Genomic DNA, 72,089 nt, shown 5'->3' on the forward strand with positions numbered 1-72,089 from the left:
CCTCGCTGCGACCTTGCAATCTTAATGCCGGTCGCAGCGCCGCGAAGTAGCATCGGGGGAGGTCGTTCAATTCCCTGGTCACCGGAAACCGTGAAAGTTTATCCCTATAAGGGTTTCTCGGATTAAAACTGGTCGGCCAGGTGACTTCCCCTCGGAGCTCTATGGGGGGGGGAAATGCGTGTGGGTGTGTTCATGTGAGGTGAGGTGAGGGGGACGCGGGGTTGGCTCCGTCGCTTGGTGGTGGCGAGGTCGTAGCTAGGCCGCCTGCTGAACGGCTTCGTGGCGGCGGCATCACAATACCACTGGGGGTCAGTATACCACCGGGGTCAGCGTACCACCGGGGCTCAGCCCCTCACCTCGTCTCATCACCGCCAACGAAGGAGCATCTCCCATCACCCGGTATGGTGATGTTCGCGGAGTAGCGACGTGCATTGACAAGCTGAGGTCTGCACCACCGAAGAAGAATCGCTACACCGAGCCGCCAAGGTGCAAGTGAAATTGACGGAGATTCCAGTTATCATTCTCGAGCCAACGAAGACATCCAACGTCCACCCAGCAACGAACGAGTGCATCGTTCATCGCCAAAGCGACAACCAGCAAGCAACCTGGAGAAAGGGCGGAAATCGCCAAGCGTCGACCAGCGGAGAAAGCCTGATCGAACGGCCGTGAGGAAGAGGAGAGCGCCAGCGCATTCGCCGTGTGTTTAATACACACACACAGATCGACCAGCACCAACGAGAACCGACTCGTCATCCAGCAGTGGAGAGAGAGAGCATCAGAGCCTGCCGAACGAGCCGCCGTGCCGTCAGGGCTACAGAGAAAGAACGAGCCGCCGCGCCGTCAGAGCTACAGAGAACGAGCCACCGCGCCGTCAGAGCTACAGAGAACGAGCACCGCCGACGCCGCTCATCTCCCAGCGGAGAAAGTCGCGGCTGCAACCCCGCAAGGGCGAGAGGGACATTCTCCGAGTCGTTCGTATCACCTCTCTCACTCACAAACCCAAGGAAGCACATACACACACACACATCTACATTCCCCGGGGCATGTAAGAATTTATCCAAGAGACAATCCATCTCTCTCACAATGGCACCGACCCTAGACAATCATTAGAAGACTAATTATAAAGTTTGAACACCAGCTGGCCGTGAGGAATCGTGGCCCATCGTGTGATTAAGAGTCCGTCGGTTGTAGGAGTGTGAGGTTTATTTTTCTTGCCTTTTCATTTTCGTTTTCTCTTATCGCATAAGCGACCAATATGTAATAACAGCCATAGAGGGTTCACGTGGGGATTGGCTTGCCGGTCCTGCTTGTAGCCAATAAGGGTTGAGATAGGGACCATGGCCCAGGCGTGATCACGGCATGTCATCAGGAGTGATTGGCCTAGCCATTCGGGGCCCCAGCTAATGGGGAGCCGGATGAGGGGCGTGGTCCCGGGATTGACAGGGAACCATCGAGAATGGTCGAAGCTCTCCATGAACGATTGGCTGGGGGGACCACGTGACGAAGGGATTAAGAGAGAGTGAGAGAGAATGATCGAGAGCAGACTGGAAACTGACAAGAGCAGGGTCACGCGCGGACGGGGGCTCTGGGTGCCACGTGCGCGGTGGGGACTTAGTGCGAAGTCTGTCCTCTCTCCGTTGTCTGCCAGCAACGGAGAGTGAGTGAGTAAAGTGTATTGTGGAGTGGAAATAAAAAGGACTGATTCCGAAGCCGTCTCAAGAAGGATTATTACACTGGTGTCAGAAGTAATTCTGCGACTGTTTGGACGATCGTCAAGATGTCTAAGCACCCCAGAAAAAAGAACCTGCCCGTGCCTCTATCGGAGGAAGAGGTCGAGACGGATGAAGATGAGCTGTTGGGAGCTACAGCCCTTGTGCCGCCTGCTGATGACACTCGCCTCGACGCCTCTCAGCGTCGACCGGGGGAGGATGCGACCACCGCAGGACCAAGAGACGAATGGCGGCTGATGGCGGAGCAGATTGAGTCGTTGCGCGCCATTCTGCTAAGCCTGGTGACCGCGGTGGCGTCCTCACCAGCCGTGGGTCGCCAGATCGCCGATCAGCTGGACGCCGTGGGAAGGGGTCCTGCTATGGAATCGGGACCCGCCATTGCTCCTGCCACGCGGGAGGACGCCGTCGTCTTGGGTGGAGCGGCTGCGCCGGAGTCGTCGACCGCCATTTTGGGCGCGCCTACCACCACGCGGCCGCCGGACGCCATTTTGCCTGCACCGAGTGGAGAGCGGGAACGGCAGTCGGAGACGCCTGCGGCACGCGCCTGCCACCGCGGACATCGCCTTCCACAAATAAAATAATTTATCGCCGGGGGCGATTGGAGTGCTTTTACGTGGCGCTTCGAGTCAGCTTTTAGATCTGTGAACTGGACGGAGGAAGAAGCGCTGGGAGCGCTACCTACGCTGCTCGATGATGTGTCTCTGGGAGTCTTCCGCTCCATCCCGGCGTCCAAGAAGAAGACACTGCGGGATGCGTTCACAGAGATGGCGGAATTTTATGACCTGCCGACATCGGCCACCAGAAAATTTATGTCGCGTCGCCGAGCACCGGAGGAATCGCCGTTGGCCTATCGGGGGGCGTTGATGGCGATGGCCATGGCCGCCTACCCCGACGCAACGACCGAGCATTTGGATCCGCTCATCCTTTCCCGCATGCTGGAGTTGTCTCAGGAGCTCAACATCTCTCTACCAGTGTGCGGCCACGAACCGCTTTCATCGCGGTGGGTGGCGCGCTGCCTGGACGCTAAGTTTAATATCAAGTGTTGGGACCAGATGGCGGCATGGACGGGGAAACCCGAGATCGACGGGCCGCCTCTGGGGTGGTCTCCGCGACGGGTTGTCCACTGCTCCGACGACTCGGGCGACGACGACATGCTGGCTGCTGCTGTCCCGCATAGGATTCCGGGACGGCGGCTGCGCGACCAGCGGGGCGACTACACGGGCCGGCCGCGTGCGAGGGCCGGGTCGTCCGACCACCGGCCGACGTCGGCCGCGTGTTTCAAGTGCGGCAGACGGGGCCACTTCGCCCGTGACTGCCGCTGCCGACCTCTGCTGTCGCCTCTTCCGCCAAGGGGACCTCCATCTCCTCTACCTGCTGCGGAGCTGCAACAACCTCGGGCGAGTCGGCACAAATCGGACACCCAGCAGGTCGTGTCACATCACTCATCCACTCGCACTCATTCTTACACTCCTAGGGATAATTTTACTTCTCCTGCTCCATTGACACGCTCTGCTACATAGTGGAAGAAATTGGCTCGCAGGATTGTGGCTGCGGCGTCGGGCTCGTCGACGGTACGAGGTACCATCGACGGTGTTGACGTCCGTATCTTGGTGGACACTGGCGCATCGGCTACCATCATTTCTGATGTTATTTTTCATTTGTTGTCCATTCCTGCGTCGCGGATACGCAAGGTTAATGATGCGTGTGTTGCCGCCAATGGGGGGAGCATGGGTATCTGCGGACAAGTGGATGTGAGCATCGCTATCGGAAATATTACCGCCGCAGGACCTGTGTTAATTTCTCGCTCGCTAGCTGTTCCATGCTTGTTGGGTACGGATTTCCTGCGCCGGATGCCGCTGAGAATACGGGTCGACCAGGACTGTTTGGAAATGCCGGGGTTCGTAGGATGGCGTTCCTGCCTTCCCTGCTGGCCAATGCGCCTACAGGTAACGCAGTTACTGCTGTCGTTGCAGCTACGGTGGAGGTTCCATCGGGAGCGCAAATGCTTATCCCGCTGCGTTACCGAAAACCACTTCAAATGGGAAGGGATGCGAAGGGCGTGCTATTATCCCCATCGAATTCGGTATCGAAATCTTTTTCTTTGGCGGCGGCACAAACGATCGTGCGCCCAGGTCAGGCACCTTTCATACAGGTCTTGAATGGGGGACCTGACCACGTTGTTGTTCCGGAGGGATCGGTGCTGGCTCACGCCACTACCGATTTCGCCTCTTGTGACAAACCGCCGCGCGCTCGGATGCCCGCGGATGGGCCTCCGCATGATCGTTCACAAGAACGCTGGATCGCAGATTTATGCGGAGAGAATTCTTCCTTGTCAAATGAACATAGGAACGCCTTGCGTTCGCTATTGCTGCGGTACGCTGATGTTTTCAGCAGAAATGATTTGGACCTCGGCCGCACGTCGCTTTTGTCGCACCATATTGAAACCGGTGCAGCGCCTCCCGTCTGTATGCACCCTCACCGCATGAGCCCGGCGGAAAGGGAACACGTGCGTGGGGCAGTAGATGAATTGCTGGCGGCGGATATTATTTCGCCGTCCAACAGCCCTTGGGGCACGCCCGTCGTTCTGGTTAAGAAGAAAGATGGTGGTACGAGGTTTTGCGTTGATTTCCGCCGGTTGAACAAAATTTCGGTAGCGGACACGTACCTCTTACCGAGGATGGATGACTCATTGGATGCTTTATCGGGTGCTAAATTCTTTTCCACCCTTGACCTGTCCTCGGGCTTCTGGCAGCTTCCCCTCGATGACGAGTCAAAAGCCAAAACGGCATTCCGCACGCCGCAAGGTCTCTTTGAATTTAATCGGTTGCCGATGGGCCTGAACGCGGCTCCGGCCACGTTTCAGCGGCTCATGGAATTGGTGTTGGCGGGACTGCAGTGGGAAACGTGCCTCATATATCTAGACGATATAATTGTCTTTAGCCGCACGTTCGAGGAACATCTCCAACGCCTTGAGACAGTTTTTCAAAGAATGCGTGCGGCTGACCTTAAGTTTAAACCGAGGAAATGCCACCTTCTGCAACACTCCGTCCGTTACCTGGGTCATATTGTCAGTTCGGACGGTGTATCCACTGACCCTTTGAAAACGAAGTGTGTACGTGAGTGGCCCACACCCACCTCGGTGGGTGATGTTCGGCGGTTTATTGGATTCGCTTCCTATTATCGCCGCTTTGTTAAGAACTTTGCGACGTTGGCAAAACCATTACATGTTCTAACTGGCAAAAATCAAAGGTTTAAATGGGGTGCGGAGGAAGAAAGTTCCTTTATGGCACTTCGGGACCACCTCGCCACGGCGAGGTGGTTCAGCCGTTCATCCTTGATACGGATGCTAGTGATATCGGCATTGGGGCCGTTTTGTCGCAACGCAAGGACGGGGTTGAGAGGGTGGTGGCGTACGGCAGCAGGGTTCTATCCCCTGCGGAAACGCGATATTGCGTGACAAGGCGGGAACTTTTGGCAATTGTCCATTTTGTTCAATTGTACCGGCCGTACCTGTATGGACGGAAATTCCTGGTCCGCACTGATCATGCGGCTTTGCAATATTCCCTCAAATTGGATCAGCCATCAGGCCAATTGGCCCAGTGGTTGGAATCGTTACAGGAATTTTCCTTCGATATAACATACCGAAAGGGGGCCCGTCACGCGAACGCTGACGCGCTCTCAAGGCTGCCGCCCGTTCCTCCGTGCACTTGCCTGATGGGCACGCACCGCTGCGCGGCACCGTCCACGTTGCCCTGCCCGGTTATGGGGGCGATAGCGAATGAGGACGACGCAGGGGCGAAAGCGAAGGAGGAGGAGCAGCAGGTGTCGGTGGACACCGATGATACCTTACGGCTGCCGCACGCGGTCTGGTTGCGCGAGCAGGAGGCCGATGCCTCGCTGTCTCCGCTACGTAAATTGGTTGGGAAACAGAAATCGCAATTGGCGGGCTGGAAGTGGCAGATGTTCCGGGGTAAGTCGGGATTGTTAATGTGTACCGACGGGTTGTCTGACCGACCACGCTTGGTAGTGCCTACTTCGCTTCGCTACGACCTGCTCCGTGCTCTGCACGCTGATAAGTTGATGCACCTCGGCGTCCAAAAGACTGTGGCCGCGATGCAAAAGGATTTTTTCTGGGCCGGTATGACGGCAGACATCAATGATTTTGTCCGCTCGTGCCATGATTGTGCGAAGAGGAAGCCGCCTCGGAACCACTATGTACCACCGTTGCGTTCCATTGAAGTGTCCCGTATCAACGAATTAGTGGCTCTCGACATTCTGGGGCCATTTCCCCCGTCGGCTAGGGGCAATAAATACCTTCTGGTCGGGGTGGAATAATTTTCTCGATGGCCGATGGCCTGGCCTCTGCCCGACCAAACGGCAGCGTCCATTACCGACGCTTTCTTGAATGGGTATGTCATGGACAAGGGGGCACCTGAGAGGCTGCTCACAGATCAAGGGCGGAATTTCTCCTCTAAATTGCTTAGGGAAGTTTGTGACGCGCTAGGTACAAAGAAAGTTCGCACCTCCCCATACCATCCACAAACAGATGGTATGGTGGAACGATTCAACCGTACCCTTTCGGCTATGCTTTGTCACACGGTCAGTGACAAGCAAACCCATTGGGACCTGCACATACCAGGCGTCTTAGCGGCATACCGCATGGTTCCGCACACGTCCACGGGATACTCACCATTTTTTTTGATGTATGGCCGAGAAAATGTTCCACCCATCGATGTGCAACTGGGGACGCCGAGTAAACAACCGTCCCGCTCCCTGCCTGACCACGTGCGTGACTCGCTTGAATGAGTAACGGAGGCGCGAGAGGCTGCCCAGTGTGCGACGGCCCGTGCTCAGGCAAGGATCGAACGGTATGCGCGTCGATCGCATACTCGCATGCCTTGGTCAGTGGGAGACCTGGCGTGGCTCCACTGCCCCCAGGTACCGGCGGGCACATCCCCTAAACTGCACAGGCCGTGGCGGGGGCCTGTGACGCTGGTAGATGTTCGGAACTCGCAAAGTATCCGCGTTCAATACGGGAAACGTCGGTGGTATGTTCATTCCTCGCGACTTAAACCCTATGTTGACGCGCGTGTCGGTCCTTCATCCCCACTAGCTGACCTGCCGGGTTCTGCCGGGCCGACTACGCCGCTTGACACGCCCGTTGATCCCAAGGGGGACTGTGTTGTGCCTCCTGCAGATGAACAGGTTCTGAGGGCTGAGGAAGCCCCCGCTGCCCCCCCTCCAACGGGGCCCGCCCTGGACGTGACCAAGCACCAACAACCTACTTCTTCTTCGAGCCTGCCACCTCCTGTCCATCCGGAAGCAAAGCGACCTTGCGCTGGGAGCGGAGAGGGTCCCGCGTCGCGTACGCGGTCGAAATCTCTTCCGTTTCGTTAACGTTTGATCGTTCGCTGATTTCCCTGTCGTTACTGCACTGCAGGGGCGCCCTAATGTACGTCGTGATTTTTTTTTATTATGGGTGACTGTTTTAAATGTTGTTAGGCGCGGGAACGCCGGTTCACCCTCGAATTGTTAAACGCACCTTGGTGCCCTAATAAGATGTTGCGGAATTGGTTCTTCACCCTTTTCCCAGCCGAGACGGCTAAATTTTTTCACCGGGGGGGGGGGGGGTGATGTAATAACAGCCATAGAGGGTTCACGTGGGGATTGGCTTGCCGGTCTTGCTTGTAGCCAATAAGTGTTGAGATAGGGACCATGGCCCAGGCGTGATCACGGCATGTCATCAGGAGTGATTGGCCTAGCCATTCGGGGCCCCAGCTAATGGGGAGCCGGATGAGGGGCGTGGTCCCGGGATTGACAGGGAACCATCGAGAATGGTCGAAGCTGTCCATGAACGATTGGCTGGGGAGACCACGTGACGAAGGGATTAAGAGAGAGTGAGAGAGAACGATCGAGAGTAGACTGGAAACTGACAAGAGCAGGGTCACGCACGGACGGGGGCTCTGGGTGCCACGTGCGCGGTGGGGACTTAGTGCGAAGTCTGTCCTCTCTCCATTGTCTGCCAGCAACGGAGAGTGAGTGAGTAAAGTGTATTGTGGAGTGGAAATAAAAAGGACTGATTCCGAAGCCGTCTCAAGAAGGATTATTACAAATAGATTCGTCGGTGCAAACTAAAACTCTTGAAATCCTCATTACGAATCGACACGTTTACAGAGAGAGAATATCGTGTCAAACCTGTTTCTTTGTCAGAGTCTCTCCTAAGAATTAATTAAAGCAGAGCCAGAATACGCTCTCCCACAAACACCCGCCCTCACCCACCATTGTCTCAAACATTTCGTTAACAAATATAATCTTGCCGACGAATCGATTGATGTATGCTTCGCCTTCGGGGTACAATAAGTGCTTTTATTGCCCGTCATATGAATATCGTTGCATGCTTGTTTTAAAACTCTGCCTGTCGCCGAATGCACTCGGTACACGGTGGAAATAATGAGAATATCGTGCCAAAGTGAAACAACGCAAGCCTTGATGGTTAAGAGTATTGCTCACCGAGAGAAGTCTCCCCAATGGTACCGTCGATAATTCCGAACACGAGAGTCGCATCTTAGAGTGTCATATGTTTGTTTAGAATTAAAATTGTTTAACACAGAAGTATTTCGAGTGTTCTTTCCAAGTCCATGCAAAACTGTCTTATTCATAAGAACTGTAACCTGCGTTGAGATATGAATTTGGAGACCTAACATAACATAAACACACTAAGATAATCAATAAATGTTAATCAAAGATAATCGTTTTATCCTGATTGATACAACTCTGGATAGCGAAGCTAAGCCTTATTATCATAACTGCACACATTCACGTAATTGCAAGCATCCGCATAAATTACTATGATTATCTCCGTGATTATCATAATTTATGCAATTTACGATTTTTTTTTATTTCATTAATTTTTATTATTTTTATCAAAATTTCATAATCCGACATATACAACATTCCTCAGCCAGGGCATTGGAAATGGGTCGCGGATGGGTATTCCAGCAATGACCCAAAACACACAGCCAAGGCAACAAAGGAGTGGCTCAAGAAGAAGCACATTAAGGTCCTGGAGTGGCTTAGCCAGTCTCCAGACCTTAATCCCATAGAAAATGTGTGGAGGGAGCTGAAGGTTCGAGTTGCCAAACGTCAGCCTCAAAACCTTAATCTGCAAAGAGGAGTGGGACAAAATCCCACCTGAGATGTGTGCAAACCTGGTGGCCAACTACAAGAAACGTCTGACCTCTGTGATTGCCAACAAGGGTTTTGCCACCAAGTACTAAGTCATGTTTTGCAGAGGGGTCAAATACTTATTTCCCTCATTAAAATGCAAATCAATTTATAACATTTTTGACATGCGTTTTACTGGATTTTTTTGTTGTTATTCTGTCTCTAATTGTTCAAATAAACCTATCATTAAAATTATAGACTCATCATTTCTTTGTAAGTGGGAAAACGTACAAATTCAGCAGGGGATCAAATACTTTTTTCCCTCACTGTATTTGTTGTGTGGTAAGGACGCTGAAGCCAGTAGTGTAGGGGCTGACGCCAACTCCTTATTTCAGGGCTTGCGCTGAACTCGGGGGAAGGGGTTAACACAGAGTTATTAACTAATCTCCCCAGGGGAAGGGTACTGGGAGTTCCCTACACCCGACCAGGCTATCAGGCTCTTCCCACAGCACTGACCGAGGGTTCAGCCAAATCGGCCAGCCGGGTAAAGCAGCCCTTTAGCCTGACTCTCAACCCTCTATCCCGGAGCCCCCTACTCCTCTAACACTCACTCCTCTGGCTCACGGCGAAGACCCCGTCTACGTCACGGGTCTCCCCTCAAATACCCCGGGGGGCATGACGTCACTTTTCCTTGACGGCATTCCCCCTGAAGTGAGTGTGACCTGACGTCAGCACTCCACTCCTCAACATCACCCCCCCCCCCCCGTAAAAAAAAACTAAGCCGACCCGGCTGCAACCACCCCGCGAGCGGCCCTGATGATGACCGACGCTCGTGACCCCAGAACGCGAACTCCGACCAGCTCCTAGAAGAACCAAACATTAGGGCAAGCTGGTGCAACACAAGGCGGGGCGTAGCCGCCACCCGGCACGGCGAGTGGCGACGAGCAGGATGACCGAGGACGGTTCTGCTATCCGTCAGCATATGCGACTGCCCCGCGAGCGCGTGCCCGCCGCTGGGCCGTCCCCGCGCTCGGCATCAGCCCATGGAGGTGGCGGGCCAGATGGTCCGTGGCCAGGGCAAGGCGCCGTAGGTGATTCCTTCGGCGGCGGCGCAACAGGCGCCTCCAACGGCGGCCCACCGCTCTCTGCGGCGTCCATCCCTGTAACCGGCGGTGGGTCTGACGATGGCGGCATCAACGGCGGTACCTCTGGGGGCATACAGGAGGGCAAGGTAACGGTGACATCCCCCCGACCCCCAGGACCCGGCCCATCGGACGCGTCCACCGCCAGCCGTCCCAGAATTAGGGATGAATCAAGGAAGGCGGGCGGAACAACCCGCTTGAGCCGCGATGGGTGCACGGTCCAGTGGCGCCGGCCCAACCGGATCCGGACACACTGAGGCCGGCGGACACCAACCACCTCAACGGGGCCCTACCACGGACGATGTAATTTAGGGGAGGTGCCCACTGGCACCTGAGGACAGTGCAGACACGCTAACTGCCCCTCCTCCCATGACCGACCCCTCGCCTTATTTTTAGGCAAGCGCTCCGCGGCCGCCTGTCGGCTGGCTGAGTTCTCCAAGGCCGCCTGACGTGCTTCGTACAGGCGATCAAGCGCAACCTTCATCGGAAGGGGAATGGAGGAACCCCTCTTGCCTGCACTGGGGTCCAGTTGGACCAGCACCGGGGGCTCGGGTTCTCTCCCATACATAAGGTAAAAGGGAGAGAACCCAGTCGAGGCATGTGGGGCCATTCTGTATGCGGCCAGTACCCCTGGGATGAACAGGTCCCAGTCCGATTGGGATGTGCTCACGTGATGGCACAACATAGACGCGAGCGTGCAGTTCAAACATTCTACCATCCCGTCGGACTGGGGATGGTGAAGAAAAATTCCGCCCTTGATCAGTTAAGAGTCGTTCTGGTGCCCCCTTATCGAGAACATACCCTTGTACAAATGCCTCCGTGATGGGCGAGGCCGATTGGTCCACCAGGGGCCACGCCATGGGCCAACGTGTGAGGTATTCCATCCCCACCAAGAGGTATTTGTGTCCCCGTTGGGATGCTGGGAAGGGCCCTAAGATATCGAGCGCCACAAGCTCATTTACACGAGAAACCCAGGTGAACTGCAGCGGGGCCCGATCCTGACCAACTGGGGCCTTCCTCCGCGCACAGTCATGGCATGGCAACCCTTAAAAATGAGCACCACATCATCCTCCATGCCAGGCCAATAGTAGTCCCGCTTAAGGGTCAACAGGGTATGGCCCGGGTCAACTTACCTCGCAAGCCAATGGGCACCACCACACAATACCGTTCCAACTTAGCATCTCAACGCATGAGGAGGCCGTCATGGATGACGATCTCCGGGGCAGCCGACGGAGCCGAGCTCCGGGCCTTAGTCCCAACACGGCGTCGCAGCCTCAGCAGAGAGGATTCCTCCATCTGCATCTGGGACCATACCTCCCGGGGGAGCCCCAGGCCAAAATCCACAGGCAATGCCACGCCTGGCACGGGCGCCGCTTCGGCCGATGCGACCAACTGGACCGCGGTATCCGCTGGGGCCTTACAGCGGTTGGAACCCAGGGTGCAGGCGCACTCGCCCTCCGAGGGCCGCCTGGAAAGGCCATCCGCATTCCCATGCAGAGTCCCCTTCCTATGGATGACATCGAAGGGGTACTCCTGGAGCACCTCGAGCCAGCGGGACAGCTGACCCGAGGGCTGGTCAATTCGGAGGGAATATTACAGGGCTGCATGGTCGGTCCGGACGGTAAACCGGCGACCATACAGATATGGCCTGTATAATTGTATGAAGAAAACAATGGCCAGCAGCTCTCTCCTGGTCACACAGTACCGCTGCTCAGTGGGGGACAAAACGCAGCTACCATAGGCCACCACCCGTTCCACCCCGTCGACAACCTGAGCCAGGACAGCCCCGATGCCCGTGTCGCTGGCGTCGGTGTCGAGGAGGAATGGCCGGGAGAAATTCGGGTACCCCAGAGGCGGCGTGTCCGCCAAGGCCCTACGAAGCGCCGCAAAAACGGCCTCCTCCTCTTTCTCCCAGCGAAATGTCTGTCCTTTGGCAGAGAGTGTGTGCAGTGGCTTCGCAATGGTCGCAAAATTCCGGACAAACCGGCGATAGTACGATGCGAAGCCCACAAAGCTACGCACCTCAGCAACAGATGTAGGAGTCGGCCACGTCCGGACACAAGCAGTCTATTCCGGATCCGTGGCCACACCTGACGCACTCACAATGTGGCTCAAATACTTCACCGATGGTGACAGCAGATGGCATTTCTGGGGTTTGAATTTCAAGCCCGTGGCGCGCACTTTGGCGAACACTGCCCCCAACCACTGCAAGTGTTCGTCAAACGTACGACCAAACACGATCACGTCGTCCAAGTAAATTAAGCAAGACTCCCACTGCAGCCTTGCCAGGACCAATTCCATGAGGCACTGAAAGGTGGCCGGGGACCGAATGAAGACCCATAGGAAGCCGATTGAATTGAAACAGCCCCTGGGGTGTGCGGAACGCGGTCTTGGGTTTGGAGGCCTCAGCCAGTGGCAACTGCCAGAAGCCCGAAAGCAAATCGAGGGTCAAAAAGAACCGCGCACCCGAGAGGGAGTCGAGGGAAACGTCTATGCGAGGCAAAGGGTATGCATTGGTCACCGAAACCTTGTTTAACCTACGGAAGTCAACACAGAATCGGAGACTCCCGTCCTGTTTCTTGGCTAGCACGATGGGGGCTCCCCAGGGGCTAGTGGAAGGGGAGATAATGTCCGCCGCCAACATGTCATCAACTGCGGAGCGGACATGATCTTTTTCCGCTGGGCTAAAGCGGTGTGAATTCAGCCGAATAGGGGCGGAGTCGCCCTTGTCAATATGGTGTTCAAGATGAGTGGTACGTCCCAAATCGAATTTACCCTGGCTGAACACATCAGCGAACCTGACGATGAGGTCATGGAGCCGCTGGCGCTCCTTGGAGGACAACGAGGTGTTTTCGGTGCACAACGCATCAATCTACGATGCGTTGGCCCTCCCCGCGGGCAGCACATCCGCTACCACCCCTCCTGGCGGCCTCCGGACATCGGGAGGAGGGCCTAGGGTGGCATGAGCCAACACCGCACCAACAGGGACAGCGATCGGCATGGGCCCAGAATTAAGGACCTGCAAAAAAAGATCTTGGCCCGCCGCCACTGCAGTGAAAGCACCCACCAGCCTGTCGAACCTTGAAAAATAATTGGAGGGAGACAGGAGGATGCCTGTCTCCGGGGACTCCAACATCAGCAGGCCATGCAGCCTCAGGGGAAGTAGGATCTGTGACCCGGGTGGGACCGTCAAGGATTTTGTGGTTAGCGCGCAAACACTAGCAGCCAAGGGAGCCAGCACAGAGGGGGACTACAGGAAATGCACTCGGTTCCCTGACGGAATTTCAATGCACCCCTGGTCGACCTGGATCCGAACGGGCATTCTGGCCAAAAAATCCGTGCCCAATAGACATGGCACCGCCAAAGCCTTGGAGACCAACACGGGTCCCCGCAACGCGATCTCCCCGATCGCCACAGATGCAATAACATGGCCCAAAATACCCAGGCTGCTCCCGTTTGCAGCCACGCACGTCCCCCGAACCGGCCGCAACGGCCCCACACTGCGCGGCAGCGATCAAAAAGCTGCCTCGGACACCATGGTGGCGGACGCCCCCGTATCCACCAGGATCCGTACCTCGACCCCCTGCACGCGCCCCAGCACGGCCGAGGACCCGGCAGCAGTAGCCACCACACGATGCGCGAGGGCCCGCCACTGGCGAGTCCGTCTGGGCCAGCCAGTCGTCGACCGCACTCCCACGGCCCCCGAGTCGGACCTCCCAGAGATGGGCCCGTGAAGATGGACCCTAACCCCGTGAGATGCCTGAGGCGACTTGCCTGGTGCCCGGGAGGTCCTGCCTCTGGAGGGACGTCTGCAGGAGGAGAGGCCTTGGTGTAGGCCCCGGGGGCGTTGTTGCACCCCCTCTCGAAGTGGCCCAGCTGGCCACAACAGAAGCAAGTGACCCGCCCCCGGACTTGCAAACGGGAAGGAGCCGCACGCCCTGCCCCTGTCCGGCGAGCAGATCCACCGACCCCGCGGCGATCGTAGGTTGCTGTTGCCGCGAGAGCCTCTTCCTCCCGGCCCGCCACCACATCCGCCGGTGCCGGAGCACCCGCGCACACGCCGCCATCGCCGGAGGGCGCCGCAGCGCCAGTTGAGTTTGAATGTTCTGGGCGACGGCCAACTCCCCCGCGAGATCCAGCAGCCTGTCCAATGCCAGGGAGTCCATCGCGGCCCCCTCCACGTCGGGGTATGCGGCCCGAGCCAGCACAAGGAGGGAGCAGCGAAAAGCGAGAGGCGACTATCCTTCCTCACGCCGGCACGCAGTAAACTTGAGTCGCGCCGCAGATGGTGGCTCATAGACCTCAGCCATCTGATCAAAGGTGGCCTGCAGCGCTGGTGGAATGCCCAAGAAGGTCTGCAAGGCCCTAGCATCCAAGCATGTGGGCAGCGCTGGTAGGGCCTCCTCCTCTGGCCAGCGACTGGTAGGCCACCAGGAAGCGGGCCTGGAAGTCCGCCCAGTCCCCACCCTTAGCCACAAACGGCGCGACAGGGGGCAGCCTGTAGCGGCGGTTGCCGACGTCAACGCGGCCGCAGCCCCCGCTCCCGAACGTGGAGCCCCGGCGGCCCCGGCAGGCAGCGGCAGCGCCACCCCCCAATCAGCGTCGGCGGCCACAGCCGCCTCCACCGCCCTGGCCCGCGGCGAGCCCGCCGCGACATTCGCGGCGACGTATGGAGCGCCGGCGCTCATGGGCGCCACCATGACAGGCATCATGGTGGCGACTTGCGGCGTCGCATAAACCATGGCGCCCGACTTCGGCGACGCATGAAAAATGGCGCCCGCTGGCGGCGTCGCGGAAAAAATGGCGCCCGCCGGCGGCGTCGCAGAAAAAATGGCGGCGCCCTGCTCCGGCGCAGCCAGTGTGAAAGTGGCAGGAGCCTGAGTTTTGGCGGGAAGCGCGACGTCGGCCAAATCATGATGATCGCGCGTCCCCCCACCCGCGATGTGTGTGCGTGCTCCCACCTCCGCCAGCGTGACGGTGAGCTGAGCCACCGACCCCTGGAGCAGCTCCAACTGGGCTGCCATGACGTGCCAGACATCAGCTGGCTGCGCCGTGGCTCCCCCAGTCGCCGCCTCCTCCGGCCCCAACCGGGACACCTCTCCGGGGCGCGTCTCTGGGGCCCCGAACTCCGGGGTCTCCGCCAAGCCAGCCGCAGCTTCGTCCTCCTCCACCGGAGGTACGTCAGGCATGGTCTTCCGTTTCGCGCCTGATTTTGACATTTCTGCGTGTACGGAAGCCACATCTAACACCAGTTGTGTGGTAAGAAGGACGCTGAAGCCAGTCGTGTAGGGGCCGACGCCAACTCTTTATTTAAGGGCTTGCGCCTAACTCAGGGGAAGGGGTTAACACAGAGTTATTAACTAAACTCCCCAGGGGAAGGGTACTGGGAGTTCCCTACACCCTACCAGGCTATCAGGCTCTTCCCACAGCACTGACCGAGGGTTCAGCCAACTCGGCCAGCCGGGTAAAGCAGCCCTTTAGCCTGGCTCTCAACCATCTATCCCGAAGCCCCCTACTCCCCTAACACTCACTCCTCTGGCTCATGGCGAAGACCCCGTCTACGTCACAGGTCTCCCCTCATATACCCCGGGGGGCATGACATCACTTTTCCTTGACGGCATTCCCCCCGAGGCGAGTGTGATCTGACGTCAGCACTCCACTCCTCAACATCGGTAAGAAAGGGGGGAGGGGCAAGGGGGGAAGAGAGAGAGAGGGGGGTGTGGGGTAGGGGGAGGGGGGCGCTGCGTGAGTGCTCGGGGGAGAGAGGACGTGAGGCCGGGAGGGGGAGTGGGTGGGGCTGGGGATGCAGGGGGAAATTAACTCAGAAGAATAGGCGAGTACCCGGCAGATATTATGGAAACTATGGGCAGTGCTAAGGCGATCCGGAATGTTAAGGCTATGACCAGTATTGAGTCTATAGGATGCGTCCTCGTTGTCATGGCAACGCGAGTCCCCAGGTGGGAAACGATTTTGGTCGGCGTTGGTATCAACTCGATTCCGCAGTGTTGCGGTAGCCTGCCAACCGATTCGTGTAATAACGATTTGATTCCTGAATTTATTATATTTTTGGCGTTGTAATGCATGGAGAATCGATATCGGGTTTGGGTGTCTTTTTTAATCAGGAGTCGACAATATAACAATAACCACAACTACAGCATGGACGTGCGGTCAGGGGAGGCAGAGCCTCACCTGTCATACTCCAATGAAAATAGCTGGTACGAAAAGTAAAAAATAAAGAATAAAATACTAATTAAGATTTTTTCCACTGATATGTGTTATAAATGTCATTTCTGTACGATTCCAATCATTTTTATAGTCAAAATCGCCAAAGACGAGTGGTGAGGCAGGGACGAGCTCAGCCTCCCCTCTGATTGCGCAACCCTTCAGTAACTGGATGGAGCGTGGGCAATAAGCGCGTACCTGTTACTATCTCAGTATGCCACCAATGTAATGTTTGTAGACCCCTTCATTTCATGGCTCCCCTTCCATACTCCAGGTAACTTATTCCACGTATGTGTATAAAGATATTTAGGCTCGCTGGTCTCGTCATGAAACTGCAATGAAAAAGCACCAGGGGAGGCAGCTATCATATCTGCCTCACTGAGGGGGACGTGTCTAACACGCCCCCCTCAGTGAAGACACGCCCCCTCAGTGAGGCCACGCCCCCCTCAGTGTGTGACTCTGGCTAGGCCTCGGCAAGGTAAGGTAATTTACCCTTTTTACCGGGTAAAAGGGTAAAGGTAAAGTGTAAAGGTGTCGACATGCCAAGGGGTAAGGTAAAGGGTAGGGTAAAGGTAGCTCAGAAGAATTACCCGGTAGGGTAAAGGTAGCGTGAAGTATTACCCGGTAAATACGGTGCCTTGTTTAACGCTAAAAGCTCTGTGACGTATTCCGTGGCCTCCATTTAATAAGTAATATAAAAAATAAACTTTAAAAAAAACACGCTTTTATTAAATGTACTCGTAATGGCAGAACTCCACGACTCCAGGAAGTGGCCCCGAAGCTTGCCATAACGTAAGGGACCGTGGTGATTTACAGCCAACGTCAGTTAACCATGGACAATTAGACCCAAGCCGAAACATAACATAAAAAAATGAATGTTAAGAAATATATATTTGTTTAATGATAGAATATAGTATTGTCATCAGTATGATATAAGTATAGCACATTAGGAAGTGGGTAAAAATTGAGTTGCAAGATTTGAGGATACGACAACAGACAGTGAGTTAATAGAAAGCGTGTAAAATTGGAATCATAGAGAATATTCTATATTAATGTAATAAAGGACTCGATCCTGGGTCTGTCTCCGTTGTCCTTTATTCGGGTTCTTACACTTTTCCCACACGGCCCTCGCTCAGAGCTCTCCCCTTGGCATCTCCATAGCTGCCCTCGCTCCCGTAGCCTCCACACCTCTGCAGCTCCGCTGCAGACTCCTGTACAGTCCTCCGGCTGCACTCACTGCAGCTCCACCGCTGCCCTCACTGCAGCTCCACCGCTGCCCGTCGTTCCTCCGTGCTTGGTCACCGCTGGCTGACGGTGCCAAGTCTTACCGTGTGTGGCGATCTCGCCACTCCCCAACCTCAGCCCTGCGTGGCCTCTGTGGCGATCTCGCCACTCTCAAACCTCTGCCCTGCGTGGCCTCTGTGGCGATCTCGCCACTCTCTGTCTCTATCCCCAACTCTCTCTTCCACCCCGCTGGCTGGCGCCGTCATTAGCCCCTCAGCCACCAGGCTGAGGCACGGCGACCACCCAACGTGTTCTCCACTCTTCACTCCCCCGAATGACCCAGATGTCTTCCTGTCTCCCCGCTATACCATCTCCCCCCACGTGACCCTGACTCCTCCCTCTCGGATCGTCACATCCGGCCCGCCCATTTACGCCCGCATTACACCACCCTCCCCCGTAGAGAAAATTCCAGCCGTCCTCGGCTGAAACAGAACAAAATAATGCGGGCGAAGGCATCACAAACAGGAGTCCCCCAGACACAACGGAGATTATAACAACAACACAAGTAACGAAAGGGGAGGGATCAGGAACCGGAACAGAACAACAAGAATAATAATAGCACAAAGCACAACAACGGCAACCGACATGCAAGAATGGCACACGCGCACAACCTAGAAATGTGGTGTCTTAGAGCGTGTCCATGTTGTTGTCCCATCCGCTCGGCTCAAGTCCAACATCAAAGAGCAAGTGGTAGAGCAGAATGACGAACGGGCGCTCAATTGCTCCTTTAAGTCCTCATCCAGTTAGCAGACCAGGTAACATCCAGTGTGGCAGGCGCCGAAGATCTGTGACGAGAAGGAGAATCGAATCCCCTGAGGCACAGCACAACAACGCACATCCGCATGTCGTACACGACAGCCACCCGGCCCCAGGGTAGTGGAGATGATGTAATTCCGGCCCGTTTAAGAAAACCCCAATAATTACCCAAAATAAACGCGATGGATGCCCCAGTATTTACATTTTAACAACAATATTATTTACACGTGACAACAACAACAACACATTTTTTTTCCTGCTCTTGCCCACCAGCAGTCCTCCCTTGAGGACCAGCACAGACATCTCACGTACACAGCATGTACCCACGGTCACTCTCAACAAAACCCCCAGTCGCACACCCTCGCGTGGAGAGAGCCACGCTCCCCAGCGGTAACGTTTAACTCGCCCTAACCCTCACCGTGGTCGTCAAACCACAGCAACATCCACTGATCATACTCTCGGCTAGTGCAATTTCGGGGATGAGCAGCACTCGGCCATGCTCCTCCCTTACTATCCCATCAGCGATGGACACACACCAGCCTCTTATAGTCTGCCGCTTTATAGCCAAGGGAAGATCAATCCCTCGGCAACGCCAGACACCAACGACCCCCCCCACGGGGTAATGTTCTCTTATAGAGACAATAACGCCCTAACCCAAATCCCGTGAGCCCCCGGCACACCAGGTTCAGTCTGCCACCGCACAACTGAACCATGACTCCCCGAGCCATATGAGCACACGGCCCATTAGTTTGAGACATACCACGGAGGTTTCGCCTCCGGGCTGTCAGGTCAGCCATCAGCCATAGGCCGACGTGACCACCACTCGTGCATCACCCAATCAACAATGGCAGGCATAACAGATGGAATATTTGCCCCACCGAGGTTTTTCCCTGCGCGCTCAAAATGGCGGCCCCCTTCGCCAAGCGCGTTCTCGCAATATCTCGCGCGCACTCAAAATGGCGGCCACTTGCGCAAAGCGCATCGTCGCCATACCCCGCGTGCGCGCAAAATGGCGGCCCAACGTGCGAACACGTGGCCAGTTTTCCCCGTGCGTGCACCCCAGCTTCCCTTTGCTGGGGGTCACAAGATGCATCCCCCGTCACGTTGTAAAACCCCACCAATGATAGACGCACAGCCCCAGCTTGCTGCGCACAGCAGTCATTTCAGGGAAATTTTAACCAATATTTTACCAAAACACATTGGTTACACACACCAACTCGCAAAGCAACCCCTGGCTGCATGCAATCAACCGAATGAGCGACGCCACTTGGCGCCAATTTACGGCCCTATCACCATTAACATCTGAGCCACCCACAACGGCGTCATCGCGCACCCTCATCGCGCGCTCTCTCTCTCAAAAAGCGCAATTACCTATAATATACACGCAATCTCGTGTGCATAACCACCCATACAACCAAATTTTTGGGTCCCCCTCGAATTTGTTACCACTTTCCAACAGGTACGCACAATTAATAACACTCCCAAACGCAATAGTCAACCAATGCATTGCACCCCGTAACCGTACAGAACGGTGTAAACAGCACATGCAGTCAGCATATCGCGATCACACGCGTACATTTAAGCACAATAGCAAGCAGATCTGCAGGCAACCAACACACCATTAATCCAGTCGTAACATTGCAGCAACAACACAAATATTCTCTCTCTTGCAACAACCACATCGCACATAGCACCTCGCAGCACAATACAACAAAAAAAAAATATTTTTCAATTAAGCCCATCGCACACGGTAACCCACGAGATGGTACAGCGCAGGATACCCGACGCTCCCGAGTTAATAATTAACTTCGCCATCAAGATAACAACTCCACACCGCAGCGCACACACACAATTTGACACTCAGCAAGCACAGCAGACTCTCCGTCCATCCTCAACACACACACACTCACAGCCTGAACCGCGCTCCGCACACTCGAGACATGAGAAAAATCGCCCCCCGGCCCTCGAAAGATGGGTGAGGTGTGTGTTAAGGCCGGGTGCGTATCGTTACGACTCGCCCGGGGCTGCAGCAAGCAGAGGACAGCAGGGTGGTAACTTGAGACGCCTCGCAGAACTCGAACGATGACTTGACTGCTCCGTTGTCTCGCTCCCGAGCCAGGACGGGAGAGCTCCCGCCCCAGCAGCTGCAGCGTCGTCGTCCTCTCCTCGCAGCTCCTCCTCGCAAAACAGCAGCTCACAGCAGGCTGCTCTCCCCGCGGCACCACCAGATGGCAGCGCAAGGCTGCCTCTCCGCCGCGATGTTGAAGATGGCGGCGTCTCCCCGCCGCGGTGAAGACAAGATGGCGGCTTCCCGCCGTTTCTCCCCTGCCACGCCCAAGATGGCGTCTTCGTGCCGCGTGGCAGATGGCGCTGGCAGCGCAGGCAAGGCGTCGGCCTGCAGACCACCATCGGCTCCCCCCAACGCCGTCCTCAGCGTGGTGAGCTCACACAGTTGCGCCAGCACGATTTTCAAGGTCTCCAGCTGCGCCGCCATCTGTCTCCGTCGTAAGTCGGATGATGTAGCAGATGATGGCGCAGGAATATTCTTTCTTCTGAGCTGTCTTGACATGCCGTTTCACTTCTGACACCAGTGTAATAAAGGACTCGATCCTGGGTCTGTCTCCGTTGTCCTTTATTCGGGTTCTTACACTTTTCCCACACGGCCCTCGTTCAGAGCTCTCCCCTTGGCAGCTCCATAGCTGCCCTCGCTCCCGTAGCCTCCACACCTCTGCAGCTCCGCTGCAGACTCCTGTACAGTCCTCCGGCTGCACTCACTGCAGCTCCACCGCTGCCCTCACTGCAGCTCCACCGCTGCCCGTCGTTCCTCCGTGCTTGGTCACCGCTGGCCGACGGTGCCAAGTCTTACCGTGTGTGGCGATCTCGCCACTCCCCAACCTCAGCCCTGCGTGGCCTCTGTGGCGATCTCGCCACTCTCCAACCTCTGCCCTGCGTGGCCTCTGTGGCGATCTCGCCACTCTTTGTCTCTATCCCCAACTCTCTCTTCCACCCCGCTGGCTGGCGCCGTCATGAGCCCCTCAGCCACCAGGCTGAGGCACGGCGACCACCCAACGTGTTCTCCACTCTTCACTCCCCCGACTGACCCAGATGTCTTCCTGTCTTCCCGCTATACCATCTCCCCCCACGTGACCCTGACTCCTCCCTCTCGGATCGTCACATCCGGCCCGCCCATTTACGCCCGCATTACATTAATAAAGCACTCTACCTAGTATTTACCGTTATAAACCTTGTTGATGTGTAGTCCCCTAGTAATTACGCTGTAATCGGGTAATTTGTATGGGGTAAGGGTAAAAGGTAGGCTTGTTGCTTTTCACCTTTTACCTTACCTACTGAAGGGTAAAAGGTAAGGGTAGTGATTGTATTGTGGTAAGGTAAAAGGTAGGGTAAAGGTAGGCTCGTTGTTTTTACCTTTTAACTTTTACCTTACCTTGCCGAGGCCTAACTCTGGCTCTGACACTAGCCAATGCCTCCCCAGCCATTGACCTCACTGCACGTCACTGAACCACAGTATAATCATAACTTCCACATTACATCCATAACCATCACATTATAGCCACAACACTCGCCATTCGCCACCTCCAACTGCCCAGTAGCGTCCTTCACGAGCCTCTTCCATAGAGGCCGATCTTGACACCGCTGGTACCAGTCTTTGACAAACACACTAGGCTCCACATCCTCCTGTACCACCGCATCAGTACATCTCTTTTCCAGCCCTTGTCCACGCCCGTTTAGACCCCTATAACCGGCTAAACCAGGGGTCTGCAACCTTTAAGACATAAAGAGCCACTTGGACCCGTTTCCGAAGGAAAAAATAAACTGGGAGCCGCAAAACCATTGCAACATTTAAAACAAATATAACACTGCATATATTGTTTCTTACCTTATTGCTATATACAGGATCGTGCAGTCAGCTGTCAATCTGAATAAAAAAAGGACTTTTTCACTTAACAATGTAAAATATATTTTTTGCAAATTAATAGCTAAATTACCTGGTTAATGGGATTTTTGCTCCTGAACCTCAGTGCACAGTGTCTGCACATCAGGGCTGTAAGACGTCACCTTCATTTTCACACAGGCTTGCAAGCTGTCATCTGTGAGGCGTGATCGATGTTTGTTTTTAATATAGTTCATGTTGGAGAAGACCTGCTCACATACATATGTGGAGCCGAAGATCGACAGGACTCCAAATGCATACTTTTTCATGTTTATATAAGTGTTGGGGATGGCATTCCATGTTTCGAATACAAGTTTGTCCTGTTTGGGAAGGTTTTCAATATCACTCCATTTATGATTCTGAGCCAGAATGGCCTTCTGACGGGCAACATCCTCAAGAGTAGCGGTCAAGCATTTGAACTTGGACACCCATATATCTTTGTCGGCTATATCGGCCAGTTCCATCTCAAGATCAGGTTGACTTACACCTGCAAATGCAGTCATATTCAATAGGGATGGATCGATCGCCAGGGGAGTGACAGGGAAGGATAATGTCGTTTTTTCCTCTCTGAACTCACAGAATCGTTTCCCAAACGAACTTTGCATTGTGGTGATTGCAGACTTGAAATATTCCAAATTTATCGTATCATGACTTTGTTTGAACTCTCTCAAAGAGGGAAAGTGAGACAGTGTACCTCTCTGTAAATCTTTGACAAACACTGTCAACTTGCGCTCGAATGCCAAAACCTCCTCCAGCATGTGCAGGGCTGTGCCTCCTTTCCCCTGAAGGGTTGTATTTAGCGTGTTTAGATGTGCTGTCATGTCTACCATAAAATGTAATTTTTCCAGCCACTCTGGCTGTTCCAGCTCAGCAAAGGTGAGCTCTTTGCTGCCCAGGAAGGTTTTTACTTCTTCCAAACATGTGACAAAGCAACGGCAACGTTATTGCCTGTCACCGGGCGGGCAGTGTGGAGCGGAGCGGCGACCTGTCAGCAGCGGCAACGCCAGAGCAGGTGTCACAGTGCGCCTCCTCCCCTCGCTAGCATCCGCCCCGGAGCCGCGGTCAAGGTTCAAAAGAGCCGCATGCGGCTCCGGAGCCGCAGGTTGCCGACCCCTGGGCTAAACAGATTCTGCTTGGTGGCTGAGCATGCGGGTTACATTACCCAGCCAACGCAGCCTTGCCCGCCGAAGGAGCTCACTGATGGAAATACGTTCAGATCTGGACTCACACATACACACACATTGACACACCCAACACATGGCCCGTCTCTATGGAAACCAAAACACGCCGCGCGGGCCGGGCGCGGGAAGCCGCGCGCGAGACCGCTGCCGCGTCACCTGACCGGCTGAGCCCTCCCCGTGCGAGTATAAAGTGAGAAGTGTGGAGTGTGTGCTGTGCGGGTACGTGGAAGAGTGAAGCTCACCGTGTGCGTATGTATAGTGTGTGTGTACACATGGGACAGTGAAGCTCACAGTGTACGTATGTATAGTGTGTGTACATGGGAAAGTAGAGCTCAGTGTACTATGTATAGTGTGTGTACATGGGACAGTTGAGCTGTGTACGTACGCGTAGTGTGTGTGTACATGGGAGAGTAGAACTCACAGCATACGTGTGTGTGTATATATACAGTAGTGTATCTGTGTACACCAGCATGGTGCTGGTCACCTACCCCCTCGTGTGCCGTTCAGGCCTTCATAGGTGCTCGCTCAAAGCACTTGCTCCTATACTCGTTGGTTCTATCGGTAAAGTCACGTAGGTATAAAATCAATCACGACGTTTCGGGCGCAACACAAGCGTCCGTCTGTGAAAACTATAGGGGCGACCTTTGTCTTTGTTTATGTGGGGGTGGGGGGTGTAGCGGTTAGCACGCTGCGCAACGAACCCGGTGACCCGAGTTCGATTCCCGTTCACAGCCAATACCAGTGGCGATTATCTGAACCGGTCCTGGGTCTCCTCAGCCTCAGATGAGTACCTGGTGCTGGCCACCCACCTCCTCGTCTCGGCCTTCATAGGTGCTCGCTAACAGCAGCCGTTAAGCGCACTGCGCTACAAACCAACACCAGTGTTTATTGATATCGGAACCGGTCTCAGTCCTCCCCTACGCTAACGTATACATACATTAGGAACTGATGTGGTGTGTAAACATCAGCATTGGGGGAGACAAAGGCGGCCGGGCATGGTTCTGGCCACACCACCTCTTCTTCATAAGTGCACAGTGCTGGCCTTCATAGGTGCTCGCAAATAGCACTTGCCCCAATATTCCGCGGAAGCTACATGGTGGATCTTTGGCTTTCTGTGAGATTTAGGGTTCCAGAAAAGCGTGTGTGAATGTATGACTGTCGTGTTTCTGTCCCTTGTCTCTGTACGTCTCTGTCTCCCTGTCCCCTGGTGATTGTAATCCAGAAGGTCCAGAATTCAGCTCGACTTTCAACAATTAATCTTATACAATTCAATGTATATAGTGGCTGAAACAACGCGTGTCAATATTGTACTAACCAACTGGTGTATCAATGTTGTGTAATAATAATCTCTAATTTATGTTGAACTTATGTTGCAATGTAGCCAACCGTGCTAATTGGAGTTGCAGGGAATGACAACTAAACACAAAAAGCAGTTTTAAAGAAATTGGTTTCCAAAGAGTATGGATTCCTGCAGTCACGAAAGCTTCAAATCAAGATTCTATGCACTCTAGATTGTAAACGAATTTCTTATTATTGTTTCTATCTCCGTGACTTTACCGAAAGAACCAGAGAGTATAGAGTGCATACCTCCAGTGGCTTCCTCATATCAGAAGGAAGCGCGTTCAGATGGCCACGATGCGATAGCCGTCTTTGTTCGATGGCGAGTCAAACGCTGCTGCGATTATCGGAGTTCGCGTGATGGTTTATGCTCCCTGACGATATCAGCAATGTATCGTCTGTGTAACATTACGTGTCGATTTCGTGTTATCGCAAATACCGATATTGATTGACTCCTACTTATCGCTCTACTTTGTCGACTTTAAGTAATGTTTTTGTATGCGATGCGTTCTCTTGTATTGTTTGTGCTGGTTGAATGGCCCTTGCCATTCTGACATTGGTTGTGTAAAAAGTTTTTGGAATATTTTCACGTTTTTTTTGCTATAGTAGCCAGGTCCCCATCGAAAATTAGCATTCATTGCCCAATAGATTTGACCTGTGCCAACAATAAAAACTGAAATAACCTTAAAATACTGCAGTATCTACCTAGCTCACACTCTGTATGCTTATGGTTAACGCTGGCGTCCACTATCTCCCTTGCTGGTCCCTAGCTAAGTGATTCCCGTTTCTGTGCTCACTTACTCTCAACTTTTTCCAATCTCTCTTTCTGCACTAGCTTGCATGCTTCCTGTGTCTGCTAGATCGTGTTCGCTCCCAGATTTGCTACAATCTTCAGTCGAATAGTGTACGCACTCCGTTAACACATAATATATCACCGATCGCCAAAAAATTCCAAAGTCTGATAATTAATTCACTGTGTAACAAAAACATTTTTTTTGTTCCTGGGTAGCGTAATTTTCCAATTGCTTATGCCTCAAAAGTACAGAAAATGGCTATTATTCCCCACAAACTTTGCTTTTGTGACCAGGACAGTGATATTTTTACATTTACCTATGTTCAATGAGAAAACGTGTGCATGTGTCATTCCTTCACATAAAGTCCTGGTCACAAAAGAAAAGTTTGTGGGGAATAATAGCCATTTTACTATACTTTTGAGGCATAATCAATTAGAAAATAACACTACCCAGGAACAAAAATCGTGTTCCATAGTGTAATTAGCATTTGCAAGTGTGTGACGCTTCCCAGGTCCTGCTATTCGCTGACTCTCTAACCATTGGTTCCCTCGGATCCCACTCTCTGCCCATTTGATGTCATTTCTATCCGAGGTGGTTAACAAAACTGGTACCTCTCGTGGGCCACGCATCCCGACCCTGACGCCTGTATACTTTGAGGTCGCATGATATCTCCCCATGATGGTCGCGTGGATCTTTTCTCCAGGTCCTCCAGTTTTGCCTGCCATATTTAGAATCAACATGTGTTTAGATTATTTGGATGCTCCTATAAATTCCCACATATGATATAAACTGCGATGAACTGTTGTGTGGCCAGGTAGCCTGTGAAAAAGGGCCAGTAGCTCAGTGGGCTTTACTTTGTAAGTACAAAATTCTAGTTGAACACACTGGACATCAACCCGTTAAACAGTGTCATCTCTCATGTCCATATGCCCATTATTAAATCATCAACATAATCACCATAACATTTCTACCTGATAATTCCATCACTGGTTCTGTCTATTTGCCTCTGCATCCATACACAATAGATTACACTGGTCAACACACTTTTTCTGGCATAAGGTATTCCAACGGTTTCAATGTAATTTTGGGGTGCTGATTCCAAATCTGGCATCAGTTTTTGTCTATCACATCAGGTTTTTGAGATATCAAGTATTGCATTTTCAATAAAAACTGCAGAAGAAAAATATTAAATAAATGTGGATATCTACATAAAATGATATTATAAACACACTATCCTAAAAATACAGCACCATATTTTAACACTAAAGCAGTCACTGACTCGCAACAACTTGCAATCATAAGTGACAAGTTAATTTCGGGTAAAATCAATGAAAATGGGGTATGCCGATAGCATAAAAATGAGATGTGATAGAGCAAATCTGAGATCAGATTTGGAATCAGCACCCTGAAATTAGACTAAACCAGCTGCAAAATACCAGGCCAGAAAAAAAACGTTTTTTTTGTTGACCAGTGTTATTTATTATATCCGGTGGCTTAGGGGAAGATAGGGGCGCCGTTTTTTTTAAATTCCAGATAATCACATTATTTAAAAGCTTATTTTGCACATTGTTGAGTAACATGTTTTTTGTTGGTATGTTTTTGTTCTTTCAATGTTTACTGTATAAAATTGGCAAAAAAACCATACAAATAGACAAAAATGCTGTAAAAGGTCTTTCTTTGCTGTACCGTACTTACCACTCCAATCTCTAAGATTCTGCATGTGGTGATGTACGTAGTACAACGCTCTTGTTTCAATGACCCTGTGTTTGACGATCGCCGGACTGATGCAGCCTTTAAACCGGTGCTTCGGTGAATGCCGTATTACACGCAGTTTTCTTCTTCGAATTGTACTGTATATTGTTTTTAGAAGTTATTAGTCATGAAACATGTATATACAGTATGTGCATTATGCTCATTGTTTAAGTTGTATGTAGTGTATGTACTGTATATGTTTGACACTAAAATCAAACATAGCTATTCATTTTTGTCACACACATGGTGCCGATCGCCGGAATGGCACATGCTCCTTTGGAGTGGTTTCCGGTGATCGCCGGATTGCATGCTGGTTTTGCCGGACTGGCCTGGGACCACCAGATAATGTTGGAAGCTGGATAATCGATCTACTGTATCTCTGTCTCACTGTCTTCATGTCGGTCCGTCACAAACTGTCTCTCTGTCTTCATAGTGGCCATGTTAATCCATTGTCCACGTGAAGATTTGGGTCCTCAAGCCAAACGAGTGCGGACACAAGAAGATGTGGAAACACAGAGACACGAAGACACCGGGACACGGAGACACATGAACACAGTGACACAGAAGCACAGATATACAGAGACACACGGAACATATGTGGAGACATGGACAAGAGACACGGGGATGCGGAGAAATGAAGACACAGAGATAAAGAGCAGAGACTCTACTACTGCTACTGATGCTGCTGTAGATGATGATGTCAATGATGATGAGTATGCTATAGAGTGGTTTGAGAGCCAGCGTGAAGTGGAGCGAGAATTCCACCCCACGAGATGTCTGGAGAGGCAAATACAGGTAAGGATTTGATAGTAATGTTGGTCGTGTAGGTAATGGTGATGATGGTATTGGTGGTAGTGGTGGTGATAGAATTGATGATAGCAGTGAGATAGCCCAGATACCAAGATTGAACACGGTATGAGTGGGGGTAACCCTGTGAGGGCTGTACAATCTCAAATTTTTGAGGAAGTAGGCACTCCCTGTGTCTGATGTGCCATCTGCTAAAGCAGTGCGAAAAGCAATCTAGAGTCTGAGACCAGGTAAAGCGCCGGTCAGAGATGTAACTATGCGACATCATTACAACTGCCTGGACCACAGCACAAGTTCCCCAGGATTAGGATGATGCCCTCGTGGGGGACCCATCTTTAAAAACTGGGACCGCACTATTTGTAACACCTACTGGGGCATAATTTTGCCTCTAATCTTTATAATTAATCATTATATATGCAATAGGTTATATATCTGGCAACCCTTCTTCATAGCACATAATTCATTACAAAATAATTTTGGCGGATGATTCAAGGATTTGTATGTACAGCGCGCTCATTAAAATGCTTCAACATCTCAAAGCATTTTACATATTTCGTCTCAACCATTTTGTTTCCATGCTGCAGTCTAACATAGGGGACAGCCAGTGGCAGCCGTCCCTCCGTGGTGTATGCAGCACCGGCCTGCAAGTGGGAATTAGTCTGCCAGTCGGGACGTGGATGCGTTTTATTTTTCCCCAAGTTGATTAATTCTCAAGCAACATGCCCCCCCCACCCTATCTAGATGCTGCCCTCATCTCGTGACTCACCCCTCCCCCCTTGCCCCCATGTAGGTGCTTCCTTCGTCTCGCTGCGTGCTCGTGTCGTGGCTGATTCCCGTTCGGCGCCACCTGTCTCTGTCGCTGCACTCCCTGTCGCTCGCGCTGTCCCTGCTCGACCGCTTCCTGGCTCGCGTGCCGCTCGCCTCCGACTGCCTCCAGCTGCTGGGCGTCGCGTGCCTGCACATTGCCGCCAAGCAGGTACGTCCCAATGTCATCGATGTTCCCCATCATTCCTCATCGTCACCAGGCTTAGCGACATTGATCTGCCCCATTCAATTCAACCGTTAGATCCCCTGAATGAATTTTCACATACACACATACATTGCACTTTAGCATTCAACCGACCGTCAGACTTAGACCCCCTGAATGGATGTTCACACACATACATCAATGCAATTCAACATTAAGCCGACTGTTAGACTGTTACCCTAAATAAATTTTCACTCACATATGCACATTATTGCACTTTAATGTTACGCCAACTGTGAGAACGTTAGACTCCTTGAATGGATATTTTTCACACAAAACTCCACTATTTCACAGGTGGAGGTGACGGCCCCCCGCGCCTCTCAGCTTCTGGATCTGTGCGGCAGAGCTTTCACCACCCAGCAGCTCAAAAACCTGGAGCGTCTCGTTCTCCTCCGTCTCAAATTCCGGCTCCTGGCTCCCACGGCTGCCGACTTCCTCTCCTTCTACTTGAGCAGGGAGCGCGGGGAAGCGGCACGGGGAAGAGCGCTGGGGGAAGCAGAAATGGAAGCATCATTATCCCCACCACCATCACCGCTTCCACTAGCATCGTCATCAGTGGCAGCATCTTCAATATCAAAACTTCCACCATCAACAGCAGCACCAACAACGCTATCTCCACCACCATCACCACAACTACTGCCACAAACACCATCAACAGAAAGAGGATGCACACTATCTCCGCCAACATCACAACAACCACCACCACTCCCACCACATCCATCGTCAGCAACAACGAAGGGATCAGTTGTACGCTGTTTTCTTGCATACAACTACGACAGCAACCCTAACCGCTACCCATATCCCAATCACACAACGCCCACTAACCACAACTCCACAACCACCTCCACTACCACAGAGAAGTCCTCTCTCTCCCCCGTTTGTTCCTTCTCGGCACTCAGCTGCCTTTCAGAGCAGATCCTGGAGCTGAGTTTTGCAGACTACGCCTTCAACTCATTTCCAGCTTCCACGCTGGCGCTGGCCGCGCTCGAGGTGGCATCGCGTCTCCTGGGGTGGTCTGGGACCAACGATGGAGACACCAGAAGGAAGAAGCTCCCGCTGAAATTAAGCAGGGCTTTGTGGCTGGACTGTGTGGGGAGGCTGTGTCTCCTCGTGTCCCTCAACCAAAATATTTTACCCACGCCACACGAGCTGGGCCTGGCAGGGACGAGCAGGTTCTACGACCTCGATATGTAGACGGTAGAGGAGGGGGTCTTGAGATTTAGGGAGACCGGGTTTCGGGGTAATGAGTCTCAGGGAGACAGAGTCAGGGTCTTGAGACTCAGGGAAATGGGGTCTCGTTTTCTTGAGACTCGGGGAGACCGGACCTCAGGGCCTTGAGACTCAAGACCGGATTTCAGGGTCTTGAGACTCGGGAAGACCGGATCTCAAGGTCTTGTGATTTGGGGAGACTGCGTCTCAAGGTCTTGAGATTCAAAGAGACTGGATCTCAGGGTCTTGAGACTCAAAGAGACTGGGACTCAGGTGAGGGTGATCACTTGTCGCTATCTTTCCAAATTCCTAATAGATATAAATGTACTGAAATGAGATAGTGTATAAAGGAGACCGAGATGCACCTAGACGAATAGACAGGTATTGTTCATTGCAACTTAGATTATCCTAGCTGCATTGAACGTTGTACTGCATTGTTTAATGATCTTGTATTACCTTTTATACCGTGCACTCTGTTTATTCTCTATAGGTTAATATAGCAACCCAAGAGCGATTGAGTTTTTGATGTAAAGTATGAGAGTTAGAGATTCAAATCTGCATGTGGCTAAAAAACCTGATTTCAACAGACAACTTAGTGCGGGCGGAAAAAAAAATGTCGGCATACATATGAAAGGATTCAGCTCATATCGTGTTCAACAGAGGTCTCTTTATTAGATGACCCACAGATGTCCCCAGTTACAACTCCTTCCTCTTTTGCTCTGCTTTTTTATCCCCTGGTCCACATTCCTTGCCACTCATTGCCCAAGGCTTTTTTCCGCAGAAGATTACTTGGTGAACAAGCATCTCCGAGTTCCATAAGTAATCGCTGCCCCAGGATATAATGAACTGGCCAGGTGCGGAGTCTCCAACACATACCTAACAGCCGCCATTTGCCACTAAGTGACGGTGACGTCACCACGGTGCCAAAATTATCTCCGGTCATCCTCAGTGTTTTTTAGCTAGCCATCATACCGGAATGCTCTTCCTTCCGATATTTGGAAGCCACTGGAGCTACGCACTTTCAAATCTAGATTCAAAACTAATTTCTTGAGAACTGCTTTGTGTTTAGTTTGTTGTCCTTCCCCACACCGATGATTATCACGGTTGGCTATGTACGGTGCGAAATAAGATCAACATACATACAGGCTATGTGCACTTTGAGGCTATGTGCACTGAGGCCACGTGTAGTGTCAAAGGTTTTCTGCTGCTGGCAGTGATAGGACAGACAGGTGCCATGGGTTGACTGAGATGACTGGCAGAGATGACATCGTATGTACCGAAGCCCTCAGCCATGCAAGTCAAGCTAAAACTACCAGTTCGGCCGTCCACATACTCACTTTATCGATGGTGGGCCAAGACAATATGACCACATGGCAGTTCTTCTCAACTAGTGGTTTCACGTGCATAAGCGCAAGGCTAAGAGCTTCTATGTAACGGGTGAGAGTTGAGTGTGACCGATGTTAATTTCCAATGCTATTCCTTTTGCAAACTTCATTTTATAACGCCGGAAATTACAAAAAAATAAATGCACAATGAAAACGTCACCGAGTTCCAAGTCGATATTCTGCGAGGGGGGGGGGGGTGCTGGGGGAATTACATTTCGGTGGTAGCTCGACTGCACATGGCCTGTAACGCAGCACCGTGGAGGCAGCAGCGAGGGTTGGTGGATCACCGCCACAAATGACGAAACGTTGCTGAAGGTGGCACACGCCTGTAATCCAGCAGTGTGGAGGAGAGGGTTGGTGGATCACACAAATGTTGCAAAACGCCCTTCCCGTGGGCATCGAGGTGCAAAGTGTGAACTGATATCTGTCCCTTCTGTATGGGATAGAATGTTGTCACCCGCTCGAAGGCGTGGGGTTTCTCCACGCACTCCACTTTCCTGCTACATGTACAATGAACACTCATCACTAATTGGCTGAACACATCTTAATATACAGGGAACAAAGCCTTCCAGCTTGGCCTGCAGTTCCTCTGCAACGATTGTGAGACATGCAATTTCCATGCACGAAGAAAACACAGAGAAATAAAACGAATCATTAGATTTTCATTTATATTTTCAAAGGAGAGGGGGGAAGGGGAACCTGGGGGTAGTAGGGGAGGGGGATAACTGAAGAACCAGTGCAATTCAACCCAACCACCCCACCACATCTACTGATGTTTAATAATAAATACATACTATGATTGTTTGAGAAGAACCGCCTTCCTTTACACTAGGGTGCTTCAGAGAAGCTTCACACGCAACAAGCAGCTTATATCTCGCATCTCATTATCTCAACACATTTGGAAGGGGTGACCAAGTGCCAGCTGTCCCTGTGAGGCACAAGGTGACTCCGCAACAGACCTGCAAACAGGCATAACTATGCTAGTAGGGGGAGATGATTGCTGTTGTGGTCTCGCTGAGGGGTACCCTCAGTGGCAGCTGTCCCTGTGCATTAGTATGCTGTCCGTAGGGGGTGATCATTGCTACTCTAGATATAATCCGAATTGAGTAATTTGCGGTGGCATTTTTCAAATTTGTACAAAAATTTGGACTGTGGCACCAGTTCAAAATGGCAAACTGCTCTTGCAACTGACGTCACGGAGTCTTTAACGTCCATTGTGAGTGAAGAAGATGGTTCAAAGTATTAGTATTTCGCGGTTAATATGCACATCCACAGTATTAACCAGGGTGGCCTGCTGGATTCGAACTGTGAACCTCTGCAACAAGTGGCGAATGCTGGGCCACATCACAGTGTTGTTCTCTTGCGTGTCTCAAAAGCATCTGGGTATATCGAGGTATATGTGGCTATCCCTGGAAATTTGGATTGGCAACAGATGATCTGAAACTTTCCCACACTTCAGCCCCTCGTAAAAAAAACCCTCCCAATTTGATCCCGATCGATCTCTCGGCGTCACGAGACGAAGAATCCATTCGTAAATCTCGCAAAGCAGTGCAGCCAGTGCAGCCGAGAGTGATGCTTATCATGTGACAGTCAAACCAATATTATAATTCTCACAATTGTAATTTTGCCAAGTTACGCAAAATACTTAATGTGGTCAGGATGTTTTGTGCACTCATTGGTAACTCAGCTGAGACCATCAACTCTGTCTGAGTCTGTATGTCTCTGTCAGAGTGTGCAAGTATGTGGGTCTCTGTGTGAGTCTGTGGGTCTCTATGTGAATCACTGGTGCCCACAGAGACCACCAACTCACTAGACTTGAAAACCCAGTTTAATCGCAGGCAGCAGAACCCAGAGCCGAGGTGAGAGCCATCTCAATAGGGGCTCGCAAACGAGGCTTGCTATGACGTCATCCCTCCTCTTCAAAGATCCGCGTGACATCTGCAAAGACCTGATCACACAGAGAGAAAACACCCTTTGCTTAACCATGCTAGGTTTTTATGAGCAATATTAAGATCCATGATTGGTTTCTTTTCGACCAGATAGTGTTTCTGCATTGACTTTTCAAGCCATGCTGGCCCACGATTGGGAGAGGACACAGCTCCACCACTTTTCACCCATGCACTAACATTGCCCATAGACTAACATTGTACCACAGACCAGAGGTCAGCAATAAAAATAACAAGCGAGATTTTTAGAATTCGGTCCAAAAAAAAATCTATATTTCATGTGAATACGAGACAGTGGCCCTTAAATAATGTCACGGAGTCCATGAAGAGCCGCATGTGGCTCCAAAGCCGAAGTTTGCCGACCCCTGCCACAGACTGTCATTGTCCCACAAATTAGCATTTCCCATAGAATAACATTGCTAATCGGCTTACATTGCCCAGAGACTTATATTGCCCATATATATACATTGCCCCCAGACATATATTGCCCATAGATTAACACTGCCCATAGACTAACATTGTCCATAGACTAACATTTCCCATAGCCAGGCTGGGCCAGGAATGGGCAAGGCCATAACAACCCCCACCTTTCACTCCTGCAACTGAAGAGCATAGAATAACAAACAATTACACATGGGTATCATGTCAATTGGGTTCCAAAAGTCCATCCCCTCATCCACATCGTGGACCTGGGCAATGGGTATCCGTGTAGGAGTCAGCCTAACAGGGTAAAGTAAGGCATATTAAGAACCCTGATAATACCTAACTGACAGGGATATGGCACAAGTCCGGCAACTGCAGAACAGACAGAAGTGGATACCTGTATCTTAATGGATATGAACATCGGGCAGCAGCAGTATCTCTAACTTCTTAGGCAGAAGAACCTTCTCTCTGGGTCAACGGCAAACATGCTCTCTTTCACTACATTCTACGCCTCCCCTATCCAATGGGGGCAGAGTGTTCTGGGTAACCCAAACGTGTAATATGAATATACAACTTTACAGCACCCGGGTTTCAGCACTCATTCCGTTTGGTGGTCTGTATTCTGATTTACCAGGTGAGTTGATACTCGATGCCAAAAACTCGATGCATTTAAAAATGGACATAAGACTAAATGGGAGGAGAGATCGTTGAAAACGTAAGCTGCAACTCCACACCTAGTTTTCGGTCGATCCATTTCAATTAAACCTGTGGCTGCATCTATGAAACTTGAGCGAGGCTACTGCTATTGCCTGCTGAACGTATTTGATCTCGTGCTTTTGTTACCTTCAATCAACAGCGAACAGCAGTGCACCCGTCACCACCCAACGACACAGCCAAACAAATGAAGCTGTCACGTCGTGGGAAAATGTGCCCCAACTTATTTGGTTTCTTGACGAAGCCTGGTTGCAATGAAGAGTAAGCAAAACATTTTTTGGACAATGCCATGTGAGCGACATTGCGCTGGAGATTACACGCAGCATAATCATCAGGCCTTACTACATTCGCCCATGGCGCGACAGGTGTTATTTGTCTGTCCACACCATCAGTAGGGTGGTGGAGGGTTCTCAGCTGTAATTGACATTATACCACCCGAACGAGGATCTGGCCCCTCCAAAAGGAAACCAATTACGAGCCCTGTCTCTCTCTTTCGTACGGCAGAAGGTAAAAGCTAGTATTGAAACGAGTTATTACAGGCAAACCTCGCTTAGCGCTCAAGATGCATTCCTGGAAAAGTGAATGGCATTATTTCTCACATATTAGCATTATATGAGGGCTTCATTGGGGTATAGGTAATAGCGTTAATAATAGAAAGTCAACATAAATCATGAGTAAAAAGTATTAATTATAACATCAGTAAGTATTATGTCCAGTACTAACAAGCGCATTCTACTGTATTCCTGCAAGGCTGCAGTGGGGGAGCTGCTTTACTCCAAATCCAGGTCATTCTCAAAGAGCTCCAGGACCTCTGTGATCCTAAGATCATTAAGATAATTAATAATTAGAGATGTGAGTCAAAATTTTTGTGGTGAGGTTTATTTTATGTAGAGCCTGAGACTCTATCCTTGTCTCGTGTGTTCTCACCTGGCTAAACAAATATATTTATAAAAATGTAATCATGACTATAAATCGTGATAATCGAATCATGGGGGGTGGGGTCTCGTCAGCTCAAAGCATAAGTCACTCTCAATGGGCGGATATGTTTCCTTGACCAGCGCTGCTGTGTTATAATGAATCAGCATTCTATGGGGTCACACTAAGCAAAGTATAGTTGAATTCGAAGTTTTTAAAACCAATCCAAGGAGGCAGCAGTAGGTGCTGTGAGGGTCACAGCAACAGTCAGAATGTTGCATGGATGGAGTGTTCATGGTGACGCATTTAATGGTTTGGACTTCACCAAACTCGCAGTTCGGCAATTGTCTGATCTTCGTCCATTTGTGGAAGGTGAACGCGCACCTCAAATGTTGTGTTCGAACGAGGTCCGTAGTGGTCGTGGGAGAGAGGAGCCCAGTGTTTCAACAGTAGGGTCCTCAATGAGGTGTTTGTTTATTGCCACGTCCATAGTTGCCCACGATCCCTTCCCAGTGAGGGCCGATGTCGATCTTTTGGGCTGCTAGAGCAGAGGCGGGTGTCCAAAAAGGTTTTCTGTATTTCAGCCAATGGCGTGTAATGTGAGAATCACCAACACGAGAGGCAGGAAGGTGGGAGAGGTATTGGGGAAAGGGAGCGAAGCCTCACCTCAACAGTGGGTTGGGACGAGTCGACCCTCTTCAACAACCCCCTCTCATGGAACGTGTCCAGCACGGGCCGTGACTCCCTTTCAAATAGAGCCAACCTAGGGGGCAAGGTCCCATTTACAACACACTAATTAACTTGCTCATTAATACAATGTCAGAGCTCAGCTATTATTCTCCTCGCACCTGATTAGTGGTGATCACGTGGCCCAGTGGTATTGTGTTGGTGGTCTAGAAAGGCTGAGAGGTACCTTACACATGCACAATGGGGGTGGTGTTGTGACCTAGTGGTAGTGCTTCAGTGGTAGCGGTGTTCGCTGCTCATTGTGGAGGATTCGCAGTTCAAATCCGGCAGGCCGCGCCAGTTAACACCGCAGTATGGGTAGTATTAGAAATTTAAAATACTACAACTCCACGCCATATGCATCAATCACAGTGGACATTCCAGATAAGTTGGGTAAATGAGTGGGTGGGTGAGTGAGCGATGATGGTGTTCCTGATGATACTCATGATAATGTTGCTGATGGTGGTAATGATGCCGATGTTGATGATACTGATTATGATGTTGCTGATGGTGATGATGGTAATGTTACTGCTGCTACCTCTTCGTGATGATGTCGACTTCATCGTCTGAGCGAGCAGAAGAGCCCAGAGATCGACTCAAACATCGACTGAGGCTCTCCTGCGACACCATCATCATAATCATTAACAGCAGCATCATCAGTACCAGCAGCAACATCAGCACCAGCAGCATCATCATCAGCAGCATTATCAACAGCATCGGCTGCTGCTTTTGTCTCTGAGTGTCTGCACCTTGGCGCTGCACTCCAGGCTAAGCACGAATCGTGTCTCTGTGCATCTCCCCACGTCCAGCTCCCAGCTCCACGCATTCTCCAGGTTCCGTGGAAATCCGTCCAGCAGAAACCCCCGGAGACACGGGGACACAGAGACACGGGGATGTGGGGATCCACCCCACGCACCAAGGGACCTCATCTCCTACAAACACGGAGACAAGGAGTGAGGCATGGGGAGGAGGATGAAGGACGAGGGAGGAGGGAGACATTGGGGTGGGGATATAGTAGGGAGGGAGACACGGATAGGAGGGAGATGATGATGTTAGTGATAATGCTGATGATGATGGTGCTTTTAATGTTGATGTTTTTGTTGACATTAGTCTTGATGATGCTTGATAGCAGCGACGCTCACAACAGTGGGGAGCGCTGGTCAGTCATCTCAGCCAACCCAGAGCACCTGAGTCTGTCCCATGACCTTCTATAACTAGCCTTGCACAAGTCCTGTGGTGATGTCACCAGAATTTGGTGAACGGCGTTGACGACGGTGTTGTGGATATGGTAAAGCATCAATCGAATACAGACTGACCAAGGCGCGAGTCAGGGTCCTCCTTTAATCTCACCGACAATACGTACAAAACGGTTTACCATCCAAACCTGTGTTGTCCCCCCCCCCAGTTCTGAGTGTCTCTCCTAAACACATAGTGGCTTTCCCTATCTTCACCTTTGAAGCAACTACTCTCAACATTTTAACAGTGCAACATTCTAATGCTAAACAGACATGCATCTGTGTGTGTGTCTGTCGTGCCGACATTCATAGGTGCACGCGAACAGTATTTGCCCCAAAAGTCTAAATGTTGTCTTAAAACTTTCGTGACTGCAGGAATTCATATTCTTTGGTTCTTTTGGTAAAGTCAAGTTGATAAAAAAATTAAGTGAATAAAAATAAAAATAATAAAATAAAAATACACTAATGTAGACTTTAGCCTGGTTCTTAATCAGAGTGTACTGGCGGTCTATAATGTAGACTGTAGCAATGGTTATTAAGCTGGGTGAGTGTACTGGCAGTCTATAATGTAGACTGTAGCCTGGTTCTTAACCTTGGTGAGCGTACTGGCAGTCTATAGTATAGACTGTAGCATGGTTCTAAACCCGAGTGAGCGTACTGGCAGTCTATAATGTAGATTTATTCTACATGAGCGTATAATGTAGACTTATTCTACATAATAGACTGCCAGTACATTCACTCAGGTTAAGAGCCAGGCTACAGTCTACATTACAGACTGCCAATATGCTCACTCAGTTTGATAACCATTGCTACAGTCTACATTATAGACTGCCAATACGCTCACCAAGCTTAAATACCAGGCTACAGTTTACATTATAGACTGCCAATACACTCACCGAGGTTAAGAACCAGGCTACAGTCAATATTACAGACTGCCAATACACTCACCGATGTTAAGAACCAGGTTACAGTCTACATTATAGACTGCCAGTACACTCACCCAGCTCAATAACCATTGCTACAGTCTACATTACAGACTGCCAAAACACTCACCAAACTTAATAACCAGGCTATAGTTTACAATTATATACTGCCAGTACACTCACTCCGATTAAGAACCAGGCTAGTCTACATTAGCGTTTTTTTGTTTTCATAAATTTTATTTTATTATTTTTATTCACTTTATTATTATTATTTTTACATCTACGTGACTTTACCGAAAGAACCAAAGAACCCCAAAAGTCTGTTAAAGACTATACGGAGATCTTCATCTTTGTATCTACCAATTATCTCAATCAACCCATGGCACCTGGGTCTGTCCCATGACCTCCTGACAGTGAGCCTTCGACACTTCACATAGCCTCAAAGTGTACTTAACCTGGTACAAAGGGCTGAGGTGACATCACCACGACTTAGTGCCAAAAGGCGGTTATTGTTGTTGTGAATAGCGGTGGCGCAGTAGTCTAGTAGTTAGCGCGCTACTCTACAAACCCATGAGAAATCCGAATCTGATTCTCGCTCACGGCCAACACCGGTGACTATTATCTGAGCCGGTTGTGGGCCTCCCTTAAGTCGACTCAGCATTAAATGCATATCTGGTGCAATGCATAAAAACGCCACGGATTAAATAAAGGTGGCCAAGTGTGGTGCTGGCCACCCACCGCTTCGTATACCGTGCAGGCCTTAATAGATACTCGCTAACAGTACTTGCCCTAACAGTCTGTTAAATGGTATGATGAGGATATGTCTGTATGACTGGATTGAGTGGAGTATGTTCTCCCCCTGTTTTGCAGTCAACATTGGGCTAAGTTTTTCTCAATCCTGGCCAGCTGGCCTCTAAGACATAGTGTGTGTGTGCAAGTGAATATGTGGAGTTTGTATGTTCTCCCCCTGTTGTGCATGGATTCCCTCTACATTCTCCAGTTTACTCTTCCCATAGCTAAACTCAAACACAATGTACTTGGTATTTGCCAAAACCACATCCAAATGCTGAGAAATCCCCAGCTAATAACTCAATGGGAATCACACAGGAGCAACATCGCTCCTCCAACTCTCCTACTGCTACAAACTTGGCAGGAACCTTATGAAAAAGAGTCTTGGGACTTAATTCATGGCGTCCCTAGATATATACGTGATTATTAGTATTGAAGTATTACTAAATGCTTACTTTTGTTATATGAACGTACAAGTCTCTATGAATCCCTTATGACAAAACATATGATCTGTAAAGCACGCATGGTCTCCATCCATCAGACAAAAGGGTCCCCTGATTAGCCCTAATAGGCTGTTGGGGAAAGTGTCGTTAGAGAGGAGTACCTAAAGCCAGCACGACACACGTGAGGGAGTTGGTGTCGAGCACCACGCTCAGCCGTCTTTGTCTCTCCTGTGCTGATGTATACTACACACTGCACCAGGTATTAATTTTAGGCTGAATCGCCCTAGGGGGCCCAGGACTGGTTGACACACATTCGCCAATATTATTGTCTGTCAGCGGAAATTGAACTCAGGCTTCTGCCGGGTTCGTAGCACAGTGTACTAACAAATGTGCCACCGACCTGCACTCTGAAAAAGGCAAATATCCCCCACAGAGACGTAAAAGCCAGTTGAGCAAAGTGCTATCTCACTCACACACTCCCTCTCCGCCCAGTTACCCCACCCCCCACGGAGCTGTCCCAATCGGACTCTTGAAGAAGCTTCTGGGACCTACTGGAACCTTCGTGCCCCCCCCCCTACGCCACATGTGACTCCATTGTCCTCCCTTCACCCCGAGATGATAGGCGTCATCTGCTCATGACATTGACTATGATGTTTATATTGGTGATCATCATGTTAGTGTTGTTGTTGATTCATAATCAACGTTTTTGTTGATGCTTATATTTGTAATGTTCGTGAATTTATTGACGATATTAGTGGTACCGATTATGTTGATAGTGTGTGATGTTGCCGATGGTGATGGTGGTGCCATCACCTCTGTGAGGATGTCGATGGTGATGTGTGAACTGACAATGTCCCCGTTCCTCAAACTTCTCTGCACGGCCTCGCACCTGGAGGCCCTCAGCAGAGACCCAGCCGAGAGGTGAGCATAGGGAAACACCTGGGCAGCAGCATCAGCCAACATCATTAGCCTCATCTTCAGCAGCAGAAACAGCAGCAACATGATTATCATCAGCAGCAAAATCAGCTTGAGCAACATTAGAAACATCAGCCGAAGCAACATAAACCTCACCCGCAATCGCCGTTCCCATCGCTCTCACCTTGCTCAACAAAGCGCAAATCGTTCCTTTGCCGCTCCCAGGCGGCCCTAACACGAACACGACCCTGGGTAACGACCCCGCTGCCATGGTCCACTTGCCGCCGGGAAGGCCTAGCGCAGGCTTCCTGCAGGACTCCTTAGGAAAATCAGGTCGACTCGTGACGCGTCTCTTACTTTCAACACTTTTTCGCCACCCCTAAATTACCGCCGCGAATCGCACTGAAATGAAACCGCGAGTTTGCTTCTCGGCCGATTAATGGGCGTCGGCGGCTCTCCTATCTCCCTGCGATCAAGACGCGGAAATGTGGATTAACACAGTTGTGGTCACAGAGTGGCGTTCGTGGAAATGGTAGTGGTCATAGGCGTTGAGGGAGGGTTCACATTTGGTAGATCGGATAGGCGAGGCCCACCAACAGAGGATAAGTTGACTCATTCCGGCGATTCTGTATCTAGCAATGAATAGATCACGACTCATGATGGGTGATTCTGTATCACCCAGCAGTGGATAGACAATGACTGACATAGGCAGGTAGGTTGGAAATATCACAGTCAGTTAAGACTTTAGGGGTCGTCCATAAATGACGTCACGCGATTTTGGACGATTTTTTACCCCACCCCCCCCCGTCACACGGCGTCACAAAAAGTCAGACCCCCTCCTCAAATATGACGTCACAAAGCTATGCCCCCCCCCCAAAAAAAAAACATGCTTCAAATCGCTTTAAACTATTGTCATTGTAGTGCGTATTTAATGTGGCGCTGCACTCTGATGTTGTAGGAGAAAACATTTATAAAAAAAAGTCTATTTAATTAAGTAGAACGTGTTGTCTATATTTATTTAAAGTTGCGCATTTTAATGTGACGTCACATTTCTCAAACCCTCACCCCCCCATCATCACACATCGTCACAAATGTCTGACCCCCCCCCCAGGTGTGTGACGTCATTTATGGACGGCCCCTTACTTGGTTAATAACGTCCTTCCAATTGTTAAGTAGCATGATGACGTCATGGGGTAGTGGGATGACGTCATGTGACAGGGATTGTAAATGGGTACTTAAGGGGGACCCCGTGACCTGAGCAGGGTCGTTGCGGGAGCCCGGGTTATGTAGCGGCTGAGGAAGGTCTCTCCTGCTCGTGACCGGATGGAGTTGGCTGAACCCCCGTCCGGGTTTGACGAGTGGGAGAGCCATCAGGATAGCCGGGGGTAAGGCTCGAGAAAGTCCGTGAGAGCCGGCTAGTGAAAAGTGGGGTGTTGCTCTCACTCGGTCGGGCGGTGATGGGTGAACCCCCGTCCCGACTCGAGTGAGAGAGCCCAAGGGTAGGGACAAGCGTAGAGACGAGGTCAAAGGGAAGGACCGAGTGTAGTGTGCACCTACCACTGGTGTGAGTTAGTGTGATTATTAACAGTGTTAATAAACCGGCGTAAGCCCTTACAAGAAACTCCGAGTCCACGTGGTTCTACACCTCAATAACTAATGTCGGAAGTGACTGCAACTCTTCGTCGCCATGTCATAGTCGGCTGCGAAAAGGAAGAACCCACCTGTGGCGAGATTGGAGGACGAGGAGGGGCCCGCAACGTCCCCGGAGTCTAGGGCCCTGGTGATGCGCCCCATGGAGCCCGGCCAAGCTGCGCAGGGGGCGGAAGCGGCCATGGCCAGCCTCTCACCATCGCAGGAGAGCTGGACCCTCTTTCTCAACCAGTTCGGTCAACTGCTCCAGTCGATCGAGCATCTCACCTCCATTGTGTTGGAGGTGGGTGCCCAGTCACGCGCGCTCATCAACCTTTTTGAGCGGGATCAGCCGATTTCCATCATCGCGCCTCCCGCCTCTTTTGAATCGGGCGCTATTTTACCAACGGGTGCGATGCACCAGTTGGGCGCCATTGTTTCGCGGGACGCGACGCAACAGCCGGGCGCCATTTATTCCGCGACTCCGCAACCGGGCGCCATTTTCTCCGCGACTCCGCAACCGGCCGCCATTTTTTCCGCGACTCCACATCTGGCCGCCATTGTTGACGCTACTCAGCAATCGGGTATACATTATCGAACCGACGTTCAAAGCTTGGATACATGGTTTCTGATCGTTTGCCACCAAGGTCTGTGCTTACAATAACATTTTACCGTGAGCAGCCTTGTTTGAGGGGACCAACAACATTCCTTCCATGGTCGTTCCCCGGTCGAGTTGTTTTTTCAGATGCAAGGGAACGAGCATCTGTGCACCGGGTGGAATTTTGACAGTTTGGTTGGCCAGCACTAGGACTGATGCATTAGCCATGCGGAATTGAGTCGGCATTGACAAAAACACTATTCGGCAGCCCGACGGTAACTCAATTCAGTCTTGAGCCACAAGGATCTTCAGCGGTATTTTCCCTAGAAAATCGGTCCCTAACAGGCAGGGTACGGCTAGGGACGTTGAAATAAGTATCGGACCCATTAACCGAATATCACCTATGCAGACTGTTGCTGATATCTGGCCAATAATCCCTAAGGACTGTCCATTCGCGGCAAAACAGGGGATGTCAATGGGCTGAATGGTGCACGATTTGGGCGGAAAACAATAAATAATTTACTAATAGGGGTTTTCCCCTTTTTTCTGGAAACAAAACTGATACCTTTTGCAAGGAATCATGCTTACATTAACCACAATACTTGCAGTCAAATGCAAACAAAAAACAATACTCTGATAATTTATGCATTGTCTTTGAAACTGATTGGTCCACACCAGAGACAGCTTTCTTTGGAGCCTCGTCTCATATGGTGTTCAACCAGATGACGCCAAAAGGCGCACAGTTCCAAGACAACGCACTACCAGAGTAATGAGGGCTCGGGGTGAGCAGCTACATCATGGGACCTCCTTTGCCAGTACCAAAATATACCAATAGGGGTTTTCCCCTTTTTTCTGGAAACAAAACTGATACCTTTTGCAAGGAATCATGCTTACATTAACCACAATACTTGCAGTCAAATGCAAACAAAAAACAATACTCTGATAATTTACACTATGAGATCTCTTTTACCAGTGGCAAAATATAGTCGTAGGGTTTTACCCTTTTAAACTGGTACAAAACTGACACCTTTATTCAAGGCATCATGTTTGCAATAACCACAACACAAGTAGTCAAAAAAGCAAACAAAAAGAAGCAACTCTGATCATGATAATAATATGCACTGTCCTTGAAGTTGATTGGTCCACACCCGAGACGGCTTTCTTTAGAGCCTAGTCCCCATTGGTGTTGGACCAGATGACACCAGAAGGTGTACAACTCAAACACAGTGCAATATCAGAGTATTGAGAGCTCGGGGTAAGCATTTACACTATGAGATCTCTTTTACCAGTGGCAAAATATAGTCGTAGGTTTTTACCCTTTTAAACTGGTACAAAACTGAAACCTTTATTCAAGGCATCATGTTTACAATAACCACAACACAAGTAGTCAAAAAAGCAAACAAAAAGAAGCAACTCTGATAATGATAATAATATGCACTGTCCTTGAAGTTGATTGGTCCACACCCGAGACGGCTTTCTTTAGAGCCTAGTCCCCATTGGTGTTGGACCAGATGACACCAGAAGGCGTACAACTCAAACACAGTGCAATATCAGAGTATTGAGAGCTCGGCGTAAGCATTTACACTATGAGATCTCTTTTACCAGTGGCAAAATATAGTCGTAGGTTTTTACCCTTCTAAACTGGTACAAAACTGACACCTTTATTCAAGGCATCATGTTTGCAATAACCACAACACAAGTAGTCAAAAAAGCAAACAAAAAGAAGCAACTCTGATAATGATAATAATATGCACTGTCCTTGAAGTTGATTGGTCCACACCCGATACGGCCCTTCTTTAGAGCCTAGTCCCCATTGGTGTTGGACCAGATGACACCAGAAGGCGTACAACTCAGACACAATGCAATATCAGAGTATTGAGAGCTCGGGGTAAGCATTTACAATATGAGATCTCTTTTACCAGTGGCAAAATATAGTCATAGGTTTTTACCCTTTTAAACTGGTACAAAACTGACACCTTTATTCAAGGCATCATGTTTGCAATAACCACAACACAAGTCGTCAAAAAAGCAAACAAAAAGAAGCAACTCTGATAATGATAATAATATGCACTGTCCTTGAAGTTGATTGGTCCACACCCGAGACGGCATTCTTTAGAGCCTAGTCCCCATTGGTGTTGGACCAGATGACACCAGAAGGCGTACAACTCAAACACAATGCAATATCAGAGTATTGAGAGCTCGGGGTAAGCATTTACACTATGAGATCTCTTTTACCAGTGGCAAAATATAGTCGTAGGTTTTTACCCTTTTAAACTGGTACAAAACTGACACCTTTATTCAAGGCATCATGTTTGCAATAACCAATCAACTTCAAGGACAGTGCATATTATTATCATTATCAGAGTTGCTTCTTTTTGTTTGCTTTGTTGACTACTTGTATTGTGGTTATTGCAAACATGATGCCTTGAATAAAGGTGTCAGTTTTGTACCAGTTTAAAAGGGTAAAAACCTACGACTATATTTTGCCACTGGTAAAAGAGATCTCATAGTGTAAATGCTTACCCCGAGCTCTCAATACTCTGCATATCAAGGGTAACTTGATATGCAAATTATTTTGTCAAGGCGCTCTTCTTCCCCCCTCCAACTCAGCTTAAATATACGCTCCAAGCTTGGTGGTGTTTCATTCTTCACCTGAGGACGACGGCTGCTTGCGTTGTGGCCGAAACGTCGTGAGAATTATTTTTTTATCTTTTATTTTTATTATTTTATTACTTCGCTTCTACGTGACTTTACCGAAAGAACCAAGAAGATGAATCCTTGCAGTCACGAAAGCTTTAAATCGAAATTTAAACACGGCACAGCGAGGGACCTGGAGATTAACACCATCCCCGAAGCTGACACACCCCCAACCGAAATACGCGCCTCCACCTGACCAATGATGCCCATACTCTCTCCGTTTGCCGCAACACATGAATCGTAAACCGGTCGTACCCGCGACGGTGGAATGGACAGGAGATGGAATATCACGTCCGAGATGATAGTTGCGGACGTGCCCGAATCTACCAAAATCCGCACGTCGATCCCCTGTATCGAACCCGGCACGGTCGACGACCCAGTAGCGGCTGCGACCACCCTCCGTGCCAATTTCCGCCACTGTGTCAGCGAGCGACGTGGATCCCTTAGAGTCCCCCCGCTAGAACAGGCCCCCGGAACGCATACCGACGGTGATGCATGAGATGACAGGCCTTGCCGGGTGTCTGATGCGTTCCGACTTGCCTGACACGGTTGACTCTCCGGCATTGACATCGCGTCCTTGGCCGGGGACTCCGGCTGAAGAGGCGGGCGAGGGCGACTCCGACAGTCCCACGCGAAGTGTCCAAGACGCCGGCAGTGGTAACACGACGAGTCGGCCCGCCACCCGACCCCCCCCCGATCCCTCAGCGGTGGGCCGGAGCGCGACTCCGCTCCCCCTCGAGGAACCCACTGGGCCGCCGCTGCAGAGAGATCGCCAGGCCCCCTCTCGTCCGGCACGAAGACGGCCTTTGACGGAGTCCACCCAGCGGCGCCTCCCTCCACGGTCGGGCTCCCCGTCCAGGTGGTCACCTGTGCCCAACGGCGCAAGTTGAACTGCGCGTTGAGGCACTTGGCTGCCATCCGGGAGGTCAGCTGCTCATGGCCGCATATCGGCATCGGAATGCCCAAGTCCTTGGACAGCTCCAACATCTTACCCAGTATCAAGGGCTCCAACAAGTCGGGCTCCGTCTCTGGATACGTGGCCATGGCCAGCTCAAGCACAGTGCCCCGGAAAGCCACAGGCGATTCCTCGGGTGCCCGTTGCCTCTGGACGAATCTGCGGTGTGCGTCGTCCGGAGGCTCGTACGCTTCCGCCATTTTGACGAATGCCCCTTTCAGCGTCGCCTTCTTCGCGGCCTTGATGGAGCGGAAGAATTCCAAAAACTTGTCGTCCTGGAGCGTCGGCAGAACTTCCAAGGCCTCCGCATCCGTCCACTTGGTGGATCGGACGGCCGACTCAAAACGCCACGCAAATGCGCTCCAATCTCCTCCAATTGAGAATTCTTTAATCGTCGTCAGGCGATGGCTGCGAGTCCCCGAGCTGCTGTCTTCCGATGCAGGCGTCTCCTGCGGCGGCGACAAGATGGTGTCTTCCTGCCGTGGCAGCGACAAGATGGCAGCTTCCCGCCGTGGCGGCGACAAGATGGCGGCTTCCCGCCGCAGCGGCGACAAGATGGCGGCTTCCCGCCGTTCGTCCGCGACCACACACACCCAAGATGGTGGTGTCCTGCCGCGTGTGGGAGAGGGCGGGAAGCGTCGCAGAAGCCCCAATGGTGGACGGCTCGGCCCCAGAAGGCTCCCCACTTGAAGGCCCGCCGCGTGGCCGATCCGGCATCGTCGCTGGTGCGACCAGGGTAACTAAATCCAGCAGAACGACCCACAGCGAATCAAGCTGGACTGCCACGTGTCGCCAGCCATCGACGCAGACGGCCCGGTCGCCCCGACGACATCTTGTACTCCTGTCGTGTCGCTCGCCGCCACTTCGCACTCGCCTTCCATGGTCGGGACCGCCACCGCCAGAGGAAGGTCCTCTTCGTCTTCTGAAGATGGTGCCGGTATATTTTTTTTCTTGAGATGTTTCGACATCTCGTTCCACTTCTGACACCAGTGTAATAAAAGACTCCGTCAGGCGATGCTGGTCTCCGTTTGTCTTTTATTCAGGTTCTTCTCCGCAGCTTGGTGAGAAGGTGACAACAGTTGGTGCGATTATTCGCAAATGGAAGAAACACAAGAGAACTGTCAATCTCCCTCGGCCTGGGGCTCCATGCAAGATCTCACCTCGTGGAGTTGCAATGATTATGAGAACGGTGAGGAATCAGCCCAGAACTACACGGGAGGATATTGTCAATGATCTCAAGGCAGCTGGGACCATAGTCACCAAGAAAACAGTTGGTAGCACACTACGCCATGAAGGACTGAAATCCTGCAGCGTCCGCAAGGTCCCCCTGCTCAAGAAAGCACATATACATGCCCGTCTGAAGTTTGCCAATTAACATTTGAATGATTCAGAGGACAACTGGGTGAAGTGAAAGTGTTGTGGTCAGATGAGACCAAAATGGAGCTCTTTGGCATCAACTCAACTCGCCGTGTTTGGAGGAGGAGGAATCCTGCCTATGACCCCAAGAACACCATCCCCACCATCAAACATGGAGTTGGAAACATTATGCTTTGGGGGTGTTTTTCTGCTAAGGGGACAGGACAACTTCACCGCATCAAAGGGACGATGGACGGGGCCATGTAACGTCAAATCTTGGGTGAGAACCTCCTTCCCTCAGCCAGGGCATTGAAAATGGGTCGTGGTTGGGTATTCCAGCATGACAATGACCCAAAACACACGGCCAAGGCGACAAAGGAGTGGCTCAAGAGGAAGCACATTAAGGTCCTGGAGCGGCCTAGCCAGTCTCCAGACCTTAATCCCATAGAAAATCTGTGGAGGGAGTTGAAGGTTTGAGTTGCCAAATGTCAGCCTCGAAACCTTAATGACTTGGAGAAGATCTGCAAAGAGGAGTGGGACAAAATCCCTCCTGAGATGTGTGCAAACCTGGTGGCAAACTACAAGAAACGTCTGACCTCTGTGATTGCCAACAAGGGTTTTGTCACCAAGTACTAAGTCATGTTTTGCAGAGGGGTCAAATACTTATTTCCCTCATTAAAATGCAAATCAATTTATAACATTTTTGACATGCGTTTATCTGGATTTTGTTGTTATTCTGTCTCTCACTGTTCAAATAAACTTACCATTAAAATTATAGACTGATCATTTCTTTGTCAGTGGGCAAACGTACAAAATCAGCAGGGGATCAAATACTTTTTTCTCTCACTGTACATAGTTTAGTCCTCATTCATTGTCTTCTTGGCGTTTCTTGGCTTGCCAAGAAGCATCTCTCGTCACTGTCCAGCAATAGTCTGCAAGCATTGATGAGCTCCGCTTGCCCTGATAGCGTTTCTTCATTGTTGCAATGCCCTGGTGAAATCACTCGCCATGCTCGTCGCTTACTGCTCCACAGTTCGGTGGGAAAAAAATCTGGATGAGAGTGCAAAAAATGTATCTTTAGTGACATGTTTCAACCAAGGCTTTTGTATGCCTTGAGGAGGTTTCCCACCAACTTCCTGTAGTTGTCTGCCTTGTTTCCGATAAAATTTGTTGTCACTAACTGGAAGGCTTTCCATGCCGTATTTTCCTTGCCACGCAGTGAACTGTCAAATGCATCATCTCGAAGAAGTTCACGAATCTTTCATCAGACCCAGCTTGATGTGTAAGGGTGGTAACAAATTAAATTAAATAATAGAATACGACGTTTCGATTGCAACACAAGCAATCATCATCAGGTATAATGAAATAGCGACATAAAATCTAACCAGAAAACTATAGACAGACATATTAGCAGACAGATATCACCAAGATACATAGCGAGAGCAACACAGGTAACAGAGAGGGGTGATCGTCTCTGTGTGGTGGCCTTAAATAGACAGAGGGGGGGGCGGAGGCAGAGAGAGGGAGGAGGGTTAGAGAAAAAATTAGCATATCAATGAGTGGTCAACAGACGTGGTGCTGCGAATGCGATGGCACGGCAAGCAAGCCTGAAAATCAGGAGAAGGACACACTAAAATTAAATAACCTAGTAAAATATCGAAATGTAATGTAATACAACACAGAGGGTCGGTCAACACACAATTAACGCATAGCCTGGTTGATTACGTATTTCAAAGATTGCTAAGTTAGAATTTAAGTGTGAACAATCTAAAGAGAGGACACAGGCAGAGAAAACAAGTCGCCAGAGAGAGAGAAAAAAGATAAGCTTAAAACTTCCCCGTAGAAGTGGTTCAATCTTAATTTTAGAATTTTCGTGACTGCAGGAATTATTATTTGTTTCTTTCGGTTAAGTCACGTCTAAAGATAAAATAATAAATTAAATTAAATAATAGAATACGACGTTTCGATTGCAACACAAGCAATCATCATCAGGTATAATGAAATAGCGACATAAAATCTAACCAGAAAACTATAGACAGACATATTAGCAGACAGATATCACCAAGATACATAGCGAGAGCAACACAGGTAACAGAGAGGGGTGATCGTCTCTGTGTGGTGGCCTTAAATAGACAGAGGGGGGAGAGAGAGGGAGGAGGGTTAGAGAAAAAATTAGCATATCAATGAGTGGTCAACAGACGTGGTGCTGCGAATGCGATGGCACGGCAAGCAAGCCTGAAAATCAGGAGAAGGACACACTAAAATTAAATAACCTAGTAAAATATCGAAATGTAATGTAATACAACACAGAGGGTCGGTCAACACACAATTAACGCATAGCCTGGTTACCTGTGTTGCTCTCGCTATGTATCTTGGTGATATCTGTCTGCTAATATGTCTGTCTATAGTTTTCTGGTTAGATTTTATGTCGCTATTTCATTATACCTGATGATGATTGCTTGTGTTGCAATCGAAACGTCGTATTCTATTATTTAATTTAATTTATTATTTTATCTTTAGACGTGACTTAACCGAAAGAAACAAATAATAATTCCTGCAGTCACGAAAGTTCTAAAATTAAGATTGAACCACTTCTACGGGGAAGTTTTAAGCTTATCTTTTTTCTCTCTCTCTGGCGACTTGTTTTCTCTGCCTGTGTCCTCTCTTTAGATTGTTCACACTTAAATTCTAACTTAGCAATCTTTGAAATACGTAATCAACCAGGCTATGCGTTAATTGTGTGTTGACCGACCCTCTGTGTTGTATTACATTACATTTCGATATTTTACTAGGTTATTTAATTTTAGTGTTTCCTTCTCCTGATTTTCAGGCTTGCTTGCCGTGCCATCGCATTCGCAGCACCACGTCTGTTGACCACTCATTGATATGCTAATTTTTTCTCTAACCCTCCTCCCTCTCTCTGCCTCCGCCCCCCCTCTGTCTATTTAAGGCCACCACACAGAGACGATCACCCCTCTCTGTTACCTGTGTTGCTCTCGCTATGTATCTTGGTGATATCTGTCTGCTAATATGTCTGTCTATAGTTTTCTGGTTAGATTTTATGTCGCTATTTCATTATACCTGATGATGATTGCTTGTGTTGCAATCGAAACGTCGTATTCTATTATTTAATTTAATTTATTATTTTATCTTTAGACGTGACTTAACCGAAAGAAACAAATAATAATTCCTGCAGTCACGAAAATTCTAAAATTAAGATTGGTGGTAACAAAATCCACCAATAACTGTCGGAGTGGCTATTCTATCTTGATGTTGTGGGAATCTCTCGCACGACTATCCCAATCGCAGAGAAAACAGCAGTACTTTGTTTATCCATTCTGCAGACCAAGCAAGAGAGCAACAACCTTCAAATCACAACAAAGCTGACACTAATTCAAATCTAGAATTAATGTTGGTCATAGTTTATACACCTCAAAAGTAGTTTCATGTTGTCATAGGTTTCATTTATATGGACTGCATGACCAACTGGAATTGATGGCAAAACATTGCCATAATGAAGCATAACAGCTTTAAGACTAATCTTCTATGAATCAATGAACAGTCTCCACTCATCTGGATCATTAACGATGTTGAGGGCTGCCATCACACCGTCGATGTTGTTGCAGGCTACAAGATCACCTTCCATTAAGAAGAATGGGACAAGATCCTTTTGACAGTCACGGAACATGGAAACCCTAACATCACCTGCCAGGAGATTCCACTGCTGCAGCCTGGAGCCCAACAGCTCTGCCTTACTCTTGGGTAGTTCAAAATCCCTGGCAAGGTCCTTCAGTTCACCTTGTGTTATGAGGTGTGATAATTGGTTTTTTACCCTTCTATCTGGCAACAAAACTGACACCTTTTTACAAGGAGTCATGTTTGCATAGACCACAATACCTGCAGTCATAATACAAACAAAAGACATAACTCTGATAATGTGCACTGTCCTTGAAGATGATTGGTCCACACCCGAGACAGCTTTCCTTAGAGCCTAGTCTCACATGGGTTGGACCAGATGACGCCAAAAGGCGCCTTTTGGTTGGACCAGATGACGCCAAAAGGCTTAATACAATGTACAAAGTAATATATAGTATCGTAATTGTATAGTAAACATATAGCAGTGTGATACACATTAGGGTGGGTAGAATAATACATAGTGTTATATTAAAATGTATAAGGTATAGGGTGGTTTATAGCAATACAGTATATAATTTAATGTTGGGTTTGTCTATGGCAGTATATTGTACGGTGTAGACTCGTGTGATGTAAGAGAATAAAGTTTAGATGGAAGCATATTATATAATTTTTACGACGTAGAATTGTAATGTATTACTTACTGTTAGTAACTCAGCTTATTGTAGAGTATAGTAAGTATACTGATGATGCTATGTAGTTTATACTTTAGTTGTTTATGTAGTTTATACTTTAGTTTTTTACGTGGTTGTTTAGTAACTGCAGCTGCATAATGCACGGGCATAATATTAATTTAAAACCCCCCCGCCCACCTCCTACGCATTTTCCATATGCTAAATTCCTCTTGATATGCAAATTATTTTGTCAAGGCGCTCTTCTTCCCACCTCCCCCCCTCCAACCCAGCTTAAATATACGCTCCAAGCTTGGTGGTGTTTCATTCTTCACCTGAGGACGGCTGCTTGCGTTGTGGCCGAAACGTCGTGAGAATTATTTTATTATGTTTTATTTTTATTATTTTATTACTTCCCTTCTACGTGACTTTACCGAAAGAACCAAGAAGATACGAGGCATCTCTGCTCACTTTGGCTAAACAAAAATGTGTCCCTTTGCAAAATCAAACACTGACAAATAAGAGAGCACGACACTGTATGATTTCTAGAGCTGATATAGGGCAATTTGTTCAGCAGAGAGATATAAGCCGAGTTATGATTGCATCATCCATGACTTATAGGAATAACATGATGCAATTAATATCATATATGATGCAATACCAGGTTCAGATTGCATTATCCATTGTTTTGCTCAAAATCAAATACTGTCCAAACCCAGTTATATATTTATTCATAGATCCAGTCAAATATGTATTTTAGCCATTTCTGATTTAAATTGAGATCCCTTCCCTTTATAACTCACTTATCCTCCGCCATTCTCAAATCAAGGGTCGTATATACTGACCCAGTAGCATATCTTGAAAACTAGATCCAATCAACAATTTTAAGCATAATTTTCATTCTTTGTGACCCAGAATGATTAAAGTTGGACTACATTTACTTCGGAAGCATTTTGGCTGGAGACCAGTTTTTCCGGTGCTCTCCCACACTCCACGAATGAATCCTGGATTTTGGTCTTGCATAAACCGGGCTCTCCAGCAGAGGTATTAGGTAACTACAGGCCCATATCACTTTTGAACGCAAACTACAAACTCCTTGCCAAGATTCTCGCAAATAGACTGGAGAGGGCCCTTCTGATTATCATTGGCAAAGCACAGATGGGTTTTGTCAGGAAGAGAGACTCTGCTGGTCATATGAAGATCCTGGTCAATGCTGTAAAAATAGCCACATGTAGTTACCCTAGATGGTGAAAAAGCGTTTTACAGGGTGGAGTGGCCCTTCCTATTCTGGGTTATGGAACAATTTGGCATCCCTTATTCTTTCACTGACAAATGTAGACTCCTATATGCTAACCCCTCGGCGACAGTAGTCAAGAACGGCTTAGTATCCTCAAAGTTTCCGCTAAGTAAAGGCATAAGGCAGGGTTGCCCTCTTCCCCCACTACTTTTTACCCTGGCAATGGAGCCCTTCGCTGGGTGTATCCAGAGCAGCCAGCATATCTCAGGAGTAAGTTGTGGAGCAGTGGAGAATAAAATGTAATTGTACGCTGATGATGTCTTCATTACCTTCACAGATTCGGAGGCTTCAATCCCCACTATTCTGGCTCTGGTGGGAGAGTACGGAAGGACATCGGGATACAAGCTGAATGTAACTAAATCAGAACTGATGCCCCTGTCCCCTTCCTCCCCAAAACTCCCAGATGGTGTGTTGCTTTTTAAGTGGTGCCCAATCCATATCAAATACCTGGGTGTGACAATCTCTTCTTCTCTAACATCGCTTTCCTGGAAGAATCCCCCCCCCCCCGCCTTGCTCGAATATATAGTTCACCTCACTTGCGGCATGGACAATTGTCCCCCTTTCTCTCCACAACATCCCATCTGGTGAAAATGATGGTTCTCCCAAAACTCTTATAACACTTAAGAATAATTCCTTCCCTGATGCCAAGACCCTTCTTTAAAAATCTACGGTCACATTTCCTCCTTCGTCTGAAACCATAAACTTGCAAAGATAAACTATCACTCCCTTACCCTGCCTGTGAGGGAAGGTGGCCTGACTCTCCCAGGTTTGTTACAAAGACATAAAGCATCCGCCCTCTACATTCCCACCGTCACCTATGGTCTTGGGCTTTGGGTCATTACCGAAAGGATGAGATCGCGGGTATAAGGGGCTGGAATGAGGTTTATCTGCAGGGTTGCAGAGAAACCTCATTCACTCTCCGTGATCGAGTAATGAGCTCAGTAATCCGGGAGAGCCTCAGAGACGCTACTCCTCCTTATCGAGAGGAACCAGTTGAGGTGGTTCAGGCACCTAGTAAGGATGCCCCCCCAATAGATTCACCCTGGGATTCTACCGGGCACGTCCCACTGGGCGAAGACCTCGGGGCCGGCCCAGGTTACGCTGGCGGGACAATGTCGCTCGGCTGGCCTGGGAACGCCTGAAAAGTCCCCAGGAAGAGCGAGAGTCTGTCGCCAGGGAAAGGGAGGTCCGGACCGCCCGACTCAACAAGGAGATTGACAAAAGGAACGAACGGATATATGGAAATCATATTCTGATAAAAAAAGTGTTAATATGTAACTAGATTTAGACCCTCATTTGGAACAACCCTGTGGGGTCTGAAACTAAACGGTGCATCAAAACACCAGCATGAATTACTGCAAACCTTCAATAGTACTGCTATGAAGACCACCCTCGCAAATTTGAAAGCTCAACTTTCCTCATAGAAGCAGTGGCATCACACCCTCTTCACCCTCACAAGAACGGATCATTAAAGCTAAAACGCACTCGCAAAACGAGAGTTTGTGGCCAGATGGTCCTCAGTCTTCCTGAATCCGGCATGAAGGTGCGCATGGTGGGAGGTCGGGGGGAGGGGACGAGCGTTCGAGGTATTACCCCACAGATAGACATGAGGTAAGGGGCCGTCCATAAATGACGTCAATTTTATGTGACGTCACATTTCTCAACCCCCCCCCTTCTTCACACATCGTCACGAATGTCTAACCCCCCCCCCCCCCCAAGGTGCGTGACGTCATTTATGGACGCCCCTAATCACACAGCGGGATTCATATCGACGATAAATTCACTTGGCGCGTGTCGATTGCTTTATTTGGTAGACCTTAATTCTAGATTTGAAGCTTTCGTGACTGCAAGGAATCATCTTCTTAGGTTTTTTCGGTAAAGTCACGTAGGTAAAACATCAAAATGAATGAAAATCAAATAAAATCAAATAAAAAATCACGACGTTTCGGAGGCAACACAAGTCTCCGTCATCAGGTGGGACCGTCACAGCCAGATTAGCTGCATCAAGTGAGGCAATGATTCAAGATGTAATCCCTTAAAAGCGAGTTGAGGGGGGGAGGAGAGGGAGGGGGGAGCTCATCAGACTATGGTAGCCAATGAATGGAACGTATCGGGAGGGAGGGGGGGCGAGGCCAAAAGGGTGGGCGACGGCGTGCAAGCGATTGTGCGCAAGCGGCTAATTACTGCACACGCCAACACAATGGAGCGATTATGCGCAAGCGGCCAACTGCCGCACACGCCAACACAATGGGCAGAGAGGGGGAGGGGAAGCTCTAATACACATGATAGACAAAAGAACGAAAATGCCCATGTTAATACCAATGCTGGCTGAACAATGAAGAGAGTACTGTTAAAAAATAACTGGGGATGTTAACACTCGGTAAAGTAAAGTAAAATAGTGCCTGTCAGATAAGATGGTCCAAAAAATTGTAATTAAGTCTTTTTTGCGTGGTTGATAACATCTTTCCAATGATTACTAAGTTTGTACCCATCATCACGGTTGAAATTATGTCTGTGTTTGTATATTTGTATGGCTTCGTGTACAAACCTTTGATGGTAGCCGGGAGGTTTGCAGAGAACCTTGGTCTCGGAAAAGACAATTTCATGAGAGCCCACCGAGTTGTAGCAATGATCGGCAACGGCAGAAGAATCAGTTCTGCCGTGTTTCAGATCTGACTTGTGCTCACGGACACGATCAGAAACATGACGTTTCGTTTCTCCAATGTAGCAATCACCACAAATGCAACTCAATTTGTAGACTCCAGGATACTGTAAGTCAGGAACGACATCCTTCACAGATGGAATCAGATCACGGATTTTATGCACTGTACTGAATCGGACTTGGATCTTATGTTTGTTTAGAATTTTGGAGATCTTTTTGGTCACGCCAGCTATGTATGGTAACGTGATGGTTTTGGTCGGAGTTTCATGTGGCTGTTTCTGTGTGGTGGGAGAGACAGCTTGGCTGATAGTACGGTCAGAGTATCCGTTCATCCTGAGGGCCCGATGTACATGTCTTAATTCACCAGTCAGGTGGTGTTTGTCAGAAATGCCATGGGCTCTGTGGTATAGCGTTTTGATGAGAGAATTCTTTTGAGATGGGTGGTGGTGGGAATCCGGTTTCAAGTAGGAATCTGTGTGGGTGGCTTTTCTGTAGACAGAATGTCCCAAGGATCCGTCAGGCCTCCTCTCAAACAGAATATCCAAGAATGGTAGTTTACCGTCTTTCTCCACTTCCATGGTGAATCTGATGGATGGGTGTCTGGAATTGATGTGGTCCAAGAAGTGGTTCAATGCTGGGAGGCCATGTGGCCAGATGACGAAAGTGTCATCCACATACCTCTTCCACAGGGAAGGACGTAGGGTGGATGTCTGGATGGCGTCTGATTCAAACTTTTCCATGAACATGTTGGCTATAACTGGTGACAAAGGGGAGCCCATAGGGGTACCCTCATTCTGTTTGTAGAAGGTGCCATTCCAGGTAAAATAGGTGTTGGTGAGGCAATGCCTAACCAGCGCAGGTGCATCAGAATTCAATCCATGTTGGACTAAGTCCTCAATTATTGTTAGGGTGTCCGGTACTGGGACTTTGGTAAACAAAGATACTACATCAAAGCTGACGAGGATGTCATCAGGAGATAGTACCATGTCCTTAACCATAGAGACTAATTGGGTTGAGTTGAGTACTGCCGAAGAGGTCTTGCCTGTGAAAGGGAGCAGAGTATCTGATAGAAAACGGGCTAGTTTGTACGTAGGAGAGTTTATCGTCGACACAATGGGTCGTAGCGGGGTGCCTTCCTTATGGATTTTGGGAAGACCATAGAGTCTGGGAGGTCTTGCAGCCGATGGTTTTAGAGAGGGACGTTTGCTTGGTTCGATTAGGGAAGTCGAACTCGTGATGATACTGTTGGTTTTCGTCGTTAGGCTTTTAGTGGGATCGTTTTTAATTTTGGAGTAACTCCCATCATTAAGAAGGTCCAGGATTTTGTTGTTGTATGAATCTTTATCCATGATGACCGTAGCATTGCCCTTGTCTGCCGAGAGGATGACAATATCATCTCTCTTTTTTAGGTCTGCGAGTTCAGAGCGTTCGTTTTTGCTGATGTTACTAGTGGGTTTCTTAGCATTCTTAAGAATCGTAGCTATTTCAGCTCTTGCTACATCCGCATGGATGTGTCCTATGCCTCTGAGGGCTACATTAATCTGGGAAATCATATCCTCTACTGGTATATATTTAGGGGTGACGGCGAAATTTAGTCCCTTGGCCAGTACCGTTTTTAGAGTGTCAGAAATTGGGATGTTACTCTGATTAATCACGGTCTTGTTAACATCCAGCTTTGCGATGTGTGGCTCTGGTTTCTTCTTAGATAGGAGGTTGAATTTGGAAATCAGGTTAGCTTTGCATTTGGCTGACATTGAGTCAGCAGAAGCAGAAGTCATGTTATCAACGTGGTTCCAATCAGAAGGTGACATTTTTTGTGTTAACATTAAATGTGTTTGTAAGAGAGTCTTTTACAAACACATTTAATGTTAACACAAAAAATGTCACCTTCTGATTGGAACCACGTTGATAACATGACTTCTGCTTCTGCTGACTCAATGTCAGCCAAATGCAAAGCTAACCTGATTTCCAAATTCAACCTCCTATCTAAGAAGAAACCAGAGCCACACATCGCAAAGCTGGATGTTAACAAGACCGTGATTAATCAGAGTAACATCCCAATTTCTGACACTCTAAAAACGGTACTGGCCAAGGGACTAAATTTCGCCGTCACCCCTAAATATATACCAGTAGAGGATATGATTTCCCAGATTGATGTAGCCCTCAGAGGCATAGGACACATCCATGCGGATGTAGCAAGAGCTGAAATAGCTACGATTCTTAAGAATGCTAAGAAACCCACTAGTAACATCAGCAAAAACGAACGCTCTGAACTCGCAGACCTAAAAAAGAGAGATGATATAGTCATCCTCTCGGCAGACAAGGGCAATGCTACGGTCATCATGGATAAAGATTCATACAACAACAAAATCCTGGACCTTCTTAATGATGGGAGTTACTCCAAAATTAAAAACGATCCCACTAAAAGCCTAACGACGAAAACCAACAGTATCATCACGAGTTCGACTTCCCTAATCGAACCAAGCAAACGTCCCTCTCTAAAACCATCGGCTGCAAGACCTCCCAGACTCTATGGTCTTCCCAAAATCCATAAGGAAGGCACCCCGCTACGACCCATTGTGTCGACGATAAACTCTCCTACGTACAAACTAGCCCGTTTTCTATCAGATACTCTGCTCCCTTTCACAGGCAAGACCTCTTCGGCAGTACTCAACTCAACCCAATTAGTCTCTATGGTTAAGGACATGGTACTATCTCCTGATGACATCCTCGTCAGCTTTGATGTAGTATCTTTGTTTACCAAAGTCCCAGTACCGGACACCCTAACAATAATTGAGGACTTAGTCCAACATGGATTGAATTCTGATGCACCTGCGCTGGTTAGGCATTGCCTCACCAACACCTATTTTACCTGGAATGGCACCTTCTACAAACAGAATGAGGGTACCCCTATGGGCTCCCCTTTGTCACCAGTTATAGCCAACATGTTCATGGAAAAGTTTGAATCAGACGCCATCCAGACATCCACCCTACGTCCTTCCCTGTGGAAGAGGTATGTGGATGACACTTTCGTCATCTGGCCACATGGCCTCCCAGCATTGAACCACTTCTTGGACCACATCAATTCCAGACACCCATCCATCAGATTCACCATGGAAGTGGAGAAAGACGGTAAACTACCATTCTTGGATATTCTGTTTGAGAGGAGGCCTGACGGATCCTTGGGACATTCTGTCTACAGAAAAGCCACCCACACAGATTCCTACTTGAAACCGGATTCCCACCACCACCCATCTCAAAAGAATTCTCTCATCAAAACGCTATACCACAGAGCTCATGGCATTTCTGACAAACACCACCTGACTGGTGAATTAAGACATGTACATCGGGCCCTCAGGATGAACGGATACTCTGACCGTACTATCAGCCAAGCTGTCTCTCCCACCACACAGAAACAGCCACATGAAACTCCGACCAAAACCATCACGTTACCATACTTAGCTGGCGTGACCAAAAAGATCTCCAAAATTCTAAACAAACATAAGATCCAAGTCCGATTCAGTACAGTGCATAAAATCCGTGATCTGATTCCATCTGTGAAGGATGTCGTTCCTGACTTACAGTATCCTGGAGTCTACAAATTGAGTTGCATTTGTGGTGATTGCTACATTGGAGAAACGAAACGTCATGTTTCTGATCGTGTCCGTGAGCACAAGTCAGATCTGAAACACGGCAGAACTGATTCTTCTGCCGTTGCCGATCATTGCTACAACTCGGTGGGCTCTCATGAAATTGTCTTTTCCGAGACCAAGGTTCTCTGCAAACCTCCCGGCTACCATCAAAGGTTTGTACACGAAGCCATACAAATATACAAACACAGACATAATTTCAACCGTGATGATGGGTACAAACTTAGTAATCATTGGAAAGATGTTATCAACCACGCAAAAAAAGACTTAATTACAATTTTTTGGACCATCTTATCTGACAGGCACTATTTTACTTTACTTTACCGAGTGTTAACATCCCCAGTTATTTTTTAACAGTACTCTCTTCATTGTTCAGCCAGCATTGGTATTAACATGGGCATTTTCGTTCTTTTGTCTATCATGTGTATTAGAGCTTCCCCTCCCCCTCTCTGCCCATTGTGTTGGCGTGTGCGGCAGTTGGCCGCTTGCGCATAATCGCTCCATTGTGTTGGCGTGTGCAGTAATTAGCCGCTTGCGCACAATCGCTTGCACGCCGTCGCCCACATTTTTGGCCTCGCCCCCCCCTCCCTCCCGATACGTTCCATTCATTGGCTACCATAGTCTGATGAGCTCCCCCCTCCCTCTCCTCCCCCCCTCAACTCGCTTTTAAGGGATTACATCTTGAATCATTGCCTCACTTGATGCAGCTAATCTGGCTGTGACGGTCCCAGCTGATGACGGAGACTTGTGTTGCCTCCGAAACGTCGTGATTTTTTATTTTATTTTATTTTCATTCATTTTGATGTTTTACCTACGTGTTTTTTCCGAAAAAACCTAAGAAGTTGGTAGACCTTGTTTTTGTACACTTCCCCCTCCCCCACTCTTTTCTCCCCCTTATTTTTGCTCATTTTCCCTTCCATTTCCATTATGAAAAGTCCATGCTCCTGCTCGCAGTTCTTACGCAAGTGGGGTGGTGAACACATTTTCTCTCCCTTTCCCCCCAACCCGAGAGCAGCGTTTTATGCTTAAACCCACGGGTATTGTGTCCCCTTCCGTTTGTATTGCTCGTGCTCTGTACCGGGCTCTTTTCAGAATAAAAACAACAATAAAAAAAGAGCTCAGAGCGCAAGTGAAGCCCAGTTAAAACTTTATGAGATTGCACTCCATCACCAGCTCTGTGCGCTGGCTTAATCAGTAATACTGTACACTTGGCATGTTGGATTCACCTAAAGTGCAGACTGTCATTGTGTACCGGTCTACAATATGGACTGTCAGTGTATAGTCTATGTGGACTGTGTTTCCAGTATATAATGTGGATTGTGTATACAGTCTATAATGTGGATTGTCAGTAGAAAAAAAATCTACATTGCGCCCTGTTAGTTTATAATCACTGTGGACTTCCAGAGTATACAGTCTATAATGTGGACTGTCTGTGCTCGCGCCAAGGGCCGGTCACGCGCTCCACACCAGGCGCCACGCGCTCCACCAGCATCGCGGCACCGCTCAGAGGGTCCACGACGGCCTGCACGTGCACCACAGCCGAGGTCTGCGCGCCTCGCGAATCTGAAAAACACAGGCGTCTGTCTGTCAGCACGAGCGGCGGCGATGCCTTCTGTCATTGCACGTTGAGTCGTGTATGGAAATCGGCGGGCTGAAACGCGAGCTTCTGTCAGCACTGGTGGGAAGACCTGTCAGCCAGCAGCATGCCTATGGGTGAGTCTATGGCTCACAGAGACATCCCATTGATTCGCATAGACACCCATCAATTCACTCAGGACACAGACTCTCAGAGACCCTCAGACTAACATAGGACTGAAATAGACTCCCACAGGAACCCAGACACTCACACAGCAACAAAAGCAGAAACAGAAGCGTCAGTGGCAACAGCAAATAACAGAAGCAATAACTGCAACAACAATAGCAACAATAGCAACCTTGCGATGGCAACACTGCGACTTCTGCTGCTGTTGTCCAGCTGCTTCCGGCCGGGTCCTGAACTTGCGGGACTCTGGTTGAGCGAACCGAACGGTCTGGTCAAGCAATGCCTATCCTCTTCTCTGGAGAATGGGGGGGGGGGGGCATACCAGTAATTTCCCTTGGCTTGGATCGACGAACCAATTGTATCTGACCCAAATGTCGCCGATACTGTGGTGGGACTCACTAGCGGACTTGTCCCAGCATCCAATGGGAGTGCTGATCTGCCGACCTTCTGGTTCAAACTGCTCGAGTTCCACACTGACTGTGCTACGATCCGCTGTGGAAATACAAACCCCGAACCGACTTTGTTCGTCACTCGTTGCAATGCCTCGCACACTTTTGTGCTGCAGGTCTCGTCAGTTCGACTCCTCTAGATTCAGCTCGGGGTAAGCATTTACACTATGAAATCTCTTTTACCAGTGCCAAAATATAGTCGTAGGTTTTTACCCTTCTAAACTGGTACAAAACTGACACCTTTATTCAAGGCATCATGTTTGCAATAACCAATCAACTTCAAGGACAGTGCATATTATTATCATTATCAGAGTTGATTCTTTTTGTTTGCTTTTTTGACTACTTGTGTTGTGGTTATTGCAAACATGATGCCTTGAATAAAGGTGTCAGTTTTGTACCAGTTTAAAAGGGTAAAATCCTACGACTATATTTTGCCACTGGTAAAAGAGATCTCATAGTGTAAATGCTTACCCCGAGCTCTCAATACTCTGCATATCAAGGGTAACTTGATATGCAAATTATTTTGTCAAGGCGCTCTTCTTCCCCCCTCCAACCCAGCTTAAATATACGCTCCAAGCTTGGTGGTGTTTCATTCTTCACCTGAGGACGACGGCTGCTTGCGTTGTGGCCGAAACGTCGTGAGAATTATTTTTTTATCTTTTATTTTTATTATTTTATTACTTCGCTTCTACGTGACTTTACCGAAAGAACCAAGAAGATGAATCCTTGCAGTCACAAAAGCTTTAAATCGAAATTTAAACACGGCACAGCGAGGGACCTGGAGATTAACACCATCCCCGAAGCTGACACACCCCCAACCGAAATACGCGCCTCCACCTGACCAACGATGCCCATACTCTCTCCGTTTGCCGCAACACATGAATCGTAAACCGGTCATACCCGCGACGGCGGAATGGACGGGAGATGGAATATCACGTCCGAGATGATAGTTGTGGACGTGCCCGAATCTACCAAAATCCGCACGTCGATCCCCTGTATCGAACCCGGCACGGTCGACGACCCAGTAGCGGCTGCGACCACCCTCCGTGCCAATTTCCGCCACTGTGTCAGCGAGCGACGCGGATCCCTTAGAGTCCCCTCGCTAGAACAGGCCCCCGGAACGCATACCGACGGTGATGCATGAGATGACAGGCCTTGCCGGGTGTCTGATGCGTTCCGACTTGCCTGACACGGTTGACTCTCCGGCGTTGACATCGCGTCCTTGGCCGGGGACTCCGGCTGAAGAGGCGGGCGAGGGCGACTCCGACAGTCCCACGCGAAGTGTCCAAGACGCCGGCAGTGGTAACACGACGAGTCGGCCCGCCACCCGACCCCCCCCCGATCCCTCAGCGGTGGGCCGGAGCGCGACTCCGCTCCCCCTCGAGGAACCCACTGGGCCGCCGCTGCAGAGAGATCGCCAGGCCCCCTCTCGTCCGGCACGAAGACGGCCTTTGACGGAGTCCACCCAGCGGCGCCTCCCTCCACGGTCGGGCTCCCCGTCCAGGTGGTCACCTGTGCCCAACGGCGCAAGTTGAACTGCGCGTCGAGGCACTTGGCTGCCATCCGGGAGGTCAGCTGCTCATGGCCGCATATCGGCATCGGAATGCCCAAGTCCTTGGACAGCTCCAACATCTTACCCAGTATCAAGGGCTCCAACAAGTCGGGCTCCGTCTCTGGATACGTGGCCATGGCCAGCTCAAGCACAGTGCCCCGGAAAGCCACAGGCGATTCCTCGGGTGCCCGTTGCCTCTGGACGAATCTGCGGTGTGCGTCGTCCGGAGGCTCGTACGCTTCCGCCATTTCGACGAATGCCCCTTTCAGCGTCGCCTTCTTCACGGCCTTGATGGAGCGGAAGAATTTCAATAACTTGTTGTCCAGGAGCGTCGGCAGAACTTCCAAGGCCTCCGCATCCGTCCACTTGGCGGATCGGACGGCCGACTCAAAACGCCACGCAAATGCGCTCCAATCTCCAATTGAGAATGCTTTAATCGTCGTCAGGCGATGGCTGCGAGTCCCCGAGCTGCTGTCTTCCGATGCAGGCGTCTCCTGCGGCGGCGACAAGATGGTGTCTTCCTGCCGTGGCAGCGACAAGATGGCAGCTTCCCGCCGTGGCGGCGACAAGATGGCGGCTTCCCGCCGCGGCGGCGACAAGATGGCGGCTTCCCGCCATTCGTCCGCGACCACACCCAAGATGGTGGTGTCCTGCCGCGTGTGGGAGAGGGCGGGAAGCGTCGCAGAAGCCCCAATGGTGGACGGCTCGGCCCCAGAAGGCTCCCCACTTGAAGGCCCGCCGCGTGGCCGATCCGGCATCGTCGCTGGTGCGACCAGGGTAACTAAATCCAGCAGAACGGCCCACAGCGAATCAAGCTGGACTGCCACGTGTCGCCAGCCATCGACGCAGACGGCCCGGTCGCCCCGACGACATCTTGTACTCCTGTCGTGTCGCTCGCCGCCACTTCGCCCTCGCCTTCCATGGTCGGGACCGCCACCGCCAGAGGAAGGTCCTCTTTGTCTTCTGAAGATGGTGCCGGTATATTCTTTTTCTTGAGATGTTTCGACATCTCGTTCCACTTCTGACACCAGTGTAATAAAAGACTCCGTCAGGCGATGCTGGTCTCCGTTTGTCTTTTATTCAGGTTCTTCTCCGCAGCTTGGTGAGAAGGTGACAACAGTTGGTGCGATTATTCGCAAATGGAAGAAACACAAGAGAACTGTCAATTTTTTATTTCGATTTAAAGCTTTCGTGACTGCAGGGATTCATCTTCTTGGTTCTTTCGGTAAAGTCACGTAGAAGGGAAGTAATAATATAATAAAAATAAAACATAAAATGAAATAATTCTCACGACATTTCGGCTACAACGCAAGCAGCCGTCTTCAGGTGAAGAATGAGACACTACCAAGCTAGGAGCTTATATATAAACTGGGTTGGAGGTGGAAGAGCGCCTTAACAAAAAGAATGTGCATATGAAGAGGAATTTAGCATATTCATGGGAAATGCGTAGGAGGTGGGCGGGGGGGGGGGGGTTCAAAGTCATATTATGCCCATGCATTATGCAGGATCAGCAGCACCAAGGGGGGGTGCAGGGAGTAGCATAAACAAAGGAAAGGAATGTTAATGATATGTAGCTGCAGTTACTAAACAACCACATAGAAAACTAAAGTATAAACTACATAAAAAACTAAAGTATAAACTGCATAGCACCATCAGTATACTTACTATACTCTACAATAAGCTGAGTTACTAACAGCAAGTAATACATTACAATTCTACGTCGTAAAAATTATATAATATGCTTCCATCTAAACTTTATTCTCTTACATCACACGAGCATATACCGTACTATATACTGCCATAGATAAACCCAACCTTAAATTATATACTGTATTACTATAAACCACCCTATACCTTATACATTTCAACATAACACTATGTATTATTCTACCCACCCTAATGTGTATCGAAATGGTTTATTACGTCCTTCCAATGATTGCTAAGCCAGAATCCATCTTCTCGGTTAAAATTGTCTCTGTGTTTGTATATGTGGATCGCCTCATGAACGAATCTCTCATGATAGCCAGATGGCTTGCAGAGAACCTCTGTCTTGGAGAAGTCAATGTCATGTGAGCCCACTGAGTTGTAACAGTGATCTGCCACGGCTGAGGTGTTTGTCCTACCGTGTTTCAGGTCAGCTTTATGTTCACGGATGCGGTCTGAGACATGTCGTTTGGTTTCCCCAATGTAACTGCTACCACAGAGGCAACTTAGTTTGTAGACACCAGGGTACTGTATGTTTTAGATAAGCATCCGTATGGGTGGCTTTCCTGTAGACAGAGTGGCTCATTGAACCATCAGGTCTCCTTTTGATTAGGACATCCAAAAAGGGTAGCTTGCCATCATTTTCGACTTCCATGGTGAATCTGATGGCTGGATGTATGGAATTGATGTGGTCGAGAAATTGGTCTAGAGCAGGCCGGCCATGTGGCCAGATGACAAAAGTGTCGTCTACGTACCTCTTCCATAAGGTCGGGCTTAGAGTGGCAGTCTGGATGGCGTCCGTCTCAAATTTCTCCATGAAGATGTTGGCTACAACCGGAGATATGGGGGAGCCCATTGGGGTGCCCTCAATTTGCTTGTAGAAAGTTTCATTCCAGGTGAAGTATGTATTGGTTAAGCAGTGTCTCACCAGAGGGGGTGTTGTATATGTTGGTTATGAAAATTTTGATATGTTGTATGCGTGCGTGGGTGAAATTATTATGTTGTATATGTTGGTTATGAAAATTTTGATATGTAATAATAATCAATTGAAATTTGGCCAAATGTGTAATTATCCGGAAATATGTTAATTTATGTAATTATGCACATTTACTTATGCCAATTCGAGAGGTAATCGTAGTAATTATGCGAGTGGGTGTAATTATGATAATGCAAGTCGTTATGATAACCAGACCCCGCCTCGGTGACGAGGGTGGGTTATCGATCGGAATAAGGCAATTAATCGTATGCAGTTATGCAGGTGTGGTGTAAGTATGCAAGATTCTTCTTCTTCTTTAGTGCTGCCTAACGGCGTGTGCGACTTCACGATGATATTGGTCCCGGTCTAGCACGGCGTCTAGAGTTTGTGCTGTTGTTAATTGTAGCCATGTTTTGATGTTACTGAGCCATGTCGTTTTTGGCCGTCCTGGTCGTTTTTTCCCTTCGATTTTTCCTTCCAGGATTAGCTTTAATAGCTGGTATTTGTGGTCGTTTCGGGCAATGTGGCCTAGGTAGTAACACTTCCTGCTAATGATGGTCTTCAGCAGTTGCCTGTCAGTGCCCATATCTTGCAGAACTTGTGTATTGGTGGTTTTGGCTGTCCATGGGATTTTCAGCATTCTTCGATACAGCCACATCTCGAAAGCTTCGAGCCTTTTTGTTGCTGTTATTGTCAGTGTCCACGTCTCAACTCCGTACAGCAAAATTGACCAGATGTAGCATTTCAGTGTGCGCAGTTTCAGTGATGTACTCAAGTTGCGGTCTGCAAGGAGTGTTTTCCATTTAATAAATGCTTGCCTTGCTTGTTCAATTCTGCTCTTGATTTCGACTTCATGGTTCAACTGATCGTCAATGATTACACCAAGGTATTTAAATCGGTGTACTTGTTCCAATTTTTCGCTACCAAGCTTGATTGTTATTTCGCTTGTAGTTCGGCTGACCTTCATAACCTTTGTTTTCTTTTTATTAATTCGTAAGCCCCATATTTGACTCTCTGTGGCAACCTCGTCCAAGATTTGTTGTAGGTCTTGTTCCGAATCGGCCAGCAGTGCAGTGTCGTCGGCATACCTGATGTTGTTGATGTATTGTCCATTGACTTTAATACCAATGTTTTTATCTGCTAGTGTTCGATCAAAAATCTGCTCCGAGTAGATGTTGAAAAGACTGGGTGAAAGTGGGCAGCCTTGTCGTACACCTTTTTGTATTGGTGTTGGGTCTGTCAATTCGTTGTCATATCGGAGTTGGGCTGTTTGCTTCCAATAAAGAGCAATGATGAAGTTGATGTCGTTTTTATCTAGTCCCAGTTGTTTTAATAGAGCTGCTAGTCGGTCGTGGTCGACTGAGTCAAATGCTTTCTCGTAATCTATGAAGCAGATGTACACTTCTTTCCGATGTTCGTAGCATCGCTGTAGTAGTATCTGTAGACAGAAGATTGCTTCTCTTGTGCCTAGTCCTTTGCAGAAGCCAAACTGTGTGTTCTTCAATGCATTTTCGCATGTGGAGCGTATGCGCTGTTGGATCACCTTCAGGAAGACTTTCAGCACGTGGCTCATCAAGCTTATCAGTCTGTAGTCCTCGCATTTCCGGCTTGTTGCTTTCTTTGGTATGGCCACAAAGATGGATTGTAGCCAGTCGGATGGAATTTTATTTTCCATTGTATATTTGATTGTACCAATTAGTCAGTTGTCGTATGTTGTTACTGTCTAATAGTTTGAGCAATTCTACATGGATTGTGTCGGGCCCGCACGCTTTGCCTGACTTAGCTGTTTTGATTGCATGTTCTACTTCTGATGTTAAAATGTGTAGAGCGTCTTTCGACATCTGTTGGTCTTTTTCTGCAGGTGTTCTCATGGCGCCATAGAGCTTGTGTATATAGTTTGTCCAGGTGTCCATTTTTTCTTGTTTATTTAGGATTGGTTGGTTGTTGTCCGCATACAAGGTAGCTGTTGGGGCTGGTCTGTAGATGTTACCAGCTTCTTTGAGCTTCTTGTGCAGAGTAAAATTGTCATGTTTTTTAATTAGTTCTTCAATCTCGGCGCATTGTTCTTCCATCCACTTTTCTTTTGCCTGTCGGATTGCTTCTCTGATCTTCTGTTGCATTTGTTTGTACTTCTCCAAGTTGTTGTTTTTGTACATTCTTCGTTGGCTCATTAGATCGAGAATACAATGTGTCATCCATCGTTGTTTCTTTTTCGGTGGCTGATGTCCCAGCATGACTTCTGTTGTTTCTGTGATGCATTGTTTGAACGAGCGCCAGTACTCCTGAACATCTGCTGTTTCTGTTGTTATTGAGCGGATGCTATCGTTGAGATGTTGCTGTACTTGTCTTTTATCGGCGCTGTTCTTCAGTTTCTCCAGGTCTGCTCGTCTCGTCTTTGTACATTGTATTGATCGCAATTTGAGTCTTATTGTAGCTGTTACTGGGTTATGATCTGACGATATATCGGCTCCAGGGTAGGTTTTTGCTGTAATCACACTGGACTTAAACCTGATGTTAATTAGGATATAATCGATTTGGTTCCTGACGATGTTGTTGTCGGAGTCTTGCGGCGAGGTCCACGTGTACAGTCGTCGAGGTGGTAATTGGAACCACGTGTTAGCAATACTGAAACGTTCTTCTTGGCAGAATTGAACCAGTCTGTCGCCTCGTTCATTCCTTGTTCCTAGTCCGTGTTCTCCGACAATGTTCTGCATTCGACCGTGGCCAACCTTGGCATTGAAATCGCCGAGGATTATAGTGATGTCTTGCTTCTTCAGCGGCTTCAGCGTGTTGGTTAGTTGCTCATAGAACGATTCGATTTCATGATCTTGTTTATCTGCTGTTGGAGCATAAACCTGTAGAATGTTCACGTTGACTTTGTTGGCTGCTAATTGTAGTAGTGCTATTCGTTCTGATACTGGGGTAAAGTTGTTGACTTTATTCGCTAATTTCTTGTGTACTATAAAGGCGACACCTTATGTTTGTTTGGTGTTTTCTTCTCCTCCGGAGCAGAAGATGTGGTGTTCGCTCGATATAAACTTTTTTGTTCCAGGCCATTTAGTTTCGCTTAGACCGATTATGTTGATTTTAAGTCGATCCATTTCTTGTATGACATTGGCTAGTTTTCCTGCTTGAAGTAAACTTCTAACGTTCCAAGTTGCTACTTTGAAAGGGTTCTTTGACACAAGCTCGGAGATTCTTAGCACCCCTGTCCTATTTAAAGGACGCCGATACTCAGGGCCTTTGTTGATTTTGCTTGTCATCATTGAAGTTTTCAAGGGAGCAATAATCCAAGTAGTTTCCCGTTGCTTTCTTGGATCACCATTTATTTGAAAAGGTCATGTGGGGACCTTTCGAAACGGGTTTTGTCTGACGTCTCCACTGAAGTCTTCCCGCCTTGGGTGACCCTTCTGAGAGCACTAGGCTCTCGACGGTATAGCGATCAGCTTCTCAGACGTACACAAACTCTCGCCGCGTTAAGGCACCGTTTCTCGAGATTAACTTAGATTAACTCGGCATCGTTGTCTAGGTTCGTCTCATTCTCGCTTATCTTTAGGTCCCCGGTTCACCCCGTTATCGCTTTAACATTTACTGAGTATGTATGTGTGTTTATTAAGGTCACCAAGTTCAGATCTCAACGCAGAAGCAGATCTTATGCATAGATTTCAGGAAGGAATCACACAACCACTTCTGTATTAATCAATTTATTACTAATTCAACCTCAACTATGATATAGTATGCGAACTCTCAATCCCGGAACGTCAACACGGCATCAATACAGTATCATCAATGATTGTCTGATTTCACTTTGACAACGGCACATGTATCCCGCATAACGCGATGGTTGTTAGTGAGAGAGAGAGTCGTTAAAACATGCAAATACTATGCTAAGAAAAACCTTAACTTTAATGAATGATTATACTCAATATTGTTCACGCAGTACCGCCCTCCTTATTGATCATACGCAACCCTTATCACGTTGTTAGCACCTTGGGTCACGGGACAGTTGAATATTCTGTAGAGGATGCGAGTACGTGCGGCGATTATGACTGAAAGATACTTGAAAGATTATACGGCGATAAAAAAACACAATCAAAAACAGTTATTATTCTTAAAGGCACCAATCTCAACAGATACATCGGCAGGTTATCTGACAACAGAATGGCTCGGAGTAAGGGCCTGCGACGGTGCTCCTTTTCCGAAGATCGTTATCTTATCAAGTTTACTAATTGGGGACCAGATCACCTGATAAGGATCTGGTGGGCCACCACTCCCCACGTGAGCGTGGCTCGGCGGAAGGAGGTGCCAAGAATCAATTCGTATTGATGGATCTGTTGGGAATTTATGCGATTAAGAGTACAGCCCACTAAATATTAAAGATAAAAATTACGAATACTCTTATAAACGACGGATGGCCATCACTCGGTCTCGAGTGTTTTCTTCACAGCCACAGATGGCTTATGGGTTCGAGTGTGTTCGAGTGGTAAGAGTGGTCTTGAATAGTCAATGTTCGGAGTCGGTTCTTTATGTCAAACAGACGCCTGGTGGTCGTGTGGTGAGGGGGCGGTGCGCGTCATACGTATTAGTCGCTCCTCTGTCACCGTGGTGAATTGGTTGGATGCCTGTTGATACGCTGTCGTAGTTTGGAACCCGGTCGGTAGGTGGCGCCCACAGCTCGCTCGCAGCGTCGTCGCCACGTCGCCAAACCGCGACCGTCAGCTGCAGAGAGACCTCCGACTCGGCAGAGGTTGACCCACGCAGGCCGAGTTGAGCTGTCAAGCGGGTCTTGCCCGCCTGCAGAGGAGATGGGGAGCCGCTTGAGTCGAGCCCCGAGAGCCGGCTGAACTCGGCTGAGTCCCAGACGAGTTGAAGAGTCGAGCCGACCCGTTGGTCGCAGCTCGCTCCTGAGTCGACCCTCCCGGTCGAGCTGAAGATGAGTCGAGCCGACCCGCTGGTCGCAGCTCGCTCCTGAGTCGACCCGCTGGTCAACTCCTGAGCCGACCCACTGGTCGAACTCGGCTGATGAGTTGACCCTCCTGGTCGAACTGGTTTCCAATGCTCAGGGTCCTTTCTTTTATGCCGAAAAATCCCTTTGGGTCCTGCCCACAAGGCGGGGTTCCTTTCGATTTTTGCTGTGTCAGGATCTGTCCGTAGGTAGCTGTGTCCATGTGTGTGTCCGTACGTCCGTGTCCTTGTGTGCATCACCCACGGTATATTCCGTTGTCATACTCCCTCCATAAAATCCATGAGCAAACAATCAGATGTTACAAATTGCCTCGAAATCGTCTCTCTGTCTGGGTGCAATATTATCTCTTGTCTGGCCTTCTTCATGAACCAAAACACAGACGTTACAAATCGTCTCACAGGCGCCTCTGTCCGTGTTGCACGACCTGGAGGGAGGGGCAGACTCCCTCCGACCCTCACAGACGCACACAGACATGGTTAAAAAGTTTTAAATTAACATTTGTCCCTTACCATTTCCCAGTTATGATTCTGTATGTAACCTAAGGTGTGTCGTTTCCCATCGTGGTGCTTGACCCAAGTGGAGGTGCCTCCCCGAGCACATACACACTCCCATCCCGCGCTGTGGGGATACAAAGACGGCCGGGATCTCCCTTTCTCTCCGACCCTGGGTTTAACATCGCTCTTTTATTATGTATTTTATTTCGACCTGGTGGTGATTTATCCCGCTATCCTGGCTTTTCATAAGTTTTACTTTGGTCTTT

The 72,089-nt window shown here is 49.2% G+C and overlaps 1 protein-coding gene across 2 annotated transcripts; it reads right to left on the reverse strand.

Annotated features, from left to right (window-relative positions):
• Positions 1-18,227: 18,227 nt before the first annotated feature.
• LOC144945187 (UMP-CMP kinase-like) lies at positions 18,228-41,369 on the reverse strand. 2 transcript variants are annotated; one of them, XM_078873476.1, is made up of 9 exons: positions 40,957-41,369; positions 40,671-40,796; positions 37,217-37,399; positions 37,006-37,085; positions 36,408-36,504; positions 31,956-32,069; positions 29,522-29,635; positions 28,889-29,077; positions 18,228-18,327 (listed from the first exon to the last, which is right to left on the reverse strand). In XM_078873476.1, the coding sequence occupies exons 1-9, from the start codon at positions 41,041-41,043 to the stop codon at positions 18,286-18,288; spliced, it is 1,032 nt and encodes a 343-aa protein (XP_078729602.1). In that variant the 5' UTR covers positions 41,044-41,369; the 3' UTR covers positions 18,228-18,285. The 2 variants fall into 2 exon arrangements, with proteins under 2 accessions (XP_078729602.1, XP_078729603.1); XM_078873477.1 differs by lacking the exon at positions 31,956-32,069 and having other exon boundaries at positions 40,957-41,367.
• Positions 41,370-72,089: the final 30,720 nt, after the last annotated feature.

This window comes from Lampetra fluviatilis, chromosome 37 (genome assembly GCF_964198595.1).
Source record: "Lampetra fluviatilis chromosome 37, kcLamFluv1.1, whole genome shotgun sequence".
Classification (NCBI taxonomy): Eukaryota; Metazoa; Chordata; class Hyperoartia; order Petromyzontiformes; family Petromyzontidae; genus Lampetra; species Lampetra fluviatilis.

What these genes read in the sequence shown, in the direction of transcription:
- LOC144945187 (XM_078873476.1), bottom strand. Translation starts at nt 41,043, where the DNA reads ATGGCAGCGGGGTCGTTACCCAGGGTCGTGTTCGTGTTAGGGCCGCCT. An exon ending in AGGAGAACGAGACGCTCCAG is followed by an intron (nt 29,078 to 29,521) that starts GTTTTTGAGCTG and finishes GGCAATGTGCAG; the next exon opens with GCACGCGACGCCCAGCAGCT. An exon ending in ATGGGGGCAAGGGGGGAGGG is followed by an intron (nt 18,328 to 28,888) that starts GTGAGTCACGAG and finishes TTCTCGTCACAG; the next exon opens with ATCTTCGGCGCCTGCCACAC.